The sequence below is a fragment of the Rhododendron vialii genome, chromosome 9a (assembly GCF_030253575.1).
Source record: "Rhododendron vialii isolate Sample 1 chromosome 9a, ASM3025357v1".
Lineage (NCBI taxonomy): Eukaryota > Viridiplantae > Streptophyta > Magnoliopsida > Ericales > Ericaceae > Rhododendron > Rhododendron vialii.
In genome coordinates, this window is record NC_080565.1 from 28,493,712 (window position 1) to 28,565,315 (window position 71,604).

General features: G+C 38.6%; 5 protein-coding genes and 1 long non-coding RNA gene across 6 annotated transcripts; 4 read left to right on the forward strand and 2 right to left on the reverse strand.

Moving 5' to 3' along the window:
- Nucleotides 1-1,162: 1,162 nt before the first annotated feature.
- On the forward strand, nt 1,163-7,626 carry LOC131301532 (uncharacterized). Its single transcript, XM_058327887.1, has 5 exons — nt 1,163-1,670; nt 3,737-3,830; nt 5,141-5,178; nt 5,281-5,416; nt 7,118-7,626. Exons 1-5 carry the CDS (start codon nt 1,221-1,223, stop codon nt 7,531-7,533), a joined length of 1,134 nt encoding a protein of 377 aa, XP_058183870.1. The 5' UTR covers nt 1,163-1,220; the 3' UTR covers nt 7,534-7,626.
- Nucleotides 7,627-8,262: 636 nt separating this feature from the next.
- LOC131301427 (uncharacterized) lies at nt 8,263-10,469 on the reverse strand. Its single transcript, XM_058327725.1, has 2 exons — nt 9,990-10,469; nt 8,263-8,713 (listed from the first exon to the last, which is right to left on the reverse strand). The coding sequence occupies exons 1-2, from the start codon at nt 10,368-10,370 to the stop codon at nt 8,399-8,401; spliced, it is 696 nt and encodes a 231-aa protein (XP_058183708.1). The 5' UTR covers nt 10,371-10,469; the 3' UTR covers nt 8,263-8,398.
- Nucleotides 10,470-15,276: 4,807 nt separating this feature from the next.
- On the forward strand, nt 15,277-21,224 carry LOC131299916 (aluminum-activated malate transporter 4-like). The gene is made up of 6 exons (XM_058325489.1): nt 15,277-15,902; nt 16,784-16,918; nt 18,155-18,424; nt 19,311-19,447; nt 19,538-19,684; nt 20,270-21,224. The coding sequence occupies exons 1-6, from the start codon at nt 15,530-15,532 to the stop codon at nt 20,936-20,938; spliced, it is 1,731 nt and encodes a 576-aa protein (XP_058181472.1). The 5' UTR covers nt 15,277-15,529; the 3' UTR covers nt 20,939-21,224.
- A 1,354-nt stretch (nt 21,225-22,578) lies between these two features.
- Nucleotides 22,579-39,858, forward strand: LOC131299917 (transcription initiation factor IIE subunit alpha-like). Its single transcript, XM_058325490.1, has 10 exons — nt 22,579-22,873; nt 23,004-23,126; nt 24,752-24,872; nt 31,392-31,517; nt 32,964-33,073; nt 33,173-33,356; nt 36,050-36,241; nt 37,881-38,123; nt 38,315-38,513; nt 39,474-39,858. The coding sequence occupies exons 1-10, from the start codon at nt 22,836-22,838 to the stop codon at nt 39,569-39,571; spliced, it is 1,434 nt and encodes a 477-aa protein (XP_058181473.1). The 5' UTR covers nt 22,579-22,835; the 3' UTR covers nt 39,572-39,858.
- Nucleotides 39,859-52,014: 12,156 nt separating this feature from the next.
- LOC131300950 (uncharacterized) lies at nt 52,015-53,059 on the forward strand. Its single transcript, XR_009191114.1, has 2 exons — nt 52,015-52,159; nt 52,597-53,059. It is a non-coding gene; the product is annotated as an uncharacterized LOC131300950 (long non-coding RNA).
- A 13,795-nt stretch (nt 53,060-66,854) lies between these two features.
- LOC131300863 (probable carboxylesterase 6) lies at nt 66,855-68,229 on the reverse strand. Its single transcript, XM_058326872.1, has one exon. The coding sequence runs from the start codon at nt 68,182-68,184 to the stop codon at nt 67,057-67,059; it is 1,128 nt and encodes a 375-aa protein (XP_058182855.1). The 5' UTR covers nt 68,185-68,229; the 3' UTR covers nt 66,855-67,056.
- Between the last annotated feature and the right edge of the window lie 3,375 nt (nt 68,230-71,604).

A 71,604-nucleotide genomic window follows, 5' to 3' on the forward strand; every position in this document is an offset into this window, starting at 1 on the left:
CAATATAACAAAAAACGATGGAGAAGATGGAGAAGAAGACAATACAACCAGTTCTCCATTATTTCAACGTTCAGTGAAGAAAATCAACGCATGCACTTCACCCCACATCGACGTCCTCCACATCCCCATCCTCGTCGCTCGGCATCCACGTCCTTGAATGCTGCATCCACGTCAGCGGAGTAGCAGTGTTGGTAGCAACAACAGTGGGAGGAAGACAAAGATGCCGACTGGAAAGCCACTATCGATTCTATCGCCTTCGTCACCACTACTAGTCGCATGTCTACCGATGACCGATGTCAAACGTCCGAACTCGAGCTCAATGGCCACAGTCCAAACTTGATTGGGACGACAAAGATGGCAACAAAGACAGAGTCCATGATCTGCATGATCTCAGAGCATCGACGATCTCCACATCCTTGTGGGTTTCTGATTGGTATTGTCAATGTTAAGTTCCTTTTCTTGGAAATCAAATAGGCATTATTTTTCCTTGTAACGAGATGGATTTTTTTGAAAGTTGGGTTCCTGTCGGTATATGAATCGTCATGAAATGTTGAAATCGACATGGTAATTTAACCATGAAGTGTTGATCAAGATAACCCGTTTTGATGGTAATTTAACCATATTTGAACCGTTTACCATGAAATATTTATTCGAATCATGGGATATTTATCGTGTTCAAGCTGTAATTATCATGGTAATTTAACCATGTAATATCATGGTAATTTAACCATTTAACTATGTAATGGTTTGAGTATGTCATGTTATTTCTTTTTCTTTTTTATAGTAATTTAGCCATGTTTCATGTAATAAGATCAATGGAAAATATGACTTTTTGTTATTTGGTTGGCCAACTCGAAGAATGAAAAAAACATGCAAAGATGTGGTCAATTTATCATGTCATATTCTTAATAAAATTGATTCTTCAAATACATTTCATGATTAAAAAAAAAAAAAGAAGTATCAAACATATCTAAATTATCAAATTCCACTTAATTAGAAAAATAATCCAATCCAATCCTACTAAATTAGGAAAGCAATATAACATAATATATGTATATCATAGGGAAAAGGGTAAGATATGTAATTCACACACTAAGAGAATGAAAACATAAATATGAAGAAATGACGGAATGAATTCTTACAAAACATAAATAAATAGGATAAATATTTAAATATTCCAAGTATAAAACCCCCTTGAATATATACTATAACCAAAGGAAATGCCTGAGTGCGAGCACACCACGTGGCTCATTACCGCCACCACAAGTGCGACTAGAACTAGAATTCTGTCAGTCCCCAGCAAAATCCCGGCCACCGGCGAGCCACACATGGCGGCGGCCGCTTCAACGACGTCGTCCCTAGCACGCATTCGCCCACCCTTACATTTGAAGCCTCCATTCTCACATCACCAGCTGCTCGCTTCGAAAAGACCAGCTGTGACGTTCACCACCGCCCAAACACGGCCTTCGCCGCCTCGACCGATCGCCGTCGAAGACGAGAGAGTTTACTCAAGGACTCGTTTGGCTTGCGGCGCGGGTCGCCGGAATTCCCCCGCCACCGCCGCGGCTGAGAAAGGGGATGGCGATAATGCGCGGCGAGTCCTGCAGTCCGTCCTGTGGGTGGCGGAGGGAGTGTATATCTTCTGGCTCTTCTTACTTCCGTATGCCCCAGTATGTATAAAAATACTATCTCTCCTCTGCTTTATCGATCCGTTTATGAATGGTGGAGGACGCTAGTTAGCGGTGGTATACATGTGTTTCTACGCTGATAACAAAAAAATATAAGTCTGATTTTTTTGGCCTTTATTTATAAAAAATTATGTGTTTCGATCATAATTTTTTAATTTTTCTTGTCGAACAAATCAATAATCATCGCAAAACCAAGAAATACGAGTAAAGACAAAGTAAAAGGCCAAATTGGCTTTTTGTCTGCCAAAAAAAAAAAGCCTTTATACTACCTCGAAATGTTTGACCGGTGGTACAAAAATCGAACTTTTTCGTACATCAAAAGAACCCGTTGGTATTTGAGTAAATTGTTGAACATTTTGGAATTTTCTTGAAAGAATTTTATTATTTTTAAGTTTTGTTCCGCGGACTGGTCAAACATTTTGAGATAAATGAGGTATTCCGTAAGTATATGGTGCTACTTGCCAGGATTGAGAAAGAGACGAAATTGTGTTAATAGGTATCCCATTTAATTTTACACACGCGACCTAAAAAAAAGTCAAAACTTGGAATTTTAGAGGAACATATATATTGGAATTTTGTGATTTTTATTCGCCCAAGGACTTGCCGATTCTATAGAACTTTTTTTAATTGATCTAAAAAGCCAGTAAAATTTTTACCCAAAAAAAAAGCCAGTAAAATTAGTAAGAATATTAAGAGTTGTGCGGGGGCAGGCACACCCCTTGTGTCCGCCTCTGTTTGTTATAGTATGTATATGTATTTTGTTTGTGAGAGCTGTATGTAAGAATCTCTATGCATATGCACCTCAATAGATTCATGTGAGATCTTTTGTGATGATGCTGATTTCGCTCAAAGGGTTAGCCAAATTACTTGTAGGGGGGAAAATTACTAAACCACTAATAGATGTTACAACTAACAACAATGATTTCAAAGTAGCTGCAATCTTGAAATATGGGATGTTCATGATGATATCATGAGTGTCGTATCATCATGTATAAAAGCAATTATACAAAATAGTATACAGAATGATTTCGTTGAATTGAATTCCTCCCTCTAAGCGTAGTGTTAACCAAAATGGATACTGTCGGTTCGGTGTTGGAGGATTGTGCTCTCCCACTTGAGTAAGAAAAGAAAAATGTTTGTGTTTTCTCACTGTCATGTTTGGAAGAGTATGGGAAAGAGATATTGGGTGTTGTTATTCTTCGTTTGTATTTTGGTAGCAATGTCTGTATTTTGGGAATACACAACCAGTGACATTTGTTTATTGCCAATTCCCACCAAATCTCATCATTCTTGTGAGAAATAGAAGTGGCCAAAATAAAAGAGTTGTCCTTCTCTCCGTTTCTCACCCTCTTGCACCATTTTTCACTCAAAATAATTTGTAGTCCAAAGAAAGAAAGAGTTCTATTTATCGCTGTGTGTTATCGTGTCTTACTAAATTTCTCACATCAAACAAGCTCTTGATTAGCAGAATGCTGGTCTCTGTCAGTTATAACAGTATTTTTGTGTTATAATCAGTAAGACCGGAATAAGTGGAGGCAGAGAGTGTTGTTAATTGATTTTTTCTCATCTATTCACCAGGGTATTGCAAGTTTGCAACGACTACTAATTGTGCTATGCTTGCAAATATTCTAAAATTGTCTCACTTAACGGGAGGAGTAGAGTAACACAAAACTGATTTTGGATATGAATACCATATCAAATCAAACTAAGCTTTTTGTGTTGCATTCAATTTGGGTAGGCTACATGCACCCCACCCAGTGTCCAAAGATCTAGATGAACATTCAACTAGCTTAGAGGGTGGTTTTACTTTCTATCAAAAGGGTTTTCTTGTGTTACAATGAAAACATGTTTGTGCATATCATCCTGCCTTATAATTTTCAGAAGCTTCTGCTTGTTTTTATCAATTTTCTGTTTGTATGCTTGAAGGGCCATCACATCTTCATGCCGAGCTTCTGTAAAAAAAAAAAAAAAAAACTTGCTAATAGGATATGGGAGTAAAATTTCCAGCACCTTGAACTTAACTTGAAGTTTTCTTGTCTATGCTTCAGGGGGATCCTGTGTGGGCTATCAGTTCAGAGACGGTTAACTCTCTTGTTGGCCTTTCCCTGAATTTCTTCTTTATTCTTCCTTTAATGAACTCTGGTATGTTTATTGACTTCAGTCATTGAAAATGGCTTGGTATTTGGGTCCTCTCTTTTACAAATATTTACTTTTTCAGTTCATGTTATCCTACAGGCTACAGCACATTCATTTAATTATATGATCCTCATCTTTGATACTGTTCTATGTCTTGTTTAGTTGCGTTTTCAGGTATTCATCGTATCTTTTTGATTGAATTGTCAAAGGTTTACTAACAAGGTCTGCCTCCATTAACACGATCATGATTCATGAACCATGGTTGCAATCTCATTGTTGTTTGCACAATCTTGTCTTTCGTTTCCTATTTCCATTACCAACTATTTCTAAACTGTCAATCCTGCTTCATGTAAGAGCTGATGCTCCTCAACCCTTTCGTAAGCATACCATTTAATATGTTATTCTGCCAAACCTGCTTCCTATCCATATTGTATTCATATTAATATTCTTCTGCCCATTAACTGTGCAGAAATCTCCCCTCACCATGTCCTGGCTTTTTTTTGGGCTAGTCAATTTTGTGCTTGGAAACTCCAAGATGGTTTTACTTCGTAGGTTACTGTAGAGGATGTCTTTTTCGTGATAGAAGTTTTCCCCAAAAAATATTACTCTTAACTGATTTGATATGATGATTAATATGGCTGCACCTCCACTTGGTTTTGGCCTGCATCTTGGAGTGCAAGCCCAAGATTGCTGATAATGAGGCGTGTAACAGTCTTGACGTGCGCTGGCATGTGTTGAGTACAACATCGGAAATATTGCATGCGAGATCTTTTAGTCAGACAACTGAACCTGTTTGCCATCCTTGGTTAGCTCTTTTGCAACAGTTCTTGTGGGTTTTACGAATGGTATCTGGAGTCCCATGCACAAATCATGTAGGCTTGAGGACACTGCTGCACGATGTCCCTTTGTATAACACAAATACCCACGGAGGTATCTGTTACATAATCATGGTCCAAGGCTCCGTGGTTCACGGTCAGTCGTGTCCCTTATTTGATGTGTGGCGATAACTATGCAAATGCAATGCTTTGATAAGCACTCATCAAAAAAGAAAATTTGTGATGGTATGCCAAAGCCAGAGTGACATAAAAATTGGAATGGCGATCTTGTATTCCATTTTTTCCTTCTAGTAACTACATTGTAAACCAGTTAGCAGGCTGGTTTTGTGTCGCACAATCAGCTGTAAAACACTCTTCATCCATTTTATGCATGTGATAACACATAAATGCTTGTAAGCTCTAGTCTTCTTCTGGCTTCTTTAGCAGTCTTATTTCATTGTAGCTGTAACCTTGATGAAATGGACTTTTTTGGCAGAGCAGTTGGTATTCGTCTAATTGATGCACCGGTCCTTCACCCAGTAAGGATTACTATGTAAAGCAAGTTTGCTGCGGATTTATGTTGTATCCTGTTCATTAATCTCAACCTCACTTTTGAAATCACAGAGTTCTCTTCTATACAGGTGGCGGAGGGACTATTCAACTTTGTTATTGGGTGGACCTTCATGTTTGCTCCGTTGCTATTCACGGATAGTAAAAGAGACAGATACAAGGGATCACTAGACATTTTATGGGGCTTCCAAATGTTCCTCACAAACAGTACGTCCACTAAACTCTCATGCTTAACTTGTAGTGAGTTCATCCTATAATCAGTCATTCCCATAACAAACAACTTATATTGGGATAGAGCCATCTTTCATTAGGTCTAAACGAGATTAGGTCTAAACGAGATTTTCAGGATGCCAGTTGGTTGATTTGATTAAATGACTATCAGGGCCAACTCAAGACTTTCAAGGGCCTAAAGCAAACTCCTATGATGGGGCCTTTATACATTTTCCAAAAAACAAAAACCCTTAGTAGGATTTCAAGTAATCGGTTCTAGGTTTCGGGTGCGAATAGTAGCATAGTAGACGATCTAACAAATATATCCAAGACAGAAATCTAATTGTTGTCTAATTCAATCTCCAAGCAAAAAAAGTTACACTTGAAGAAGCATCCAACTGAAAAAATTATGATCATTGTTTCGATGAATGCGAAGCAGATAGAGTTTAGAGACCTTACGGGAGCTAGTTTAGGAATTAGTTGAAGTCCCTTGCAGTACAGCACATTAAAACAATGAATACTATTTTGACTCCCTCACAAAAAGCAAACAAGTAATGAGAGATATGAGTATGTGTTTCCAATCCCACGTTGTCTGTGGAACAGTGGAAGAAACAAAAGACTCTAGAGAGGCTATAAAAGCCCGAGTAGTTCAGGCTTTGGAAAATCATTAATTTTTAAATTAGTTGAGTTCTTTCCCAATTCGGTGGTGGGCGTTCAATCCCATGCAATTTATCAGTAGCAGACCAAATACATTGGGACAACCAAAGTTAGGGGCCCTATTTTGGGCTACAAATAGGGGCTGGAAGCTATTGCTTCCCTGGCTTACCCCATGAGCTGAGGCTGACGACTATTAGTTTAACTAATTTTATGAACCTTCAAAACCAAGAGATCAATATTTACTGCTTAGATAGTATGTGATTGCGACATTGCTTAAAGTAAAGATACTTGAAACTTATTAATTCAGTAAACTTTTAAAGGCCCGCAAAAGATAATCAAACTTCTTTTTGAAATTTTAAATCTCTTTCAAAGCATTTGTCTTTCATTTAGTATCCCAAATGTGGTTATTTTTGAACTTTTTAAACCTGGGGTTGGAAGACCTGCAACTTTATTTATGAGAAGGTTGAAGGCAAACAAACCTTGTGGGGCATAGGAAGTTGAGAATGAGATTGCGGTTACACATCCCTGTGATTGAATCCTCATACGATAGTCGTTTAACTTACTAACCTTAATCAAGCGGCATAGCATCCGAGCATTCATTAGATTACGCATCTTTTATGCCGCCTGGACCACCTTTCTCAGTTGTTGGTAGTTGGCACACTAACCGTTCTCCTAGCAGCTTGCCAAACTTAGCATTGCCAGCCGTTGGCCGCCGATTTTACTTTATGTGATAACAGGCGGTCAGTTGGCTATATGCGTTGGAAGTCTTCATCTACTTTATTGAGCTCTGAAACCTGCCTTCGAGTATTCCTTCGCCACCCCTCAGAAAGATTCTTTTGGCTTTCTCTCTTTGGACTGGTTTTTTTTGTTGGCCTGTGAAGGGAGTCCTTTCATTCAAATTTTTGCATCATTTTAACTGACTGCCTGCTTTCTCTCCTGGACCCTTCCCCTTTTCTTTGCATCGAACCTATTGTTTGTAAGCTTGATTTTAAGGTCTTCAACTTATGACATGATTACAAATTTACAATCATCTAATGTCAGCGTTCTTAATACCCTACATGGCCATTCGGCTAAATGAGGCTGATGCACAGAGTGCTCCAAGAAAGCCCTCTCAACTCGCTTCTGTGATGACTAAAGGTGCACCTATTGTTGGACTCATCGGTGGTGCCATCTGTTTGATATCTGCGCTGTGGGCAATTTTCGGCCGATCAGATGGCAATTTTGGAGACCTAGCAAATAGATGGGATTTCTTGGTAAGTTATCTAGGATCCGAGAGGCTCGCTTATGCATTTATTTGGGATATATGTCTCTACATCATCTTTCAGCCTTGGTTGATAGGTGATAACTTGCAAAATGTTCAGAAAAGCAAGGTTTGTCTTGTAAATTACCTCAGATTTGTCCCAGTATTGGGATTGGTTGTCTACCTTGTTTATTTGAATCTTGATGAGGAGCTATAGTTAAATGTATTATTAACTGAAATCATATACATTCACCAGTACTGATAGTCCTGTATCTTTTCACCCAAATCAGAAAGGTTGCTTATTGTTAAAGGAAGATGTGAGATATAACAACCTTCATCATATCATCTTTTTGAAATTCCCCAGATTATGATGAATTGTGGTTGGAAGTAGTTGTAAGCACAATCAGATAGCTGAGCTTGTCTCCTGTATGTTGGATAACATTTCCTTGAATGCAGTTTACTGATTGCGTCCATGATATCTTTAACATTTGATCATTTTGAATATGCAATGTGCCGAATAAATTTTCTTTAGCCAATTTTTTGGGACTCGTTTTAAAGCCAGCCCATTATAAGGTTATTACAGAAGTTGATTCAATGGCTCAGGGAAACAAAGAGGAACTAGGCTAGGAGACTCTTGTTCCCCTTTCTGAATCAACTTGTACTTGCTCTTAAAACTTGCGAGCGAGTGTTGATCGCCGGCCAGTACAATCATTATCAACTCATTAAGGAAAATTATTCTTTCGTCATCAAAGGGTACGATAGCTTTTCGATGAAATTGAGTATGAAAGTGAGTTGCACAACCTCTTTTTATGCATAATTGCTCATCATATTGGCTTAAATTTCAGACAAAATCGCTTCCATAAGATTCTGGTCAAGACTTCTGTAAGAATTTAATTATCGTAATCAAACTCAGATATCGCAACATTCAAAAGAACAAGAAGACCAATTGAAGGTTGCAATGAAAGTGGGCCATAATGTGTTACTTCAAAATCAACAAACTCAAATTTTGCTACACCAAAAAGAACATCACAGGAAATTAGAACCAGAAACATGAGAGGTACAATATTTATCCTTGGTTGATATTAGGACAAGTTGCCACCGCTCTGTTGCCAGAGATTGATGATATCAGTGGCCTGGTTAAGGAGTATGATCATTTTCTTTTGGGATATCCATTGCTTACTCTCAAGAGTGGTTTTGAGCTCTTCCCATGCATCTTTCCTTGGCCAAAAGTAATACGGACTCAAAGGCACGGTGCCGTGGCCCGATATCATTTGATCTAGGCCTAGACCTATGTTCTTCTCCATCCATATGAACTTCAACACTAGCCTTGGCTTCTTCCTCACCACCACCTCAGGCTCAGGTTCAGGCTCCAGCTCCAGCTCCTCAGGCTCAGGCTCCTGAAACAAAGAATAGCCCATGTGACTAAGAAGAGAGACAGAACAAAAGGTTGCAATTAACGATCCTTCGACCTTATTAGGAAGTACTCAACTCCATCTCCCTGAGTAGAGGCTTTTCCATATTTGGGCTTGTATTTGTGTGGTTTTTATTTTGCATTTGTTGGGTTCTTTGTGCACTTAAAGTAGCTGGTGTTGGAAATTCCAACATTGTTTCTTTTCCCTTTTTATTGCTTAAGTCGTGTCTGGACTTTGCCTAATATAAATGCCATAACCTATGAAGCACTAACACTCCTAATTGCCTGTCGTATCCGTGTCAAAAACCAAGAGACACACGACACGCTGGGCCCACATATGGGACATGCTTAGTAGCGAGTCCATTAAATTATTTTACATAGGTGACACACCGGGGACACTCTGTGTCTCAATTTGAAGACGGACGGTATCATGGGAGGGATCGGTATATAGTATTGAAAGCTAAGCTTACTTTGGGAGTATGATGTTCCAAATTAAAAAAATGAGGAAAAAATACGAATAGATGAATTATGACCAAATAAAATCCTCGTTGAACTGTAATATGTGAAAAGGGGAACAACAAAAATTGTTAAGATACTATTAGTTTTGGTTTTTTACAGATGAAATGTCCAAGTGAATAACTTAATATATGTTCATAATTTTTTGTCATTTCTACCGCCACGTCTGTGTACCCATTTATTTAGAATGGCCGTGTCCTGTGTGTCTTGTATGGTCGTATCTGTGTCCATGTTCTTGTCCATGTCGGTAATAGGTAACCGTGCTTCTTAGGTCATTACATAATTATTTGTTCCTTGCATACATTTTATGTCCAAACATAATTATTTGTTCTATACGTACAGTTTGTGTGATGTGTTTGAAAGACGCTTATTTGTTCCATACATACAGCTTGGGATGTGATTCAAAGACACTTTCCCACTCGCGCTTGCTCTCCTGATGACGCGAATTATGTTAGATTGTACGCCAAAAATGTAGTAATGCAGTATAGTCGGCCATGCTCGAGGGACTCTGGACCCAATATTTTCTCCATGTGCAAGGTCTCCAATAAATTTTAACTCATTTCTCTATCTATATCTCTCTATTCATTATCCAAAAAAATTACCTCAAAACCCAAAACAAACATGGTATAGCGACCCTGATCCGCGTAAGAGGTGAAAAAAGTTTGTCAGAATCGCGATACAGAAACAGATTTACCATCACATTTATATGCGTTACGCTTACATATAGAGGGAGAGATTTTTCGGACCTTAGTTTTTTGGGTAGGGAAAAAATCATCGTCGTCATCGTCGTCGTCGTCGTCGTCTTCTTCTTCGTCTTTCTGGACCTTAGTTTTTTGGGTAGGGAAAAAGTCGAAGTCGTCGTCGTCGTCGTCGTCTGCGCCATCTTCGTCTTCGTCTTCGTCTTCTTCGTCTTCATCTGTAAAAGCAATAGCTGAAGCAGAGAGCAACTGCATCCTCCTAATGGGTTTGCTTCTGAGGTCAACAATGGTGGGTGAAAGCAAAGAAAAAGCCTTGTGCTTCACCGGTATCGATGAGGCTCTTAAGGGTTTCATTCTTGACTTGTGAGAGGTGAAAGAGGGGCATGTGAGACTACCTCTGATACCAGATTGAATTGAGATGGATGACATCTTGCAGTATTTTAGACTACAGAGAGAGAGAGAGAGAGAGAGAGCGAGCGAGCGAGCGAGCGAGCTGAGACAAGGTATGACCTTCACAGAGTTTTGGATAAGGCTGTGGGATTACACTTCTGATCATCATTTGAAAAAAGCAGAATTAGGATGGGCCCATTGGTTCCAATTGGGCTGCCCAAAACAGCCCACCACAATTGTTGGCCCAATGACCAGGCTTGCGCTGCCCATTTTCAAGGAAAAAACTTTGGGAAAACGATGGTCAATGACGTGTTTTGATAATAAATATTTGCTAAAGACATTTTCAGCATTAACAATTGTTCTTCGTATGTCCTTGGCGGGTATTAATTATCAAAACACGTCCTAGGCTGTCATTTTCCCAAAAACTTTTCAAAGTGCTCTTGCCAATGTGTAGTGAGGGCTGAGGAGCAATGCTTTAGAGTGTGTTCCACTAACTAAAATAAAGTACCTGTTTTTTGAATTAAATGTGATGTATCTTGATGGAATGACTTATCTCGTAAAACGAAAAAATAAGTACTAAGAAAATAAAAACCTTAGCGGAACAGGACCTGAAAGCTCGGAGGAATTAAGTTGATTGGATGCCAGATGATTTGAGGTAATTAAGTTGATCATGAAAAAAGATTTTCATCTTGCAGTGCAATTGTCGAGCTTTGTTCGAGAGATTCAACTTTAGCTGCTGGTTCTGTTTTTCTCAATTCGGAAATCATTTTCATTCAAGAATGTCATCCGGCATCTACAAAGGAATTATATCTAAATCAACAGAGAAAAGAATCTAAACAAAACCCCGTCAAGAAAGATGAACAAATAGAGCAATTAAAATAGGGGAGTTTTCTTTTGTATCTAAAGTGTGATCCGATTCCTCGTACCCTTAACACATATCATAAACCGGACCGAAAACAAGTTCGGTAATAACGCAAGTCAAAGATCAAAAGACAAAAAACCGAAGGGCGAGATAGATTCAGATCAAATAAATTACTCAAGAACCATGTAATTCCACCACAAAAAACCACTATAAAGGAGAAAACCAAATATATCATTCAAGTTTTTAGCTCATAGGACATCCATTTCATTGTAAGTTAACCACCCAAATCTACACAATTCTCCTATTTTCTTCCCCTTTCTTGGGGTCTGAAACGTGAGTAGCCGCTACCAGTCAGGCTGGCAGTCACCCTACTTATTCAAAGCAAAACCGAGCATCACGGGTCCCTTTTTGTTTAGGACCTTTTTTTTTTATCGTGATTTAACACCGTTTTTGTTTGTGTGGGTCAGTGTGTGTGCGGACATTAAAGAAGAGCATGTGATTTTTTGATCCCAAAGAACAACCAAAAAAATACGGAGAGAGAAAGAGTTGTCATTCAGTACTCTTAGAATCAGGGGCGGACCTAGGATTTTAGGTCACTGAGGTCAAATTTTAAACTAAACATAAAGAATACAAATAGCTAACAATATAACGCACATAACTCAATAATTCAGTGAACTTATTATGGAACCACAGCCGATTTTAGGGCATACGCCAAGAATGCAGTCACATTCGAAGCCCAATTTTATCTAAATTTGAGGGCTCCTAATTTTTCAAACTCTTACATATACTATGCCTATACATAAAATTAGTAAGAGAGCTTAATGCTGCTTTTAAAAAATGCAGAAGAGTGATATTTTAGTAATACTTTTGATTATATTTTTAAATACTTGTAATCATCATGCATGCAATCGAGCCTAAGGAGAAAAACTTACCTATTCTGTAAAATTTAGTTTGACTTGTTAATCCACAAATCATTCAAGTTTGCTGATCTATATATAATTCCTAAAGCTAACCCAAAAGTCAATCTAAGCGATAATCAAATTTGCCCCCACTAAAATTTCAGTTTATATTTGTTGTTCAAATTTTTTTTTCCAGTTTATAGCTTCCAAATTGAAGCCCAGGAATTAAATTTTAATAGATAATGATCATGGTGTTACTTTGCCTTCCTCAAAATGAGAGAGAGTACAAAGTGTGGGTGAGTTTGTACTTGGAAGTGGACTAGAAGTGTGGATCAAAAAAAAAAAAAAAGTGGACTAGAAGTTAATCACTCTCAAGTATTTCGGGAGGAGAGAGACCTTGGGTCAGCTTTATTTATAGGACAACTATATGTTGGGGCAAAGACTGTAATATTCTTGAGAAACTTGGGCAAAGTATGACTTGTTTTGGGGCAAAATTACCAAAATATCCAAACTACATATAGCTATCCCAGCATAATTTCCAACCCAGTGGGGTCAACTGACCCCTCTTGCCATTGAGTAAGTCTGCCCCTGCTTGGAATACCGTCAAGTGGTGCTCAACACTACTTAGCACCGCATATTTTTATTGGGTCTATAAACTTAGCAATGGATTCTTAAAAAATGTGTGGTGTTGAGAGACAATGGGGCACTATGTGGCGATGCCTACAAAACACCAAATAATTTTCCAAAAAAGAGAGAAAGAGCATTTGATATAAGATTTAAGGTCCAGCAAAATACGATTTCAGTCTAAAAATGGTTTTTTGCAAGCCCACTACAATGATCATAATCGTTCATTTTGTTTAGCTTATTAGGAAGATGGAGCATGCCAAAAATCAAGTTCATTCATTTGATATGATTTTGGAATATATTTATCTTGTGAAAAATAAGATTGTAACATTGGATCAAAACTCATTTCAACCATTTTTTGCTGTGTGTGTGTGTGTTGAAATATATCAAACGATGTGCGATCAAATTAATTTTTGGCATGCTTGCTACTTTTGATGAGTTCGCGTAAATGAACGGTTCGATCATTAAAGTGGACTCCAAAAAAAATTTCAGACAGGAAACTGTATGCTCCAATCCATTCGAAGGATTGGAGACTCCAGTTAAATGATACAAAAATACTAGGAACACAACAACAAAAATAATAAGAACACAACACCAAACACAATCTCTCACATACATGTAGAACTCACACGCACTAGTATATGGATCTCACATATATGTGGCAGATTGCGTTTGGTGTTGTGTTTAGATTGTTGTGGATGTAACACTTTTGAAAAATGATAATTTCATTCTCTGAGAGAAAAGGTACCTTTCTCTTTAGAGAGATGCTACATATACTACATTGTTTCACTGCATAATTACACTATATTTTATGTGGAACCACTTCGGTCTCAAAAAAATCTAAATAAACACCCATAATTTTTAAAATATTATTTATGAAATTCTGTAAAACATCATTCCAACGAATATCGATAAGTATGGCGCTCAAATACTACTAGTGGGTTCTACAGCAACAACGGTGGTGGCAGCAGGCAATAGTGTCAGTAGCGGGTCGAAAGGCCGATGAGCTCCAATACTGATGTAATTCCTCAAATTTTCTCGAATCACATCCATGGGCTAATAGGTGCTCTCAAATGTCACATCTGCTATTTTTTTACCGATCTTTATTTTGTTTTTTTATTTTTGTTTTGTTCGGACTTTTTAAGTCCTTTGTTGCATTTTCGGGGTCCGGTGAATGCTTTTTATTGTTTGGTGTATGAAAGCATGTTTCGTTTCCTAAAAAAAATAATCATAATTTCACGGCAACGGTAAAAATGTTTATTCGCTCTTGCTATATATGTAGATATTTATTTTAAAATTATGATCTAAAACATATGATCATATCTATTGCGGCAAACACTTCCATGTATTTTTGTTATGGATTAGTTTTATGGTGGTAGTTCATGATATTTCTTCAAAGGATTTTGATATTCGTGCTTTACTTTTTACTGATAATGCTCCACTTTGTTTAGTAACTTCACATTAAAAGTAAAATACCATCAGTTAAAAGTAGAACGCGAATATCAATTTTTTTCTTGAAAAAAAATAATATATAACTATGGTCACTTCAATAGGCCATAATGTTTTCCAGTACATACAGACCCTATCATACCTAATAATAGTGTTGAGTATAGCATTGCTTTTGAAAGGGTGATGAAAGTCTCTCAACGTGACTCTTGCCAAAAAACTTTTTTACGCAAATTTGACAGATACAAAATACAACAATTGAAAAGACATCAACCTAATAGCGGAATTTTTTGTTGAACAACCCACACCCCTAACTCTGAGAACTCATGGTTCCGATAATTGTTCATTTTAGGTCTCTAAACTTAATCTATTTCTTTGCGCGCAATCACTAATAAATTTTCTAAATAATTATTATTCTCAGTTTTCTATGTAAAACTTTTTACTCATTACTTCAAAAATCTCCTTGAAAACAAAGCTTGATTTTATTCTTTTTAATTTTCCTTGTAGGTGTCCTCGTCTAGTCTTCTACCTCTGTCTAATAAATTGGTTCTCTACGAAATTACATGTAATTTTCAAACTTAAAAATAATATATTTATTAAAATAAATTTTTTTGGTACCGTTCAAAAAATTTCATCGAAATTTATCAAATAAAATTTATATTATACAAAAAAAATCTTTTAATGAGTATATCATTTTTAAACTTAAAAATTAGTAAATTATAGAATGTACTAACTTTAGGGGAGGAGTACTAGTCTTGAAACTGAAACCCACTGCTCACATATTCCTCCACTACCCACAGGGGGAATTTTTCAGCGCCGAGCGGTATCACGTGGTGCAGTATGCGCATCCAAGCCGTCTATTCTATATTTGAATGGTTCAGATTTGAAGAGAGGGAAAGTATTGGGGTGACCGGAGAGAGATGATTTTAATCCGAACTGTTCAAAAGTGTATCGAACGGCTTAAATGCGCCAAGCGGATACCATATAGGATATAACCGCTCGTCACTTGAAAAATCTCTGACCCACCTGCCGTTCAACCCCTCCCCTCCCCAACCCCCGCCACCCCGCCGGCCCCCCACCCCACCCCCCCCAATCCTATATTCCTTCCCCTAAAGTACTCATCACCAAAGAATGTGTACATGCGTTTGCATCTTTATGGTAACTCCAAAACAACAATCTTATCTGTTCCTCCAAATCTGAGGTTACCTATACACTCCCATTCCGCACATCCTCCTTAAACAAAAACAACTCCAACACAATTCGCAACCCCACATCATCCCGACGTATACCATTTCACTCTCCATAATTCCCCAATTTCGTGATAACTCAGGTTTCGAGTCAGCTTCACCTCCACTCGCGACCGATCAATGGCAGCCAAAATCGGCTCCTTCAGGCACAGCTTCGCGGAGAGAAGCAAAGAAAGACTCCTCTCCAGAAAAGGCTACTCTGAACTGGGCTTCGGCGGCTCCGACGGCGACGACGTTGAGAGAGGAAAATGCGAGTGCTTCCACTCGGTACCCGACGGGTTTGCCCGTTTCTGGAACGGGTTGAAGGACGCCTGCATCCAGTACTACGAAATGGGTCGATCCGACCCACAAAAGGTTTTCTTCGCTACCAAAATGGGATTGGCGCTGGCGCTGGTCTCCGTGCTTATCTTCTTCAAAGAACCGCTCAAGAGCGCCAGCCAGTACTCGGTTTGGGCGATCCTGACCGTGGTTGTGGTTTTTGAGTACAGCGTTGGTTGGTACTCCCTCCGTCCCAATTTATTTATCCCAGTTCTATTCTAACTGGATTAAAAAACTAGTTACTACCTCCGTCCCAATTTACTTGTTCATTTCTATTCTAACCGGATAAAAAAATTAGTTATATCTTTAAATTGGTAAGAAATTTATATCCAATATGGATCTTGTTTGATAGATCTCTATTTGTTCTATAATACAATGTTTTCAAAATTACCTAAAATATTATAAATTACAAGATATAATTAATTGAAAAGTGACAACTAAATTGGAACGGAGGGAGTATATCTTTAAAGTGGTAATGAATTTTATATCCAATATGGATCTTGTTTGATAGATTTCAATTTGTTCTATAATTCAATATTTTCGAAATCACCTAAAATATTATAAATTACAAGATATAATTAATTGAAAAGTGGCATGAACTCCAAAAAAACGACAAGTAAATTGGGATGGAGGGAGTACTAGTTTTGAAATCAATCGGAACTGAATTGTTTTTTGTGGTATTTTCTAGGGATACAACGCCCTACCACAACACCATTAACACCTGCCTACGTGGCACCGCACAATAGGTGGTTGTAAAGTAATTTCGAAGTGGTTATTCTCTCATCACCAATCATGCAGTGCTACGTAGACGGGTGTGGTTGGTGTTGTGTCCGTAGCATTATTGTTTTTTATTTGGTTTTGTTAGATTAGTTGTCGAGCAATGCTATGGTGACTATGTTTATTGACCACATTTTGGGTACCATGTGATGTGTGTCGCTGCATTGGTAGAGTACATGTACTTTATCAATACAGTGGTGACAATTACGTAGTACAATGTGGTCACCAGAGATGATCATGAAATCATTAGCGTTAACCATCAGTTTGCTGTTTTTTTAGGCGCTACGCTGAACAAAGGGTTTAATCGGGCGTTGGGAACGTTATCTGCTGGAGGGCTTGCTATGGGGCTTGCAGAGCTGTTTATTATGTCTGGAATGACAGAAGTTTACATTGTCATCAGTATATTTGTTGCAGGTTCGAATTTTGGTAGTTTGTCTGTTGTATATCTTGGAAGCTGAGATATGTGATGCTATGTTACTATGTGTGCCTTACTGATAGCGTAAAAGCGCCTCCCAAAAAAAACCCGAAGTATTAGAATTGAGAGCAATTTTGTTCACCTTGCATTGAGTGTGGGTAACTTTACCCACATTTGGTGAGCTATGTTGCGGGTTTTGATTTGATAACCGGAACCACTTATTTAATCGAACTTTGCTCTGTCTGGTTCTAAACCCGACAATTAGATTTTTCGATCAAGTAAGTACCCATATCCGATTAAGCTGAATTCTTGGTTGATCTCCTAAGAAGTAATTCATATAAAATAAGAGGTTGTGGTTACTGAATTGAAAATTGCTCTCATTAAGATTGGAGAGAACGAGATTTGCGAGCACGAACTTTGAGCGATGATTAAGAGTGGGAGCAGAGTCACCCGGAGGATTATGTAATGTGGAAATTGGAACCTATGCATCAATTGCTTTTACATTTGGAGTGGGATTCTGCCTCCTAAAAATATTTGGTGTGGCCTGTGTGGGAACCATTCCATCTTACTACTTGTTCATTTTGTTTTGTATGATTAGTGCAACTCTTAGACTTAAAACAAAAATTCATGCCCATGGTTTGAATGGAACATATGAGTCTTTTGACTCTGTTCTGAGAAGAAACCTTACAATCCATAAATATAGTGCTTCTGCCATTTGAAAAAACATACAACATCACAATTCGTTCTCACCTGCCTTGATCTCCTTAAGTCTCTTGTTATTTTGTTGTATAGCAGTGCTTCGATTTTCTACACAATTGGAAAGACTTGGCACCCGGTCTACCACCAATTGTTCCGTCAGCTATAGTGCTATTCTATAAGACCATATTGAAACTATATTTGTCCTATGGAATATGGATGGGAATATGAATCTAGCATAATGGCTTGTCACGCCTCTCACAAACTCACATATGCTCTTCTTTCCCTTCATTGTTTTTGTTTTGTTCCTTTTGATAAAATTAGTCTCTTTCTATTAAGTTTACAATGTTGTGGTTATCTGAAAAAAACCCCAAAAATAGTAATTGCTTATAGATTTCCTTGTAATTTTAGTATTGAATGAAAATGTTTTTTTGACCCAACAATCCTATACTGCATATAGTCCCTTCGTTTTTTGTTTTTCTTATATATAGCATGATATGATTTTTAATCTCCCGCATGTTCTGTTTGTTTACTTTTAGGCTTTTCTGCTAGTTATGCCAAACTGCATCCATCAATGAAACCATATGAGTATGGGTTTCGTGTGTTCTTGTTGACGTACTGCATTGTAATGGTGTCCACAAGTTCTTCTACAGCGCCTTTCCAGACGGCCTTTTATCGGTTGCTGCTTATTGCCGTTGGTGCTGCCATTGCCTTGTTTATCAATACTTGTTTTTACCCAATTTGGGCGGGTGAGGATCTGCACAAATCGGTGGTGAAAAATTTCAAAGGTGTTGCGGTTTCTTTGGAAGGTTAGATTAAGCTTTACTTTGCTGAGTGAATCCTTTGTGGTATTTTTATTGGTTTTCTGGAAACACATCTAAACTTGTCCACCAAACTGTTTAGAAACATTTTTGGATAGAATTTCTAGAAACAAGCCCACTTTTCAGGAAGCAACAATTTTATTTTATTTTGTCATCTGAAAGTTGTTCTCGTGCAAAAGTGTGCATGATCAATGAAGAATGAGTGCGTTTTACCTTTCATTGGTTTAGTTTTTGAGATATGAAAAAGTGAAAACAGAAGAACACGCATAGAAACCTTCCCTTAGGATCGAAGCGTCATCGTCATTGCCCAGGCTTTGATGATTCCCTGGCCTCTGGAAGGAGGGACGGATCATTTGCTTGTAGAGTCTTGGTAGGAGTGCTCTTCTAGTCTCATTATCTTTAGTGACAGAGATAAAATAGCGCTTCTCTTTCTCCGCTAGCAGGTAACACTCGGCAGAAAAACCTTCCCACTAGCTGAACAATCCACACCACAAGTGTGATTCAAGTCTTGGAGCAAAAAATGTTCCTAGGTCAGCACTAGATCTGGATGTGGCATTCCTGGTAAAGTATTCGCTGATTCAATAACTAGAATCTGCTCTGAGGGCAGTCAGCTTAGAGAATCACTTGAAGTAAGCGGAGCGCTTTCAAGCGGTTCAAAATCTGAACCGTCTCATTGTCTGCTACTCATATTGGAAAGCATGGATGGTACCCATAACCAGACCCAACCATTGGTGCAACTTTTGTTGATTATATATCCCATTTCCCTTCTCCTGTCCAAGTGATCTGCGCGTCTTTGGTGGAGGTCATTATAGGAAGATGTGTAAATTCTTATTTTTCTTGAGCGCTTCACAAATCACATGGATATTTTGTGTAGGTTGTGTGAATGGATATCTGCAATGTGTAGAATATGAGCGGATCCCTTCGAAAATCCTCACTTACCAGGCTTCAGATGACCCGGTGTACAGTGGCTACCGATCAGCTGTGCAATCTTCAAGCAAAGAGGAATCCCTTGTATGCTTCTGGACCTTGAATTATTCCGCAAGTTCAATGTGTTAGTAAGGGTGAGGCTGTTTGTTTTACTAAATTTTACTGTTTGTGCAGCTGGAATTTGCTATATGGGAACCCCCTCATGGCCCCTACAGAACGTTTAGTTATCCGTGGAGAAACTATGTCAAAGTGAGCGGTGCGTTGAGGCATTGTGCATTCATGGTGATGGCAATGCACGGATGTATACTTTCTGAAATACAGGTATTTCTTCTTTTCTATTCTATAGGGTGTTCATAACAAGATACAAAATTAACTATAGAACAAACCACCGAATGCAGTGCTCGCAACACTGTAGAGGAATTTACAATATTTATAGAACCATATATGCGCATATCGAGTATTGTAGTGCATGTGGTAGCAACAATATAAGCTAACAGGGTGTAGAAAAACATTTTTTGAGCCCAACGAGGCAGTCTTTGCGTTTGCCTGCTTGTAGGTTGATGCCTGAATGAGAAGATGGGCTTCCATAGAGCCTTTTTATAGCCTTTGGAACAAAGATTTATGGGTTTTGCTTATAGCTTTCTGGGAAATAGCGCACAATTGATTTGTTAAATAAATAAGGACTTGATTTACAGTGTTTGAAATGTCATGGAGGTGAATTCTTCTGACTTTGACTCATTCTATTGGAAGTAGACAATAAACCTTCCTTGTAAAATCCTTTCTACTGCTGTGGGTACCTGTTTGTGCAGATTTCCCCCCTTCTCTATCGAACACATCAAGTTTGTTTGTTCTCTGTTCATGGCAGCAGTCGTAAGATTTTCTAAGTTTGGCAATATGCTTATGTAGGCACCACCGGAAAAGCGGCAGGCTTTTGGGAGTGAGCTTCAAAGGGTAGGCACTGAAGGAGCAAAAGTGCTAAGAGAGCTTGGAAACAAGGTAGAAAAGATGGAGAAACTAAGCCCAGGAGACTTGCTCCTAGAAGTACATGAGGCAGCAGAAGAGCTGCAAATGAAAATAGACCAAAAATCCTATCTCCTTGTCAATGCGGAGAAATGGGAATCCGCGACACTCCCCAAAAAATACAAGGATCCCCAAACCTTCATTGATCTCAACATGAACGACGAAAACAAACAATTGGTGTACAAATCACAGAGTGAAATGGGACTAAATATCCGGTCGTCTCCAAGCATAGGACTCATAAATCCTTCACTGTCAGAGTGGGCCGCCTCTGAGACCTTGTTCCAGAGGGAGACAGCGTGGCCATCGCGCATCTCATTTACAGCTGATACCGTGTTCAATGAGCAGGAAGTGAAGACTTTTGAAAGTGCTAGCTCCTTGTCATTGGCAACGTTTACTTCGCTTTTGATTGAGTTCGTCGCAAGGCTTCAGAATCTTGTGGATTCGTTCGAAGAGCTTAGCGAGGTGGCGGATTTTAAGGTACCGGAAGAAGAATCTACAGAAGGAAAGGAGGGGGTTGGATTTTGGACCAGGTTTCTTCGGTGTTTTCGGTCTTGAACTCTAAAGCCGATTGACGTAATTTATTTTTAGGCTTCATTAACTGTAGAGACTCGAGATCATCAAATGCCTAAAGGAGAAGGATAAAAGATTGTTGAGTTTTATTTTGGGTTTCAATATTTTTGCTGAAGAAGCTGCTGGCTAAAGGAAGTGGAAGAAGCTACAATACCATCGAATGTTTATATCTTATATATGAGGTAATGTGTCAGTGTGAATATAAAACAAAATAGAATAGACTGATGTTGAGAAATCCTTTATGTGTAATAACAAGTCAAATTAGCCTCCAGATGTTTCAAAACTTGTCCTGGTAAGTGAGATGTATCGCTTGCAGTGCTAGTTTGAAGATGTTTGTTTTTTTTGGGTCAAGGAAAAAGTTTGTTGATCCTGAAGAAAGGATTGGATACATGTGAAAATCCACACTAGAACCAGGAAATACACAAGAAATTACGTTCAGTCTGGCTGAAGGAGTCGAACCTTGAACACACAAGTGGGGAGCACATCTATCAACAACCAGATGAACTCTCTTATTAAACTTTCATCATGTTCTGGGCAGTGGCTGCAGTGGAGGCCTTCAACGTATCAAGGCGGCTGTTGTGCCTGCTCCCTCCGTGCCAAATATTGAGGATGCCGGGGTTCCATAATTGACTGCGTTCAGCAAAACTGAGAGAAAGGGAATGGTTTTGAGGAAAAAATATTCATTGCCTTGGGTTACGGTCACGTGGTGCCCCGAACTCTTTTTTTACCACAAAGTATATATGTGGTAGAGAAAAGTTTGGGCCACTGTCACATGGTGGTGCACGAGAAGTACTGAAATTTGGTACCCAAAATAGAGTTACCACTTACCAACAAGGAGAGTACTAATGGGGTACCTACAGCGTGTGGAACACTTTTGGTTCCCACACAGATAATCTGAACCGTTCTTTTATTTAAAATAACTTTTCGAGTAGCTCTACAAAAAATTAGCTCAATTGCATATTTGTAAGTACTTGATCTAATTTCTAAGTTTCAATTCAGAATTCTAAATTATGAATGAAAAATTGAAAGATTAGATTAACTATTTATACATATTTAATTGAGCTGTTTTTTTTTCTCTTCAATATTACTAAAAAAATTATTTTAAAATTAATAGACCGTTTGGATTCTTCATGTTGGATACAAAAATGGGCCAGTCACGCCAGTAATGCTACACACATAGCAAAAATGCACCAATTTTGTTTATAAATTTGTTGTGGGGCTCACTACGGGCTCCATACAAATGATCTGAACCGTTCATTAAATGTAAAATATTTTTTCAAAGGTTCTCGCAAAAAATCAGCTCAATACAATAACTCTAGGTGCTCGATTTAATCATTTAACTTTTCATTTGGATTTCAGGATAATGAAAAGTTAGATGATTGAGTCGACCACCTAAAGATATTGGATTAAGCTGATTTTTTGTGGAAGCCCTTGAAAAAGTATTTTACATTTAATGAACGGCTAAGATTATTTGCGTGAGACCCGTAGTGGGTTCTGTAGCAGCGGGGCTGTTTTATTTTTGTTTGTTACCGGCTATAACCTTACTAAATCAATGGCTCAGATTCATTAGTGATAACCAATGGCCACAATCGTTTGGGGCATCATGCCCCAGAACGCATCATAGTTGGACCTATTTTACACTTTACAGGTCTTCGAGGAAGTCCCAGTTCTGGGACAAAGTTGCGACTCCCTCTCTCTCTCTCTCTCTCTCTCTCTCTCTTCTATGCATAGTTACGTACACTGCTACAAAAACATAATCTTCAACTCAAATCGATAACCCCACACACCTCTTCAGAAAAATCGATAAACCCCTAGACCAATCACTCACAGTTCCACCTGATATTTCGAAATTCACCACCGCTCTGATCCGGAGGATTCACCGATGAATTCAAACGGCATGAGCGTCGAACCATTCAACCGGTGCGTACACACAAATAGGGAAACCATTCTCATTACGTTTCAAACCTGCGACTGATTTGATTCAAACTGTTGTTGGCGTTTTTGTTTCGTAAATTTTGTTGGGTTGTTGGAATTGGGGTTTTGTGTGTAGGTTGGTGAAGCTAGCGGCTAGGGCGTTTTACGATGACATCTCGACGAAAGGAGAGAATCAGCCCAAAACTGGGAGGAGTGACAATCGAGGGATTGCTGTGGTTATACTTGATGCTCTAACCAGGTTTTTCTCTTCTCCTACAATTTGTTCTTTTTTCTGTGTGTAATGCGGGGCATCCGGGCAAGCTTGCGCGTGGAGTGACGTGGCCCTAAGAGTTGGTGGCGAGAGGAATTGAACGACCTTAGGAGGGAGCAAATCCCTAAGTCCAATGCTGAGACCACCAGGCCAACCCCTGGGGTTATTGTGGAGCTTTATTACTTTATTATGTAATCTTCTTTTTGATACTAAAGTGTTATGCTAACTACCGCATAATGGGTATTTGTTAGCTTCGATGATGAGTAAAGAGTGCATAAAATTTAATGGAACTTATGAGATTAATCTGAAAGTGCTTTGAAAGGAGTAAAATATGCATTGAAATGCAATCTTCGATACTCCCTCCATCCCATTTTGATAGTCCCACTTGGTATTCCAACTTTTAATGGAGCACAATAATTGTACCCTTCACTTAGGCTGGGTTCTTGTAAACTTAATTTTTTTCTTTGTTTTTTGTGTTTTGTTCGTCTTTTTTGAATTGTTGATTGATTTGCGTTATATTTTTTGGATTAATCATCCGTCTCGACGAGAGGAGTCCGAAAAGTAAAAACTTATGATCAAAAGCAAAAAAAGGTTTCACTAAAGACGAAAAAGGTATCAAACAACTGTCTTTTTGTCTAAAATGTCGTCTTATACGAACTTTTCCAACATTGGTTCATATTTTATACTTTTCTGCTTCGTCTTGTCGAAATGAACGATTAACCCCAAAAATTACGACGAAAAGCTAAACAAAAGTTATTAAAAGTAAAAAATACCGAAATAAGTTATGGACAAATAAATGCAGCCTTATTTGCTCCAAAAAGTATTTCACTAATGTACTTCTGTGAAATCCAATGGAGTTGACATTTCAAATTTGATTGATGTAAATTGTACTACTCCCATTTAAGCACAAGGGTCAGAATGGAATTTCACCAAGATTATATGGTTGATTTTGGGAGGTGGACATGTATTTTAGACATCCCAAAATGGAATATGGGACTATCAAAATGTGATGAAGGGAGTATATTGCAACCTTAACCATCACTTTGTTGTGCAGTAGTAGTAGGATCCGGTAAATTCTGTAGAAGTAGGCTGCTAAACACGAAATGAAAGATTTCTTGGTGTTTGTTTGTGTTGGTGTTGAAGATTTGGGTACAAGATTGATAGGTTGAGTGAGCTCAGAATTGTAGAATTTCTTTGTAGTGGTTGTGTAACTTGTATTTCAATTGGTTTCTCTAACCTGAGTTTGGTGTTTACATGTGATGTGCATCTTGCATAGGACCAATATGGGATCAGTATTTTGTAGTTCCATGCCCGTCCTTGGTGTTAACTGGTGCCTCAAACAGTATACATATCTAACGGACTAAAAATGCTAACTATGGTCCGTTTGAGTTTTGAGTACCTTTTTGTTACAAAACCTTCCTTTTGAAGATATGAGGATCTATAGTTCAGGGACAGGCTATGAAGTGTTCTATTGTGTTCTTCAACGCAACCCAAGCCATATATCTTTCTTTATTAAGTATGTGCATATGTTCTAAGGTTAGGGATGAAACTCAAGTTACACAATGTCATTTTTTGGTTGTTTCTTGACAATGTGATTATATATTTGCATCCAGACGTCAGTGGGTAAGAGAGGAAGATTTAGCAAAGGACTTGAAGCTACACTCAAAGCAACTTCGCAGGACACTGCGATTTTTTGAAGAAGAAAAGCTAGTCACTAGGGACCATAGGAAAGAGGTTAGTATTGCATTTGGTTCATTCATGTACATTGTTTGGCGCTTATACGTTACTCCCTCCGTCCGGATTTAATAGTCCTTTTTTGGAGTTCGTGCTATATTTCAATAAATTATATCTTCCAATTTATAATGTTTTACATGATTTCGAAAACATTGTATTATAGAACTAATCGAGATCTATCAAACAAGATCCATATTCGATATGAAATTTATTACAGATTCAGAAATATAACCCGTTTTTTAGCCGGTTAGAATAGAACTAGGGACAATTAAATCCGGACGGAGGGAGTATTACTTATCTGTATGGTGTTGTTGACATTCTGCAATACGCTATCACTTTATCAATATGGCGGCCGTGCTCCTAATGTTGATTAAAGATGTTAGATTCTACTTGAAATCTAAAGTTTGTGTATTACTTGTACCGACTATGAGTTTTAGTCATTAGGTTTGTTTCAGTGTTTCGTTGGCTTCGATTGGATCAGAGCAAAACAGAGTACATGGAGCGTAAGTTTAGTGGTAGTCAAAATAGTTGTCAAAGGCGCGCCTAGGCCCAAGGTGAGGCAAGGTGCACCCCCAGCGCCTTGTTGACCCAGGCGAGGCAAATTGAAAAAGGTGAGCAAAAAGCGCAAAAAAGTGACCAGGCGCAAAAAAGCGCTCTTCTTTCAAATCGATAAAAAAGCGCGCCTTCTTTAAAAAAACGTGCTTTTTTCAAAAATACGCACAAAAAGCAAGCCTTTTTTAAAAGAAGCGCACATAACACAATTATTTTTAGAAATAATTATTTTTTCGCATAGGTGCACCTCTCTTCAAAAAGGTGTGCGCCTCGCCTTTCGCCTCTTGCCTTTGGTCCAATAGAAACTACCAAGAAGTGTCTTAACTGTTAAAGTATGTGTCAAAGTGTCTAAGTGTTGACATAGTGACCCTCCAAAGTCAAGAAACTACCAAGAAGTGTCTTAACTGTTAAAGTATTTTGGCTCAATTGCTAGCAAGGATGGAGAGAATGCGGATGATGTAAAAAGATAGAGTACTAGTTGGATGGATCACGGGCGAAGCGCTTTGGGCGTGTTGTGCGACCACATGATTCATGCAAAGTTGAAGGGAAAATTCCATTGCGTATTGGGCTACTTAGAAACGACATGTGAGTAAGATAAGTGTAGCTGATATGAGAATGTTGAGATGTGTGTGTGATAAGACTTTGCGGGATAAAATTAGAAGCAAAAACCTTCGCGGAATGGGAGGGGTAGTGCCGATAGCAGATAAGATGAAAGAAACTACATTAATATGGTTTGCACATGTCTTCCGTAGATTGGTAGATGATAACTAACGGGAGTGTTGTACTAATGGTAGTTAGGAGGAGTGATATCGTTACGGTAGAGTACTAGCGGTAGTGTTGTACCAAAATTGACTTTATAGGTGGTTGTTTGAAAGGATCTAAATATTTTGGACATCAGGGAGCATGATGCTCTTGACTGTGATCAATCGGAGAATGGCTTCATGTAGCCGACTTAATTAGTCCCTCCGTCCCATAATTTTATTCCTTTTGTAAAATTCCAACTTTCTAAGTAGACATACGTTTAATGCACTTTAAGTTGAGGCAAAAGGTACTTGTTACAAAAATTGACCCTTTATCCGAACCTTTCAAAATGTTCATACTTCATACCCTCTTATAAAGGATATTTTTGGGAAAATACAAAGATACAAAGATTTTTGCTTTGACTTTTCAAAGTGGACATGTATTTTGGGACATCCCAATATGGAAAGATGGACTAAAAATTTATGAGATGGAGGGAGTAAATGGGACTCAAGGCTCGATTTGGTTTGGTAATTTCGTGAATTTTCTACTTGGAGTTTGCATGTGACCATTAAGGCCTTGTAGCTTGTTATTGGGTCAACCAAACACTATGTTTTGTATCATGTATATGCAGATAATTGTATATGACATCATATTTTCATGTTTGAAGTTGAGAATTTTTTTTTTCATAAGTAGATAATTATATTAGAGAGAAGGCATTAAGGGAATGCCACCTGTAAACAAAAAAGGCCACGAGACAAAAAGGCCCTATACACTTCCAAGAGGAAAGAAAAGCTCAAATCAATCTAAGAACTGGTCAAGAGAAGGATCACATCTTTCTTGTCCTAACTATACAAACTATTCACCAATTTTTTTTTTGATTCTAATCAACGGCTTTTCAACCCCTTCAAAGCGTCTCGAATTTCTTTCTCGCCTAATGATCCACAAAGAACAAAGAGGGATCAAAAATCAAACTCTTTTCTGCCTCTTACCAACTTTACAAGCAATTAAAAGTTCCATCGCAATACTCGATATGTTTCACCGCATACCAAACCAAGAGATCACCATAATGCAAAGCTCTCAAGCCACTGGGCAATAAATGAGGAGATGGTCAACCGTCCTCTCCGCATTCCCTTCGCACGTACAACACCAATTGACAATTATTCTCCGCCTTCGGATCAAAATTATCAATAGTGAGAATCTTGAGAATTTATTCCACCCACTGACATAAGTAAATCATTTTTCAGATGCAGTTAGTTTTAGATGAATCGGACACCAATCTTCATTTAATGCTTGAAGATGTACACATGCTGGTTACGAGAAGCTAATTTTTTGGTTTTCAATACAATGTCATAAGAAAGTGCTAAACTTCTTTGTTGGCCTTTGAGACTTATTGGCCTGCTCCTAGCGTCAATCCTAATGCATTTATTTCTCAAGTCCTGGTCATTAAACAACATAGCAAGCATTTTACTTAATGGGAAAGAAATTCCATATCTTGTGGAAAGAGTATAACCTCAAAGTTGAGCCCACTTTAACAAACACTTGTCGATCATCCTTGAGATATTGTTGATTGTTGCAAGATAACAGGAAACATAAAAAATACGAGAGGTCAAGAGAAATATCATCAAAATTTTGCACGTGCATCGCATGGGCCCGACCTTTAGTAATAATAAGAATATCAAATGTATGACCTTGATCAAGTTGATAAAATGTTATGTCGAAAATCGTTCTACTATCTGCAAAAGAAAAAGGTGTTTTTAGCAAAATTAAGAAGGGAAGAAAGTCATGGCTTTGGAGCACAGTTTTAGCAATTGAGTTGAACCTATATCTTTGTAACCCACTCTCAAGGAATTTTAATTGTTAAGTTTTGAACAAATCACCAAAACAAAACTTTACGAAACATTACTTAAGGCTCTGTTTGGAAATTGGGTGAGAAAAGAGAAAGGAAGAGAATAATTAAAGAAAAATTACGGAAAAAGTTGAAACCAAACAATGGAAAAAACGTTGAATCCAGAAAATTGTTGAAACAAGAGATTAAATCTAGAATACATATGTTCATAGCAATCGGTTATACTTGTTTTCCCGTAGAAACTGGAGCACTTCAGCAAGAGAGGTTCGTTGAATAATCGTGCGATCCATGGTACGGTTGGTTCAAAGGAGAACTGAAATGAAGCGAAGAAGTAACAAAAAGAAGTCGGTTAGCTTTGGGTTTTGAAAACACACATCTAAGCCCATCTAAGTCGGTTTGTAAGTTCTGGGATATTTTGAGCGAGCTCGTCTAAGTTGGTTAGATGTGGGGGGTTTCTCAAAATATCCCAGAACTTACAAACTGACTTAGACGGGCTTAGATGTGTGTTTTCAAAACCCACATCTAACCGACTTCTTTTTTATTACTTGTTCTCTTCATTTCAGTTCAAACACTTCTCCTTTGAACCAACCTTACCGTGGATCGTATGGATCGCACGATTATTCAGCGAACCTCTCTTGCTGTATTGCTCTAGTTCCTACGAGAAAACAAGTATAACCGATCGCTCCAAACATATGTATTATGGATTTAATTTCTTATTTCAACAATTTTATGGATTCAACGTTTCTGTGCTATCGATCTGGAAAATGAAAAGTCCATACAACTTCAAGAAAGTGTGAGACCAAACTTGGCCTCCCCCTTTATATATTAGAATAGATTCTGCTTTAGGGTGGGGAGCTGAGTGAGTAATGGTGGATAAGGGGTACTGATGTCAAAATATTACGCATTTATTAGCAAGTTGTTTACAGACTTTCAAGGGATCCTAATTACCTTTCGCATTTGCTCATCAAAACATGATTGTTGAACTAATAATTGTTTGCATTTGTGTTGAAAAGATACCTGGCTTATGTGATTGGTTGGGATGCTAACCGTGCTATCTTTTTTTTTTTTTTTTTTTTTCCGGTATCTGTACTTTTCATTGAACGCCCAAACAAAGAATACAAAACTCATTCACAAAGGAAATCCTACACTACGAGGTCATGCAAAACCAAAAACAGTACCAAAACTGACTGTAAAAGTCCTATCTATGTACAACAATTACAAATGAGGGGATTCAAGGATCTCATAATGAATATTCTAACGTTGGCATGTCTCTTTATTACCTTGCTTGTTCATCACATTTTGCCAAGACAACAAAGCTTCCCGAACAGAGTTGTAAATTTTGGCAGAGTGGGAGCAAGAATCCAGAGATCTCAGTTGAAATTTTTTGACATAACACTCACACCAGATATTGTAGACAGTAGCAGAGAGGGAGAGTTTGAGGACACACTTCTTGAAGCTATCCCCTTTAGACTGCGCAATAAACCAATCAACTTCATCACACCATTTCATGGGGTAGCTGGTTTCCTGGTTCCTCCGCAACAAATCCAACCCAACAGATTTTGAGTATGGACACTCAAAAAATAGATGGTTGTCTCTCTAAACTACCAAGAGTACATAAGACACAATTAGCATCAAGAATTATCCCGCCCCCCGCCCCCCGCCCCCCGCTCCCCCCCCCCCTCCATGTCAATAACCTATCTTTAGTACTCAGTCTATGAAGCATAGCTAGCCAAAGGATAAAAGCCCACTTGGGCGTATGCTTCTTGAACCACACCACACCACATCACTCCATTCCTGCCTAGGGTAGACCACCCTAATAGAAGACCAAGCAGATTTGATACTGAAAGTACCATGTTTGGAAGGAATCTACACCACTGAGTCCTCTGCATTTACATCAGGAAGGAAACCATTTGGGGTTGAAGCTTTAATATCCTGAATTACTCGACACCTCTCCCTAGGCCATTTCCAGCAGCCATTGTGAATTAAAGAAGAGACTTTGGCATTGAGAGACTGACCAAAATTAGTAGAAATCCTGTCCCCATACTTCTTAAACAGGGGACCAATGGGGTGCCAGTTGTCCAACCAAGCAAAGGGGGAGGAACCATGCTATCTTAACGATATCGTTTTTGGAAATTAACTTACAACAGATGTTTATCTTTGTTTCTTTCTCTGAGCTTAAATTTTCGATTAGTCACAGGGAGAAGTTATAGTATTGTATGTTGTGTGGCTGATATTTAAATACCGGTCCCCGTAGTTTTTGTGTTTCTTCTGCAAATGGTGCTTCTGTTGTGAGTTTATATGCATATGTACGCATTTCTGTTTTTACTTATATTTGCTAACTTGTATCCTAACCCTGTTAGTTTGGTAAGTTAAAATATTGTATCTTGTAGATAAAATCATCTTGCTTCCCTGCTGCACAAGGTCCATAAGAGACTTGGCGAAGTGAAATGTGGTCCTTTCAGGCATCATTATATCTTATCTATCTAGCTATTTTCTTGATTGCAGAATTTAGGTAACTTAATGGTTTCTATCCCGACTCTTTTGTTAAAGCCTCCCTGTTTGTGGGATTGACCTATTGCCCACCCATCTCTTTGAAATCTCTTCCTAGGTCTTGCTTGGTGCATACAAGGCTGAGGTTGTCTGTTGAGCATGATGTTTCTTTCTTATCGAATTTCTTGTCAAATTTGATAGCCATCATAGAGGCTCCTCCCAATTGTTTCTATTCCTTTCTTAACTACCTATTTCGTAGGCTTTGGTGGGTGAGACCTAATGATGTGAAGGTCGAAATGCACACATCTGTTCGATCATCTGGTGACAATGGAACATTAATTTGGGAGAGTTGGTATGCTTCTTTTGTCACATTAGGAGCTGACCGAAGAGATTTGTGCTGGGTTATTACTGTTGTTGCTTATGTACAATAGCGAGGAAGTAGGTGGGAGTCTGGGAGAAATTCACTTATCTTGATTTAGGGGCATAAGAGACGGGTCTACCCATACTGTATGCAAATTTCTCTCTAATGCTCTATGACATGGAACTTACTTTTGCAAGTGGGCTGCCACCATGGATATTGATGTTGTTTAGTATTTCGTCATGGTTCTCGAGAGCGATTGCTTTTTAATTTTCTTTGTCGTTCCATTGAGAATTTTCTCTTTTTTGTATTCTCATCTTCTTTAGATTTTCATTCTTTTTTACCTTACAACACTTGTTTGCGTAAATACGAGCTGGACAGTTACTCTCATCTTGTGGTAATTCTCTCTTCCATGCATTTTTGTCAAACGTGGATTTTCTATATTTTCCAGTAGTTGCTACAGATGGGAAACCTAGTTCTCTTAAGACTTTAAGCCGATGTGTGATCTATTTCCTTTATATTGTTGGTACAGACAGCAAAAGGTGCAAAGATATATAGTGCCGCAGTAGCTGCCACAGCTGATGGTCAGCATGGGCGAGAGGGAGAAGAAAAGATTAAGCTGCACACTCACTCATATTGTTGTTTGGACTATGCACAGGTTTCTCCTTGTAGATCCATTTGTATGTGTATACGTTAGATTCATGTTACTTTCTCTGTTTTTTTTTTTTTGTTTTGTTGTGAAAGGCAAAAAATTTCATTAATCTCTAAAAATGTTACAAAGATTACTAGGAACAAGGAGTGATGGCATCATATTCCTTACCCGAGACCCATCAGAGCTACAACGCTAAGAATAATTCTATGCCCATCTGAGACCCAAACCCAAGTTTAGCAAGAAGCCATACAAGGTTGCACCCATTGGGAAAAAGCCCACTCCTGATGGCCTTAAAGCCCATATAAAAGGGACAAAGTCCATACAAATAAGCACAAACACCTATAAGGCCTAAAGCCCAGAATATGTGGGGCAAGCCCAGCCCAATAAGGCCCAACACCCTAACACAAACCCTAGCTACGAGAACAACCACGCCACCGCCAATCCAACACCAAAAGCCACCACAACTCTGCTGACCGCCACTACCAGAGACCCATCAAACATAGTCGCACCACCACGGAAACGCCAGACACCACCACATCCACCTCCGGAATCTGACCCGGATGAGCAGCCAATGAAAGCCAGCCGCGAACTCCACAAAGCCCTTAGGCCAAAGGCCGAATCAACCCAGCAGAAGAATCAATGGGAGACAAGCAAACCTCGCCGCCACCACCCACCGGGAACGACCTAGCCATTAAGCGAAACTGGCTACACTTAAGAGTGAAGCCGGCAGTCGACCAAGGAGAGGTGGGAGAAAACAAAGCCTGAGAGGGAGGACACGGTAGAGAGGACAGCGGGGAGAAGTCGGCTAGAAGCTTAGGAAAGGGGCAGCACCACCAGATCTCACCACCGGTAGCATAAACAGCCAGAGCCCAAAGGATCGCCATGAACCCGCTATAAATCGCCGGTCCCAAAAATGATCGGGGGGCGCCGGAAGCAGCCAATGCCGAAGATCTGTTGAAGTCACCGAAACACCAAAGCATCACCTGCAAAAATGAGAAACGGAAAGAGAAAAGAAGAAGAGGGGAAGAAACGGGGGAGGGAAGAGAGAAGAAGAGGAGGAGAGAGAAAAGAGGAGGGAGGAGGGGAGGGCCCGGGAGGAGGAGAGGTGGCGCCTCCCCCCCGCCCCCCCATGTGAGGAAGCCCTAGCTAGAAATGAAGTACAAAATTAATGGGTGCAGATAAACAGAGAATGATGTCATATTGCTGAACTTAGATGGATTTCGTTGTTGAACATTGCTTTTGGCACATACTATACATGATGACCATATTTCGTTGTTGAACATTGCTTTTGACACATGTATCTATATATTTCATAAAACGCTAATGTACTTAAGTCTAAGATGACAATAAGCTTTAGGTATCAATAGTCGTAACTATAGAATGGGTTAAATTGTTTGTTATTGTTGTCCCTTGGCAAAAAAAAATAAACCTAGAGTAAATTATCTGCTGCAGATATATGATGTTGTGAGGTACAGACTGCACCGAATGAGGAAAAAGCTGAAAGATGAGCTTGAGAACAAGAACACTGTTCAGGAGTATATATGCCCCAACTGTACAAAAAGGTTTTTTTTTTTTTTTTTGTTGCCGCATTTTGTCGGGTTTTCGATATTTCGATCTCTCCAAATACTAACTTGAGGTTTTACAAAATTGTGGATGTTCAGATATACTGCTTTGGATGCACTACGACTTGTTTCTACAGAGGATGAATATTTTCATTGCGAAAGTTGTAATGGGGAACTTGTGGCTGAGAGTGACAAGTTAGCTGCTCAAGAAATGGGGGATGGAGATGACAATGCAAGGAGGCGGCGACGTGAAAAGCTGAAGGACATGCTTCAAAAGCTGGAGGTTCTAGTTCTTTTCCTTCTACTTGATTCGCTCCTGATCAATTTGTCTTGATTCTTGTGTGAATGATTTTCAGTACATCAGAAGTCGAGTACAAAAATTCCTCAAAAATTTCTTACTACCTCATTCAGAGATATTATACTTGATTTCATCCAACGTTTGCAGTACATGTGACTGCTATTGTGTTGATACGTGGCTGTACACGAGTTACGTACAGTGTGGAGTTATAGGAAATTTTGCAAGGGGGCTAGGTAAGGTTACCTGGATTTTGATGGGGCCAATATACTACTCATATTGCTTATCATTGATGCCAATAAAATTGAAGGACCAAGGACCTTAGTAGAATTTGTCTGATTTTGTGGGGCGTCCCTCACAGGGCATCTCCTACTGTTGGCACAGAAAATGTAGACGTTGGCTCGTTGTCTTTTGTGAATTTGGCAATTTGCTAAGTTTATGTGGTTTTGTTACCATTGGAATGCTCTCATAAATTACGGTTTCATGCTTATTGAGGAAGGTGGATGGAGGCCAAGTCAGGAGTCTTGGGACAGAGCAATGTGAAAGTTGTGCTTTAGCTTTTATCCGTTTAGGCGTTTATTATCTCCTAGACTTTTATCCTTTCAATAATTAGGAGTATATATAAGCAGATTCCTGGTTACACACTCATTAGTCTTAACATAAAGGAAGTCTGCCCGAGTTAGTCAGGGGGGAGTGTAGGAACCATCACTGTTGAGCTCTACTTTCTCATCGGAGGAATAAAGGGGACTGAAGTTAGAAGAGATCGATGTAAAAGTGTGATGTCCTACCAAGCATTTCCTTTCACTATTTTAGTATAGGCTGGAATGATCGCCTTTGAAGATATTGCGAATTGATAGCAACTATGTATGGGAGTGGATATCTCCTCCAACGATCAAGTCAATTCCTGTAAACAACCCCATCAACTTCTTTATGGTTGAGATCCTACAAGCAACCCCATCAGAAAGCTTTCTAATCTGGCAACCATGAATAACTATGGTGGGATTTCAACGTAGGAGCCGATTCATTAGGGTTCCCGTTTAACAAGATCTCGATTCACTGTTCAAACATCAGATGTGGGCAAATGTGGTCACCCTTATGGGTGCTCAAGATTTTGTGTTTGGAGAGGTGGTAGAGAAAGGACTACTAGTTGCGCTATCAGGACCCTGGCTTTATTGCGATCCGAAAACCTGATATATTCCCTTTCCCTTCTATTCTTTGTTCTAGAGACGAAAGAATGACATCTGCCCGATATTTGGATCAAAGAATTTGCTTTGTGGTGTTGGTGTTGGAAATTGGAATTTGATAAAGGCAAAGACCAAAACAAGAACGAGTTCATGGTATGGAGGAGTGGAAGAGCGTTGCATATAGGGTCATTCACAACTAAACGAAAGGAGCTGGCACACATGTAGTATGCACATTGATTGGATTTTGCTGCAAACTGCTGCAAAGTGAAATCCGTAAGCCCCTTCTGAGGTAAGTGTGTGCAGGGTTAGTGACTTGGACAAACAAAAGCCCAGGGGGATTTACTTTGATAAAGCACTGGGAAGGGACTCTTTGGTGACGCCAGGAAGGAATGACAGACTTCTTTTACCTCCCCAGCTTGAGAATACTTCATTGCTCGTACTTATTGTCTTGGTAATAGACCAAAAAGGACAGTCATTTCAATTTTCAACCACCAACTCCTTTAGAACCTCCAGAATGTGGATAAAGGTTAAAGAGCAGAACAGAAATGAAGTTTATAGTGCGGTTTATATTTGGGAAAATTCTAACCTGCCTCTTCAATTTCCATGTTCATATATGACCATGTATAGTAAATAATGTGTTAAAGCTATTCGTAAATGTAAAGAATGGAGGGTATGGAATGAGGGCTGCAACTAATTAACGAGGCTGGTTTCAATGATAGCCTTGGCTTCTCTCCAAACCAAAGTGTAGTCTTTGGTTGAAACTTGCCCTGATCTCAGTTTCAAAGTACTGTCCAATCATTACTGAGCGTCTTTCTGATGTTGTTAGCAATGTTGCTTCTTCATTTTTTTATACATATAAGCATGACCCAAACCTATGAGCACGAGATGACCAAGGATACAAACAGGCCCGTTACTTTACGAGTCAAGGGAATCCACGAAATCAACAAAAGAATCTAGGTCGCGGACTACCGAGCCAATCACTCAGCTGCACAAACGCCTGTGGATTTTTTTAGCATAAGCATGAATGATAGGAAGAGTTAGATGCAGAAGAGCAGCTCAGGTCACAAAGGACAAGATGGCAACTGAAGCACGGATACTCCTTGTAAAACCAGATTGGAACTTCAAAATTTCCTGAATTTGCAAAATTTGGGGTGCTAGTATGGTCTCAGATGAACGAGTTACTCCAGGTTATCATAGTGCTCTAGTTGGGGATGCTTTGACCATATATGTTTTTCAGGTTTATGTAGGAACTGACCTATCATGAGTAATAAGATACGTAAAATGTTAAGATACCAAGGGCTTGAGAGGAAGTTATAATAGAGTAGGTGTTATGGAAATTTTGTTGGCTTGGGTCTAGATATCCAAACTTCTCCTCACTATTTTGAATGAGCTGACCTTCAACTTGATGGTTTCTGAGAATTCCTTCTGTTCACTGTATTTTTATGAATTCTTAATTGTTCTTTTCATGTTCTTACCTCGCATTGCTAACGAGTGCAGGAACAGCTTAAGCCATTAATGGATCAACTCAGCAGAGTAAAAGATTTGCCAGTCCCTGAATTTGGAAATCTCCACGCGTGGGAACTTCGTGCGGCTGTGCGTACAGGAAATAGTGATTTTAATGCCAATGATGCCTCAAGATCTGCCCAAGGTTTTGGTGGAACACCTATGCCATGTGTTGGAGAGACAAAGGTAACTTTTCATTCCTATTGTGGCTAAAAAGCAAAAAATCGAAATGATAAGAAATGGTGAGGACAACTTAGAGGTTGTTGAGCCTTGCGCATAATGTTATATCTATCTTTGGACTTTGGTTGGTCGTTGGCATCTGTCCTTGAATTTTGCTTTATGTGCCATCTCAAGATCAGTTTTTTCATTAAATAGTTTTCATGTGGATGCAATAGTTTGGACTTTTAATTGTGTATTCCTGCATTTTAATAACATTTGGACAAGGCACGTGCATCAGTTATCCAGTGTGTAAGAAAGTATCTCTTAGCTTCCACATTTCTAGTTAATGGTGGCAACTGGCATATATTTATGGAGTGTGAGTAAAGTTACTAGTGTCTTTCCTCCTCCTTCCAATTTGTTCTTGCTATTCTATAGTTGAGAAAAACTTAGCAATCCACTTTAGGAGTCTTGTGCTGGTGGATAGAATTTCCGTTAAAATTTATACTGTTCTGGATCAAGGTTATCAGGAATGCTTGACTGAGACTTCTTTGTCTGCATCTATCCAAAAGCATGCTTGGATCGCCACTGAAAGAGTGATAAGAAACGACATAGGACATGCAAGCATGCTTTTGGATCACCCTTGACTCTTTAGTATCATAGATGCACTAATATTTAGTGATCGGCATAAATTCTTGTTCTGGTGTCTGTGCTTTAAAATGCACGTTCCCAGACAAGCAAGCAAATCCAAAGTATTTGTCCCTTGTATGTTACCCTAGTTCTCTCATAGTCGTAGGTTATTTACTTACTGCAAACGACATATCAAGGCTTGAACTAAACATAGATAAGATAAGCGAGTTAAAATCAGTGTTCTAAAACAAGGAATTAATCGGCAATTAATCGCTAGCTGGCTTATCCAATTAGGTCCAACTAACGATTAATCGTCAATTACTAATTAATATGCACCGATTAATCCAATTAATCGCTCGAAGGTGGCCGACCGCCCGACTAGTGCCTAGCGACTTTTAGAACATTGCCACATTGGTTAAAATGATCGTACACATTATGGAAATATACATTACAGTTTCCTTTCGGTCTAGCAATGAAACTTTTGAATGCGTGGAGGTTATTTAATTTACTTAGTTCATGTTTGACCCTGCTCATAGTGGAAAGTTTGGTTTCACTTGAGGGAGTTTGTTGAGGATGAAAATCATGAAGTTACCCCTCTCTTCTTCAGCTTTTACATGAGTTGGTGTTGATCAAGGTATGAAATGTGAGCAACCTTGCACAGTCAAGAAAACTAGATTGACCCATCGTGAATACCTTGTTGAATATTTTATATCATTCTCTTTGTTAACCTTATCATTTTGTATTAGTTCGGCTTATAGGAACAAGCTTTGTGAATGGTTATGGCGGGCAACTGTTGGTCCGGTCACTTCTTTTAGCATATTTAGTTCAGGCTTATTGCGGTTAAACAAAAGCAGTAGAATTTGTTGTGGTAGCTTTTATTCTCTACATGGATGTCAACTTAGATCGTTCATTCAGTCTGCATTGCTTTTAGATTCGACAAACTCCTGCTTTAACTAATCATTAAAATGCAAAATATGAACGTAGTAGTTACTCGCAAGGGGATTCTTTGCAAACAATTTATGGCTATTGGTTTTGGCAGGTTGAAGTAGCCTTTTCTGGTGTTGATGAAAGAGGAGAGGACACGAAATCTGAGAATTCAAATTCAGCTATGAAAGTTCTACCTCCTTGGATGATCAAGCAAGGTATGAACCTTACAAAAGAACAGCGTGGAGAGGTTAAGGAGGAGATGAAGATGGAGGGCACTTCAGCACCTGTCGACCTATCAGAGGACAAAAAGGACAAAAAGTCAATGACCCAAAATACTGATGCTAAAATTTTACAGGCTAGTGCAAAAAATAATTGTTTAAGTTTATTCTTTGTTTTTCTATTTTTTTATTACTCAAGTGTTCGGACTAGCTTATGCACACCTCGCCATTCCTAGGGGCCAATCCCACCTCGCCAATAATTTGTGCTTCAGATTCTATCTTGTTGAGACTTAGATCTGACTTTTTCTGTTCTCTACTTTTGTTGTAGGATGAATATGTTAAAGCCTATTATGCGGCTATACTTCAGATGCAACAAAAGGAAGCTGCCAAGAGAGAACAGGAGTTGTCAAATACTGACATCTCTAATGGTGTGTATGCCAAATCTGATCGTCAAGTTGGCAGTAAGTCCAAACGTGATGACAATGAGGGAGATGAAGATATTGAATGGGAAGAAGCTGCACCTACAGGTAGATATCACCATTATGCCCTGCTTTTAATCATTTTTGATTGGCTGCTTCCATAACTCTATTTGGTATTGCATGGGCTTCGTAAAAGTCATTATTTATGTGGAAGAGAACTAGAAGAATTCAGATGTAAACTGCTACGACCATCAAACTTTTTCTCTCCTCTCTGTGGTTATTGTTACTTATAGTTATCTGAAATCCAATGTGATACAAAATTCTATCCAATGACGGATCACATATTATGTAAGCTTTATCAGATGTTGATATATATATTGGAAGTTATTTGAAGTATCTGTTTAATAGTTTTAACTGGTGAGTTTGTGGGGTTGGCAAACTGGTTGTAAGAGCTTTTTTTTTGGTGTTCAATATTTTTAGGTGGCCTTTTATTTCTGCTTTTATGTTTCCGTCTTTGTACTTTCGTAAGAAGCACGAAGGATTAAACTTTATCAAAGAGCACGGTAATACGTTATTGGCTTAGGTATGATTGACCAACTACTAATGGGAGTAGCATGCATCACCTCTACTGGTTCTCAATGTGCCCTTGTCGGATGAACTGAGCCCTGAAGGCAAGAATGGAGTGGCCCCCTCTTATGATCTTTCCGCTGTCTGATCCTTTTAGTAACATACTTTAATTCCAGTTTTTGAATATCTGGTAATGGCTAATTATGGATAAGCAAATCTGATTTTGGAGTTATCTACTTTTGTTTTCAGAAAATAGTTGATCATTGTTGTGTTGTGTTTGTTGGCTTGGCTGTTGGTTCTGTTCACTGCCGAATTATTGGGACTTTTAAGTGGTCATCAAAATTTGATTGGGAACTATGAGATTAAGATTTGGGGGGTTTTTTTAGAGGTTTTTTTAAGGGTCCCTGGAACCGCCCCGTGTATATATATATATATATATCCAAGGTTTTTCTTAATGATTGTTCCGTGTGGGGGGATAAATTCTTATCACTTCTCGTACAGGCAATGCAGGTGAAAGTTACAAGGTGAATGATTTGAATGTTGAAGCTGATGCATCAGTAGATGAAGATGAAGATGATATAGACTGGGAAGAGGGCTGAGAGTTGACTAGCATTTCCTGTTTCTTGCAGAGTCTGGCTTTTTAAGGCTTGCATTTCCATAAAACGTTGGAGCTTTTCTTGTTTGAATTTTCCTTGAGAAGTAATTTCTGTAGGGAGTTTGGATGAAGCAAGAATATCATTCGGAAAGCAGCAGTCAGTTATGCGATAATAGGTGATCAGAGATTGTATATTCACATGTTAAGTTTCAAATGCATATGTAATCATCAGAGTATACTACAGGATATGATATTACCATATTATGATCTATTTCCTTCCACACACAAAAAGTTCATTATGAGCCCGTTTGGGAGCCTCTCTTTTTATTCTTGCATTTTGGGATGGTAGCTGTTTGGGAGCATGGACTGAGAATGCTCCCAAAATCACACAATTAGACATTCACAAAACCACAGAATAGAGGCACACTTTGAGAATAATTTCTCAAGGAGCTTTCGTGTTCTCATTTTTTTTGTATGGACGAAAGGACCGAATTATCCCTGAAAATTTTATTTACACATTATAATACCATTATATATATAATTAAGGACAACATGGTAAAAAATCAAATTCATAAATTATTTTATGAATATACTCCTAAACAATACTACTTATTTGCTAAATCTATTATTTATATATTTTGCAAATATTCTACAAATTTATTATCTATTTTGGCCATAACCCAAAAATTTATAATTCATGATCTAAAATACTACTACAAAGAGAGAGAGAGAGAGAGAGAGAGAGAGAGAGAGAGAGAGAGAGAGAGAGAGAGAGAGCCCTCTTGCGTTTCCTTTTTTTTTTTTTTCGGTGGGGACAAAACTTAAGCACAAGTAAATGTTAAGTAGCGGGAAAAATCGTTCAATTTTTAAATTAGTAAAGTGTTTTTATAAATAACTCAAGTTAATTTTCAAATGAGTTTTACTGATTTTTTAAAATTATCAAAGTATTGATCTATAGTTTCCTTGTGGGGAAAAAAAAAATCTATTGTTTCCCTGTATTATCAGAACTCAAAATAAGTACTTATTTTTTAAAAACACAATTTCAAGCTTAAAAACAATGTGTTTACATAAATAAATTTTTTAGCAATATGGATCGTATTTGATAGATCCCATTGAAATATTTTGAACAGTGCAAAAAAAAATACAAAAATTCTTTTTCATTTGCATTATTTTTTAGTTTGAAAATGTGAAATAAGATGCTTATTTTTTTAGAAAATTTGTGGAACAGGGAAGGTCTACAGTGTCATTGAGGTAATATAATGATAATCAATATCCAAGTTAAAGTGGCCTAGGTTAACTTTGAATTTCATTTTATGAATGTGTTTACGCCTTGTATCAAATAAAGCTACATAAGTGTGACCACAACTAGTACATCTTTGAAAAAACTCAATCTAATGTATTCGAAAGATATTAAATAATGAGTTCGCCCAAGCTATACGCTTCTTAGATATATCCAAAAGATTTGAGGGGTTAGACGATACGAAAATTTATACTGCTTTAATTAAACCCCGTTAGTATACAATGAGATTTGGTCCCACACGCATTAGTTGGCGTACCCTTAAGCCCTGAACACCGTGAATTATCTTTTAAAAGAGAAAAAAACTTGAAGGAGAATGAGCTGTTGATATCAAGGAATATGTCGATAACGGAGTTGTTATTGAGAGCATTCAGTAGATCGAGAAGCGACTGGAAAGGATTGAGTTGTTGATATCAAGGAATATAATATGTCGATAATGTTACTTGTCTAGAGCATTCGCCATCCAGTAGAGAGAGAAGCGACTGGAAAGAATTGAGTTGTTGATATCAAGGAATGGATATGTCGATTAGTCGATAGTGTTGTTGAGAGCATTCAGTAGATCGAAGCAACTGGCGCGTCTGTCGTTTCATGCTGCAATGACGTTGGAGAGATAATGGGACACTTGATGGAGCCTAGCACTTATTAATAGCGTTGAGAGTTCATAAAGTCCAGGAAGGAGGGGAATTTTTAGGCCGGCTCCAAAAAGTAGGTTCGGACTTATTTTAGTCCTAATAAAAATGTTTCTTCTTTATTTCAGTCCTTTTTTTTTACTTTTCATGCATTATTACTATTTTGCCCATTCTTCTTAATTTTTTGTGTACATGTCCATTTTTAGTAAAATTTATATTTTTAGAATCGAACTCCTAACACATATTATTTCGGACAAAAATACCCTTGGCTATGTGAACTAACTATGAGAACTGCCAATTCTCATAGCTAGTTAATATAATATTTCAGACAAAAATATCCCCGCCAGTTCACATAGCCCAAGTTAACATATTATTTTGGACAAAAATACCCCTGAACTATGGCTATGACAACTGGGGCTATGAGAGCTATATTTTTAGAATCAATTCCTGAATCATATTATTTCGGAGAAAAATACCCTCGGCTATGTGAAATGGCTATGAGAACTGCCGAGTCTCATAGTCAATTCTATGAGAACCGCTCAGTTCTCATAGAGAACTTGTTACGTGAACTGAGCTATGAGAATTGGCTATGTGAACTGCCAATTCTCATAGTCAGTTCTATGAGAACTGCTAGTTTTCATAGTCAGTTCTATGAGAATTGGCTATGAAAAGTGATTGTTCTCATAGAGAACTAGCTTTGTGAACTGGTTATGAGAATTGAACTACGTGAACTAGCTGTGTGAATTATGTAAAATACACAGTTCTCATAAAAAATATATAGTTCTCATAGAAAATACACGGTTCTAATAGATAGTTTTCATGAACAATACACAGTTCTCATAAATAGTTTTCACATAAAATACACAATTCTCATAAAAAATACACAGTTCTCATAAAAAAATACACAGTTCTCATAGAAAATACACAATTCTCATAGTCAGTTCTATGACAACTGTGTATTTTAAGCTATGAGCCACTATGACAACTGTGTATTTTAAGCCATGAGAACTGGCTATGTGAACTGCCAATTCTCATAGTCAATTCCATGAGAACTGTCAATTTTCATAGTTAATTCTTATAGAATTGACTATGAGAAGTGACTATGTGAATTAAGCTATGAGAAGAATTGGTTATGAGAATTGGCTATGAAAAGTGAATTAAGCTATGAGAACTGGCTATGTAAACTGCCAATTCTCATAATCAGTTCTATGAGAACTGTCAGTTTTCATAGTTAATTCTATGAGAATTGACTATGAGAAATGACAGTTCTCTATGAGAAATGACAGTTCTCTATGAGAAATGACAGTTCTCTATGAGAACTGACTTTGTGAACTGGTTTTGAGAACTGAACTATAAGAATTGAAAAATACACAAATCACATAGTTCACATAGTCTTACCATACATTAAAATAAACAGTTTTCATAAAAAATACGTAGTTCTCATAGACAATTTTCACATAAAATACACAATTCTCATAGAAAAATACACAGTTTTCATAGAAAATATACAATTCCTATGGAAAAAACACAGTTCTCATAGAAAAATACACAGCTACCATAGAAAAAACATAGTTCTCATAAACAGTTCACATGGACAATACACAGTTCTCATAGAAAATACACAGTTTTTATATAAAATACACAATTTTCATAAAAAATACACAATCCTCATAAACAGTTCTCATAGAAAAATACACAATTCTCATAGAAAAATACATAGTTCACATAACCCCACAACACATAGTTGACATAGCCCATTATACAGTTCACATAAACAAAACTATACGATTCACATAGTCTCACTCCACACCAAAACAATTTTACCATCACAAAAAGATATTCCAATTTTCAAAATCCACTTATATATATATATATATATATACACTTTACCATCACAAAAAATAAAATTAAAACATAAAAGAAAAATCAAAGGAAAAAACTCGATAAAGGCACCTAAGATTGATTCTCAAAGAAACAACCACAGCATCGGTGGTAACAGCATCTGAGATTGATTCTCAGCACTGAAATCGGAGCTTGTTTCTACCGTCGTTGAGTTCGATTTCATCATCATCAAGTTCGATTTCATCGTCGTCGAGTTCGATTTTGTCGTCATCTAGCAGTTCGAATATTCCATGGCACTCAAGTTCGATTTTTCCGTCGTCATCGTCGAGATCGATTTCGCCGTCATGGAGTTTGATATTGCCATAGTCAATAACTAGATTCAACCAAAACTGTAACAAACTATACGCACAAACAGACACATAGATTCAAACTTGTATCTATCAGTCCTACCAATTGTAATAGATCCATCTAACTCGAGCAGGAAAAAACAAATTTAAAAGCATCAGAGATCTTCAAACGAATCACCATGGTATTTGTGGGAGGCCACATTAAAAGGACGATGTTGGTGACATGGATGAAGTGGACGTCGTCAAGGAATGGATCAGTGGATCTAATGTCGGTGTCGGTGTCGGCGAGAAGGTTGAAAGCCGAGAGAGAGAGTATACTGAGGTGGAGCTCGTCATCGTCGGATGGCAGGAGAGAGTGATGACACAGGTGGTGATCTGCCAGAGAAGAAAGGTATGATTGGTGATCTGATACACCGGTTGCGGTCGTCGCCGGAAAAAACGACTGCTGTGGCCTTGGACATCCGTCGATCAGGCAGTTGCTCGAAGTGGTTTAGAGAGAGAGAGCGTCGACGGCGCCGTCCTTGTCCATTAGATCGTCGTCCGACTTGTCCTGCGGCTTGAAGTCCACTGCTTTCACGTCTCTCTCTCTCTACAAGGTGGGTTGAAAGGAGCACAATAGAGAGAGTGTGAGGGTGAGGGGCACAAAAGTCAGTATGCAATATATCCGAGCCTTTCAACTTCGGTAAAATATTTCAGGGTTGGGTTCAAGCCAAACCTAAAAAACAGGGGCGACTTCTAATTTTCTAAACAAAGTAATTCAAACACGATACTATCCACAACCCTTCACATACACGTGGGGTTCACACGCACCAGTGTGTGGACCCCCACGTGTATGTGAGGGGCTTGTGAATGGTGTCGTGTTTAGATTGTTGTGTATGTAACATTATTATAAAAATTCAGTAAGTCAACTCCGGTTCTATCGCACAGATTCACCGCTCCATCCAAATTGGCACCGTTTGGTGCCTAGTAAATGGACATGATGATTGATGATTTCGTGGAGCTGTACGAATGCTGAAAAAGTCTTTACCGATATTGGATTGAGATAATTTTCTATAAGAATTCATAAAAAAAATATTTTAAGAATAACTTGAGGCTGGAATCATTTGTGAGGGCCCGAAATGGGCGCCATAAAATCATCAATCATCATGTCCATTTATTGGGCACCAAATAGGGACCAAACGGTGCCATTTTGGATGGAGCGGTGAATCCATGCGGTGAGGGTAGACTGCAGTGATGGAGCAAGGACATGAAATTACAAGGGGCCGAACTATGAAAGAAATTTTTGTTCGGTGTCGGTGCCTAACCAATGTGGATGACCTACCCTCAATCGAACCGGAGAGGAGAATAATTGATGTGCCCAAAAAAAATTAAGGGAGTGAGTTTGTCACTCCCCAAATTGTTAAAGGCACACCCCAGAGGACTGTCAAAATCAATATGGGTTGATTTTGCCACTTCCCTAATTGTTAACTTTTGGGGAGTGTCAAAATCGATATGAGTTAATTTTGACACTCCTATGAAGAGTGCCGTTAATAATTTGAAAAGTTGCAAAATCACTCTCCAAAAATTATATGAAAAAATAAAAATAAAAATGGGGGGCCCGGTGGTAGTGGTAGACTTCCTGGTAGAAATCAGCGCAAGGGAGCTCCCGCGACTATCACGTGTTATGGGGTGGTGTCACGCTTTTGAATGGGGGTTGTCAAGATTCCGTCAAATCTAGTAGTACTTGTTTTTGGCATCAGATGTTATTTCCCAAGTCATATAATTCGCATACGTGAGCAGGAGCAGGAGTGGAAACGTAAAAGCGTTTTTGAAATACATCATAACATACTAAATTTTGCGAGAGCGAGAATTGAGAGCGTGAGACATTTTGAAAGATTATGCAACTAAAGTTATTTCACTGTAATTTTTTATCCTTTATTTTAAAAAGATCTTACCTAGAAAGAATGGTTTGTAGCTTGAAATTTGTAGATTAAAAAGCTAAAAATTCTTATAAAGAGATATTGGCGTAGTGAGATAATGACATTGCCCAACTTCTCCTGGTAGAAGTTTCAGGTTCAAGTCTCATATGAAGCAGTTGGAGATGATTTTCTTTTTCTTTTCCTTAAATTTATGTCCGCAGCAGGTTTGGTGATGTTTCTAGGTCTCGGTTGATTCTTCCGTAGTGATGGCCAGTGGTGGCTAGGCGGACGTCGGAGGAGTTTTGATTGATGGTAGTGGTCGATCTGTCTGTAACGATGGGTGGCAGCGGTTCTTGTTATGGTTAGGTTTTGAGTTTTCTTAGGGTTGAGCTTTATTATTGTATTTAGGCTTTAAGGCCTTTCGGGTTGTTTATGATTTTCATTATTTTTATCTGGGCACTCTAAGCTCTCAGGTGTTTGGGCTTTGTCCTCAAACTGTTCAGTTCCAACTTTTTATTGGACTCACTTTTCTTTTCTCTAATAAAATGTTACTTTTGCAGATATAAAAAAAATTTATGCCCGTGAAGGGTGGTTTATTATTTTATTATTGGCGATGGCATTCCCAAAATAAAACCGAAACACAGAAGGACGAGCTCCATGCTCTGTGATGGTTTAAGCCATGTGGAATGATTTGGGCAACTAGCAAACAAAAAAATTGTAAGCTAGTTCGGCACACCTTGCGTTACAAAAAAAGGAGAATTTAAAATAATAAAAAAAAACCCCTCAATCTACCACGAAAAATCAACAACCCACTCCATCTAGCTACCAATTGAATCAAATCAATGACCCTCCTCCGTCTTTTTTTGAAGTTTCAAATTTCAATGTCCCACATGCATTTAAAATAATAAAAAAAACCCCTCAAATGATTGTCCGGTCCGCAAAACGGAGTGATAAAAATAATGCAATTTTTTCAAGAAAAAATTCAAACTTTTTTCACAAATTAAAAATACTCATTGATATCTAGTAAGTTGTTAAAAAACTTTTGATTTTTTCTTGCAAAAATTGTATTATTTTTAACACCCCGTTTTGCGGACCGGACAAACATTTTGGGACGGAGGGAGTATTTGAGATACTTTTAAAAAAATGAATTCTACACTTCTCTTTTAGCTAACCATACTTTCTTTTTTATTTTTATCCACGTGAATTTACAATATTATCCTTACATGTGTGAAGAGGTGTATTGAATAAAGGGCAAAATAATAAATTTAAGTGGATAAGAACAAAAAAAAAAAAGAGAGTGTAGATGATTAAAAAAAAAGTATGAAAATTAATTTCCTACTTTTTTCTGTGGTTACGGTCAACATTGCGCTTGTACGTACCTACATCCCCATCCGCATATTTTTTCTGTGGTGCACTGACAAATCTACCCTAAAAAGAATACTTAATGTGACCCACATTTTCCACCATTTTCTCTTATGACCTACAAATGAACAAAGGGGACCAATTCAATGAATCAGGTGGGGAAGAGCAACTACATACTTTTAATACAAGCAGTGGAGAAGGGGACCACTGCAAATCCTTTTTAAAAAGAAAAATAGGGGATTTTTTTTATTATAAAAATAGGGGATCGATACATTATTAATTACAATAAAAGCTATAGGGACCGACAGTCTCCATACTGAAACTGTACTGACAGCTACACCGCGCCATCTCCTGCCATATACACGAAAAATAAGGTGTTTGGATTAAACACCCTACACACATCGGATGCCGTTGATTCCTGCGCAAGCTCCCTCGTTTTTTTATAGAATTTTTGGAAGGCTCGGATCGACCGTCCGGTGGCCGGAGATGGCTCGGCGCAGCTGTCGGTACAGTTTTAGTGTGCTATACGTCGATATGGATAGCACTACTTTATTAATTAAACTAAAAGTTAAATCATACGACACCCCAACACATACAGAAAATTGCAATTTTATGCTACGAATTTAAGCTTTATTGATCAGTAATTACCAGCAGGCAGACAACTTGATATTCAGGGAAAGGATTTTTTATTCTTCTAGACGAATGAGAGAGAGGAACAGGGTTTACAATTCATTCCTCAGCTAGTACTTCATCAGTTGCGTCATGTATGAGGCTCGGATCTTCTTTTCCATCATGTATAAGAGAGGAACAAGAGAGTTCATGGTTTCTTATGATGGAGGGAGACAGATTTGGAGGACTTAAAGGGATTTTAGGGTTAATGGGGAAGGGGGAGAGTTGTTCCCGCCCAAAGGATTGTTCGGTTAATGGGATAATATGGACCTTTTATGTTCTCCGTTTACGGCATTTTTAAAAAAATGTGGGATTTGAAATTTCAAAAAAGATGGAGGGTCATGGATTCAATTGGTAGATAGAGGGTGGTTTTTGATATTTCGTGGTAGATGGACGGTTTTTTTTTATTTTTTAAATTCTCCCTAACAAAAAAAGAAAAGAAGTACTAGCAATCAATCAAAGTTGCAACTTCAACAGGCGTACGTTAGTACTAATGTCCTGAGCAATATCCAAAAAGAATGTCATAAGTCATATAGTGTGAATGTGTGAGCAGGAGTGTGAAAATGTCTTTCAGAAATATTCCAAATTGTTAAATTCGTGAGGGCAAAAAGTGAGCAAGAGGGTAGAGCGACCTAGGTAGAACGGATAATCCTACAGAAAGAATTACGCGATCTAGGTAAAAAATTGAAAAACTAGAACACAACATATATATATATATAGAGAGAGAGAGAGAGAGAGAGAGAGAGAGAAAGAGAGAGAGAGGTTCCGGTGAGGGATTCCTCATTTTATTAAAATGAGGGACTCCCCTTTCCGATTGAATTTCGATGATCCGAGCCGCTCAAAGTGATCAGAACGTGATTTTAAGGGTCTCCGTGAGAAATCAGCAAAAAAAATGACCGGGAAGGGCTTCATCCAAGCAGTTTTCATTGAACGGTTCAAAAAAAAACTGCTCAGATGACGCCCTTCCCGGTCATTTTTTTTGCTGATTTCTCGCGAGGACTTTTAAAATTAGGTTCTGCACACATTGAACAGTTCGGATTTTCAAAATTTGATCGAAAAATGAAAGTCCCTCACTTGAAAATTCCTCTCTCTCTCTCTCTCTCTCTCTCTCTCTCTCTCTCTCTATATATATATATATATATATATATATATACGCGGCGGTTCCGGAGACACTTAAAAAAACCCTTAAAAAAACACTCCAAATCTTAATCTCATAATTCCCGATCAAATTTTGATGATCCAAGCCGCTCAATGTGTTCAGAACGTGATTTTAAAGGTGCCCGCGAGAAACTGGGAAAAAAACTAACCAGGAAGGGCTTGATTTGAACAGTTTTTTATTAGACCGTTCAATAAAGTTCAATAAGAAATTGTTCGGATGAAGTCCTTCCCAGTCTTTTTTTTTTGCTGATTTCTCGCGGGCACCCTTAAAATCACGTTCTGATCACATTGAGCGGCCCGGATTATCAAAATTCGATCGGGAACTATGGAGTGTTTTTTTAAGTGTCCCCGAAACCGCCCCGATATATATATGTAGGAAATTGAATTAAGTACTTGCTAATCATGTCTATAATTTGAAGTACGAATACAACAACCATATAAAGAGATTCTTTCGTCTGGAAACAGTGAGAAAGGAAGCGTCATGAAAATATAAATTAATCTCGTGTTTCAGAATCACTAAAACTTTAGAGTACTGCTATGGGTACCGACAGTACCCACAGGGAAAATGCACCGACGGCCACCGGACGGCCGTCTCCGGTCACTGGACGGCCGATCCGAGCCGTCCAAAAATTTTAAAAAATAAAACCGAGTGGCCTTACGCGAGAATCAATGGCATCCGAGGTGTGTAGGGTACTTGATCCGAGCACCCATTTTTCGTATATATTTGTATATACGTGTATATACACGAAAAAGGGGTACTCAGATCAAGTACCCTACACACCTTGGATGCCATTGATTCTTGCGTAAGCCCACTCGGTTTTATTTTTTAAAATTTTTGGACGGCTCGGATCGGTCGTCCGGTGACCGGAGACGGCCGTCCGGTGGCCGTCGGTGCAGTTTCCCTATGGGTACCGTCGGTACCAATAGGATTTCTGAAAACTTTATTAGGTGTATACAATGTAATAATCGAAAGTTGTTACATCAGGCCATCCACAGTGGTATAATAAAAAATGGATAACCAAAAGTTGACACATCAACTTTTGATTACTCACTTAAGAGGTTGTTAAGCTTAACAATATTGAGGTTCACAATGGTCATTTCTAGTTCATAACCAAAATAAGGGGTCTACTACGATTTCACACAATCTCTCTCCCCCCCTCTGTTTTCCGCCATTCACTTCCCTGCATTATGCTCTTTTTTTGGGCAAAAATATATCGAACATATGGTGTTTTTCCTAGTGTTATCTATCAAAACAACACCGAAACTTTTTTTTCTTCCTATTCCTGTAGCATATATCACAAATCCACCACTCTCTTAATCTTTCAAAAAAAAATCAGACGTGTTCTTAAATTTGGAAAAAAATGCAAGGTTCTTCGTTTACTCAACCATAGGGGGAGGAACAAAAAATGAATAACCACTTTTTAGTTGAAAAAATTATTATTTTTGCTAAAAAGTGATTATTTATCAAAATACTTGAGTAAAAATAAAAAAATAAAAAAACTTTTCCGATTCCTCTCGTTGAGATGAATCAATAACTCATATTTGTTTGGCGCAAAACTAAAAAATGCGAAAAAAATTCAAATAAAGACAATTTTTAGATTTAAGTTAAGTTTAAGTTAAATTCATAAGAATGCAGCCTAAAATAGAAACGGAAAAAAGAGTAAAATACCTTAATCCAACAATGATGGGTTAAATTATAGATGATCGAGAAATATGAGCTTTACTTTTTGAGAAAAAGAAAGAGAAATAGTTTGTAGTTGAAGTGAATAAGATATAAAGCAAGTGAAGAAGAGAACAAGAAAATACTAGTTGAAATACGTGTGTATATAAATTTTGAACCAGTTAACTTATGTGGTATGAGGTTCACAAATTTTGATTATTGAAAAAGGATGCTAATTTTGGTTATCCAAAGCCCAAAATTTGATTATTTCTAAAAATGTTGCTAAGTTTGATTATACCATTGTGAGTCATTTTTTGCACCAATATTGTTAACTTTAACAACAATTGGCTTTTGATTATACCACTATGGATGGCCTCAGCTTTTGATTATTCATTTAAAAGATTGCTAAGGTTAACAATGTAGATGTCTACAATGTCATAATCAAAATTGAATAACTAAAACTTGTCACATCATATTTTCAAACTACAAAAAACTAAAAACTACGTACTGTAAAAAATAGTTTTGAAACTAATAAAAATTATTTATTAGAAATAGAAAAAAATTATTTAAAAAACAGTTATAGTAAATTTTTTTTAAATATTGTTCCAAAAGAAAGAGAGATGAAAAGGAAAGAGAAATAGAATATTTTTGTATAATGATTGGTGTATTTGAAATATGTAAGGCCTATTAAATTTGACTACCGTCAAAAGTTTGTTAATTTTGGTTATTCAAAACCCAAAATTTGATTATTTTTAAGGAGGTTGTAAAGTTTGATTATAGCATTGTGAGCCATATTTTGCACCAACTTTGAAATTCCCCTTCCCCTTTCCTTAGTAAAATGTTACTTTTGCCGATAAAAAAAATATTGTTAACTTTAAAAACTTTTTACTTTTGATTATGGCATTGTGGATACTCTTTTAACTAAGTCAAATAATTTTAGTTACTCACAAGTTTAATACTAAAATTAACAATACAAAAAAAATGCCAATTCAAATCGGGATACGTTAGTACTTCCTCCATCCCAATTTGTTTGTCTCTTCATACTATTTGGACCTCTAACAAAATTGTCTATATATTTAAATTTATAATAATTTTTATATGGAATTTGGATCTTGTTTGATAAATGTCTATTAGTTCTATAATATTACGTTTTCCAAAACACTATAAATTGCGTGAGATATAGACAATTTTTTTAAGGACACGTATGTCAAAATTGGACAAATAAATCGGAACGGAGGGAGTACTAGAAAGTAGAAGAAAAAATCTTTTTCTTGGCTCCGCCGTGAATAGTTGTCTACGGCGCTAATCGCGACCATTCAAACATTTCCTGGACGGTCTAAATGTTAATGAAACTTTTCCCAGAAAAAATTTCACTTTTAAACGGTCACGATTGATTTCTGCCGTAAAAATCTATTCACGGTGGAATAGTGAATAAGTTTATCTCCGTAAAAAGGGTTGGGGATTGAGGATTTTTGTTCATGAGACCGGTGGGTCATTTCCATAACCCCAACCACCACCATTTATGGCCACATTTCCACTTCCACAAACTAGCACTATAAAATAGCAAGTTTTGGAAACATATTTCAGTTCCATTCATCACAGACGCCTTTTATACTCTCCTTTAGACTTTTCATAGCCTTTATATTTCCTGTTCTGCAACAAATATGGAGGAAAAAGACTCGAGGGATGAAGACAGAGAGGAACCAAATTATATGTCCCTTGAAACTTTGGTAAGGTTTTAATTTTCTTGTAATATAATTACATGCAAGTTATAATAAAGAGTAGATTTAAATCATCTAATTAGCAGTATCGCAAAACGATAATCTATCCACACAACCATTTCATGTATCAAATTAGATATATATACTTGTTATCAGTTTTAATTCTGCCGTTGTTTTGGACCGTCTCGATATCAAAGAGTCGTTATGTATCGATAGATGCACTATGTTTCATCTGTATATATTCGAAGTGTTGTCATTAAGCATACGCTCTACATAATGGTCGCGGATCAAATGGTTTCATTAATTGTTCTATTTTTATAGTAACTTACGCCACGAGTTTGTTATGTAATTAGGAATCCCCCCACCATCATGGCCTCTAGTTTTACATCTCATTCCTGAACATAATTCTAGATGCATGATTTCTTAATTTTCTTCATTTTTTGCAGGGAGGAGCTGCTAGTTAATTCATCTGGAACACTCATTTGAGCAAGAAAATCGAAACCACTGACGTAACGAAGATACGAGAAAAATAACTCGTGATCGGGCCTCGACCTCGGACCTTCATAGGGGTCGCAAGGTCAACAGTGGCATTATATTTAATTTTTTTACTAGCTAGGTTTAATTCGCCTCTCCTATGGCATGCATCATGCAATATTAAAAGAAACCAAAATATTACTCTCTACTTTTAGTCCCCTTTTCATTCATGGGAGAGGAGACTTAAAATCTGTCTTCTTCTTTTTTTTCATTATGGATGAGAGAAACACATAAGCCCTTTCATTAATTATGATCAAGGTTATGACATAACTTGAGATAATTGTTTTACTGAATTACAAGAAGACTTCAAAAAATATGTAACTGACCAAGGCATTTGGAATGGAAATCAAGTTTCTTGGTATTGACCAATCAACATTGGAGGCGACAATTGATCCCGGGTTTAGTCGAGGTGCGCGTAAGTTGGTTGTCAAAAAAAACATTGGTAGTTGTACATGTACCAGTTAAAGAACAAGCTGAACTTGGGAGTACTGCACTAAAGATATGAAAGGGATATTACCCTGGACCTGGATTCAAGCTGTACTAGTACTTCTTCCCCTTTCACCAGGACCAGTACTGGGACCTAATGACCTTGTTTTAGTACTGTTACATGTTTGTTTAAATTTCTCGTTTTCAAATAAAATTTGACAATGTTTATTTGAAAAGGAGAAATTTTAGTACTGAAATCCTTCTTAATATCAATTTGTTATGGGAGAGATTTCTAAATTCTGCCTCCAGTGTCATTGTGTTTGAATTTGCTAGACCGATGTTGTGAAGGATGGATTGTACAAAAGTCCATCCCCACCGCTCCCCCACCTCTCTCAATCTCACCGATGTCAAAAACTGTTTTTGACCAGATTCTGGATCATTGATTGCTGATACAGTTGGTGAGATTGAGCGTTGCGGTAGAAATTAACAAAGCAGTGGGGGTAAACTTATTGTGGATTGTAAGTGTGCAAATTGCCATCACCTGTAAGTCTTGAGTGAAGTTCTTCAGAGCTTCACATCCATTGTTTCGTAGACAGGCAGCAGAAGTGCGTTGTGTAGTATCCACAAATGCCTTTTTGTCTTTTGTCTACTCAAATTTATGTATGTAACTTTGCTTGATTGAAAGGATCACAAACACAAATCTCTGAAGATGAATCTTCTCTTCTTCTTTTTTATTGGCAGAAGAATTTTTTTAATCTTTAAATTTTTTTTACAAAGATTAAGCAGATCAAAGGCACAAACGCAAACGCCACCTAAGTTCCAAACAAGAGGTAGGAAGGCAATATGCCAGCCAGGGCCAGCTCTTAGATTTTGGAGGCCTAAAACGATCTTCGAAAGTGAGGCCCTTAATAATTACTCCGTATAAACGAAAATCAAATAAAAAGTTGATCACACTGAATAATTTTGATTCGGATATAGTATTTGTTTAATTTGCAATGAGAAGTACCGGAGTAGTAGCGTTTAAGGGGAAAAAAGATGCATCCATACACCCATCACACTGAATAATTTTGAAGGGCCCCAGAGATTTTTGGCAATCCTGTGACCTTTTACTCCTCCTTTTTGTTTTTTTTTTCTTTTGTTTTTTCCTGCATTCCGTGTTCCATTTTTCTGTGCCATTGGGGTTTAAGTATAAAATGTCTTCTTGGGTTTAAAATTAGACCCTAAAACAACACATACATATTAGGTTCTAAAACAAGTGGGGGCCCTATTTTTTGACATTTTTGAGGGACTTAAGGTCCACGCCTCTTGGGCCTTAGCCCAAAGCCGGTAATGACGCGGGCCAAAGAAACAAAGACCACAGAAAAGAAAATATCATTACGCCCAAACCAAACACCGAAAACTCCTCCGAACCACGGAAACCCTACCAGAAAACACCTACTATTGCAGATTCAACAACAGGCCAAACCGAACCAAAACACCAAACACAGCCAATACCCCACGCGCAACCCATCAGCCTAAAAGAACCAAAAAATGAAACACTAAAACACAAACAAAACAAAACTACAGAAAACAAAACAACAAACAAACAAAACTACAGAAAACAAGAGAACAGAGAGATAAAGTAGAATTAAAACTCGAAAGAAAGAGATACACCTATCTTCTTCCAAACTAGCATCCATCACCTTACGAGCTTGCTTAATCAACATAGAGTTTCTGTTACGAATGTCTAGGGAAGGTAGAGAAGAAGATAAATATCTGCATATCTCTTTATTGAAAATCTTTATTTTTCAATTTGTCAACCTTTATCCCAAGCTCAGTAATTTTCTTTCTAATATTCCTTTTTCATCTTTTCAACCTCCATCCATGATAACAAATATAGTTTCTTCTCATAATTTTCCTAAGCAAAAATAAGTAGAGCTCCTTTCAACTCTCTCTCTATTTTCAGCCCGTGCTTCTTTTTCTTTTTCCTTTCAGAGACAGCCAGTTGGGATGCAACTTTTTTTTTTATCAGCAAAAGTAACATTATTTGCCTATTGTTTTTGTTGTCATGCCATTATTTCATCCATTGCTAGGAGGTTTCAACCACATAAATAATAATCCTTTGTTTTCTTTTCCTTCTTCTTTGCTTTTCATTTTGTTTCCCTAACAAAATCAAAAGAAAAAAAAGTAAGAGAAAATACAACGACAATCCCATCCTTCGCTAATAGGACAACTCCGGGTTGACCTACGATCTTAGCCTGGGACTTGGGGATTTACTCTCATCTAAGGTCTTAGGTCTAATTCTTATTGCCGGTAACTCCTGGTGCCACTTCAATACTCTCATGTTTCAACGTGTGAAAATGCTGTAGAAATTTGTTCAAAATGCGCGCAAGCTGATCCGAAACACTTAAGAATTTGTCTTGACAAGTACCATTATCTGCTGGGGCTCGTTATGTCACACCACGGGCACCAATTATTCTTGACAGTACGTGCCAGTCCAGGAAAGCAACTAATACGGTCGTATTAGGTCTTTTAATTTGACCCAAAAGATAAGGCTCTCATTTTTGGAGTTAGCTATATTCCTTGTACCTAGGCCAAAAAAGAATTATATTTAATTGGCCACCATTTGAATATAACTCTACCGAACTTTGTCTTATGGCTCTACTAAAACATTTTTCGGCAACAAATTATAGCATTTTAATTTATTGTTCACACTAACAAGTTTTGCGGCTCGGTATTGAGTCTTTACAGACTTCTCCGAGGCTAAGGGGTGCTGGGTATATAAAACATATAAGAAAAGTTCCTATTTTATTAATCAAATTATTTACAATGTATTTGTTAGTGGAAACAACTTGATATTTTTAAACAATTCTCTCTCGACAAACTTAAATTTTTTGCATCCTATTTATTAGTCAGTGGAAGCAACTTCACATTTTTCAACAATTTTCTCTCATAAAAAACTTTAAAAATTTTGACTTATTAATTTGTGAAAATAATTCGACATTTTTCAATAATTTTTTAGTTGGTGAAAATAACTTAACATTTTTCAACAATAACAAATAATTCTTAAATTATTGCATGCCTATCGGAAATCTTTTGCGATTCCCAGGCATTTAGCCTTAGGAAAATTGTACTCCTAATTTTCTACTTTTGCTAGCCGCCAAATAAATGCGACACCGGATCTTCGATCATTCCGTTGCCCTCCTCCACCAAGCCGTCCAAGCCGGATCTTCGATCATTCCGGCACCCCCCACCACCTCTCCGTCCAAGCCAGATCTTAGATCACTCCGGCGCCCCCCTCCACCACTCTCTCTACGACGAAAATCCTAAAATTTCTCAAACCAAACACTGTAACGAAGACGAAGTTGCTGTCCAAATCACAGTCCTTTCTGTCACATCAGTACAACTTATCACTTTGGCCGGCGCATGGGGGAATCGAGTTTGATGCAACTGATCTAATAATTTGGCATCATTTTTTCACTTTATGTTTACAAATAGTAACGCGCATGAGCAGATGTGCTCTCATATTTCAAATCAGACTACTACTGATTTGATATATGAGTAATCACACTAACCTGTTTCATCATCGTTTGGGTGAAGTACGATTTAGATTGACCCAACCAAAAGTACGATTTGTGATGAATTTCATCATTCCAACGTGATACATGAAATGATATTTGAACTACTCCAACTCAGAATCCTGGATGGAATTCCCATCCAAACATTTCACATCCTCTCTCTCTCTATCTTAGACTTTTTTTCTCTCTAACCTAGACTCAAGCGCCATCTTCAGGGTTTGAGGGAGGTATTCGCCGCCTCCTCCCCCTCCCCCTCCGCCCCCCTCCCTTCTCCTCCATCTCTCCCTCCCCTCTGTTACCCTTCTCCTCCAATCCTCTTTTCTCTGTTTAGCGACCTCTGTTTGGAGGTTCCTATGTAGTGTGGCCGCCCGGGGTGGTTTTATTTATTTCATTTTTCACTTGATACTGTGCTCTGTCTTATTTTTGTGTTTTTGTTAGTTTCGTAAAAAATAAGGCGATTTTTGCGCCAAGTTTGGATTGTAAGACCTTGAGGCGGTGTTGGATGTCACCGTGGGTTATGACGGAGGCGTGAGGCGTTGGGTGACGTGATGGAGGCGTCGGGTGCCTAAAGTGCATGTACTGCACGGAAAACTCACTAACGTAGGCGGTAGGACTACGGCTCAGAAGTGTAGCCATACAGAATGCATCACCTGGGAAACAGAGAAACCCGTAGCACTACATTTCTAGGCTGTAGTGCTACCAACGACAGTAGGAGAAAAAATTCATATATTGTTATTTTAATTTTGGATTTAGGAAAAAAAATATAAATAGCACCCCAGACTTCATTTTTAGGGTTTCGAACTTTATTAGCAGCTTTTAGACTACGTTATTTTTCTCCAGAGCTTTTTTTCTTCCAAGTTATTGAAGTTTTGTTCAAGTACCCGCACTATAGTAACTCGTATTAAATTTTGTTTTTCATTAAAGTTGTTTGTGGGATCTTGTTTCAATAATATCATTTATTTTTTCTCTTATTCCGAGCAGTAGGAGCATGTTTCAATCTAGGGTTTTTTTTCATTTTCTGCTTGATAATGAGTGAGTAGTCGTATAGGTAGGGTTGCGGGGTGATTAGTACGCCGTGACTAGGTCGGATGTGAAATGCTCCTCTCTTCGGGAATAACAATAGAAAAAGGAATTTTAGATTGGTAAAATACTTCTCGTGAAAGGACCCAGATAGTGTCGAAGCCCATGTGAACGGCGGAACGGGGAACCAAACCTTATTCTCCGCTGCGTATGAGTAAACGACGCCCTTTAAGGTTCGCATCTTTCGGGGTATCTTTTTCTCTCTAAAGCCAAATATTTTAAGAACACCGAATGGAGCAGATAAGTCTAAACTGGTTGCGAGTGCTATGAACCTTACGACCGTACCTTCTTTTTAATTATTTGAAAAACCAAACAAATTCCTAAGTTTAGTCAATCTTAGCATCAAACCCCAAGAGGTGGCTACCTAAGGGCCAATTTAAATAGTTTAACCCGAGTTTCTGAGTTAACACACATCACCGTCTCTGTGGATTCGACTCCGATTTTACAGGATATTGTGCTACGTCGATTTCAGCCCTACGTTTAGGGCAACCCGTAATTTTAGGATTAGGAATTCACTAAGCATTTTTGGCGCCGTTGCCGAGGACGGTAACGTGTGTTAAGAATTCAGGTCATTATTTTTGTTTTCTTTTTTGTTTTTGTTTTGAGTCATCATAGGTAGATGTAAGCAATCCTCTATTGTAGGAAAACAATCACCTCTGAAGCCTAAATACTACTGAGATAACACCAGGTGTCTAGTCGCCATAGAGAGAGAGTCGTCAGTAGCAATGGAGGACGTGTCAGTTAGTGGTGAGTCTTTTAACATCGCCAGCCTTCTTGTCAATTTAGTAATCGAACCACTAATGGCCAAGCAGAAGAAGTCGATGTGTGAGCACATGCATCCTGAGAAGACTACTCCTCGCGGACCAATTATTCTACCAACGGAGACGGTGGAGGCACGCAATGCCTTCACCATTAAGCCTTGTACCCACAATGCCCTCCCCTTCTTCTACGAGAGGGAGAATGAGGATCCGTTTGACAACGCCTGCTATTTTGAGGCATTGGTGCTCACCCTTGCCACCATCGCTCAGTGGGAGAATACTTGCCTTAAGCTTTTCTCATCCTCACTTAAAGATAGTGCAGACAAGTGGTTGCGGAAGCAGAAGGTTCAGTCTCTCATGACGTGGGCTGCTGTCCGATATCTATTTTACAAGAAATATTTCTCAGAAAGTAAATCAAAGCACTTGACTCGCCAAATACAGTCTTATAAGCAGAAGGAGGACGAGTCATTCTTAAGGTGTTAGAAGAGGTTTAAGGACTTCCTGTTGTCCTTGCCACACCATGGATTTGTAAAGCACCAATTGGTGTTTTTCTTCTATTTAGGCCTGAATATTGTGACAGCCCAGTAGATTGAGTACCTCTGTAAGGAAGTGGATTTTCTAGACAAGTCTCCGGACAATGCGTGGGACTTTCTAGAAGAGTTGGCCGAGAAACATCGAAGCTAGGAAACTTCCAACCTCGGTAATAGGGCCATGGCTGCACAGGGACCCAGTGATTCTGGCGTTTTTTCATTGAGCATGCAAGAGCACAATGTCCAGTTTCAGCTGGATAAGATGGCTAAGTAGTTAGAGGACTTGAATCTTAAACAAGTCTAGCAAGTGAATAAGATGAGAGTGGAGGAGGTGTGTGCTTGTGACCTTAAAGTGTGTTACAATAAGAATACCCCAAGCGTAGGGCTAGGTCGGTTGAAAGCATAATAATACCCAGAAGTTCGGAGTCAAATCCACAGGGAGCACATCCATAACTTGGTTCGAAGATTAGCTTGCGTAGAGAATTTTGGCATTAGGACCGCCAACCAAAGTTCGGCGTTGAGACGGCCAACTGAGCGATTTAGAAAGTGGCTACTTAACCTAACTACGGCTTTTTAATTGGAGATTAAACTAAAGGCTAGGTTTAGGGATAATTAACACCCATAACGTAAGGATAAACTCGATTCTTCTCTTCTTAACAACGGTGTTAAACATGACTAGGGCTCTTTTGATTCATTTTAACAAACACAAAGAGGGACATAGCTCCAAGCATCAAATGTGGCAAATAGCTTAGTCCTTGCCTACATTTGATCAAAAAGATTAACGCCTCTAAGTTTTGGTACATAAAATTAGTCCTAAGCCATGTTTAAGCTAGAAAATGGAATTTTACAAGAGAAGAACAAGCTACATCCTTGGTTACGGGATGTTAACCATCCCACAACCTAACCTTACTACACTACTCACTCATATTGAAAGGGGCAACGAAATGAGCAAGGGGAAACATAAGGAAAATACCAAACATTGAGTCAATTCGAAATAAATACAAGATCCTCGAAGAGAATGAAATTCCTTACAACTTTAATGAAGACCAAAAGCTCCGAAAGTAAATAGATCGTGCTTAAAATCCTTCTCAAAGCATAAATGAAGAGAGATGTGAGAGCTCCATTAATGGAGGTAGAGAGAGAAAGTGCAAAAGATGAAGATCCGAGAAAGTGCAAAAGATGAAGATCCCCTACTCCAATCAGGTCTGGGGGTATTTATAGCCCCTTAAATACGAGTTACAAAGGTCCTAAATGCCCCTAAAAAGTTACAAAAGTCGGACACAAAAAGTAGATTTTTTTTCAGGATGTACCGGTATCATGAAAACCTAGTACCGGTACATCGCTTGTTTCACAGCATTTTGAACCAAATCTGTCCGCGATGTACAGGTACAGCTTTTATCGGTACAGGTACATCGTTGGCAGAAAGCTTCCGAATTGTTTTCTTCCCTCCAACAGCCCCTTTGACATCCCGAACACTCTTCGACACTTCTTTAAACAATCCTTGGGACTTGGTAGCGGGGTGCACATGATCTCGGCTCTTTGGAAGTTCCCGAGTTGTTTTCCTTGGCGTTCAAAACGCCTTATTTTCTTCCTTAACCTGTAAGGGCCAAAAACACCAACTCCGCACAATATCAACTAATTAAAGTAAATTATGCACGAAAGAGGGACAAAATTGGTATCAATAAGCCCATTTATATACACTATCGAGGGCTTATCAGTGTGCGCTTTGTGTGAGTGTCCAAGGTATTTAGTCACTGCTTGCCCCGTGTTTCCCATTGTAAAGGATGCATACCATAGCAATCAGGTTGAGATGAACGCGATCAACCAGCGTTGGGATCTTTACTCAAATACCTACAATCCAGGGTGGGCCCAAAACCCACTTCTGGATTGGAGGGATCAAAAAGTTCCGGTGCAATCCCAGGCACCACCTTAGCAGCAAATTCAATAATTCCGGCCTCCTCAAGGCCAAATGACCTAATTTTGCTACCCACCCCAGAATCAGCAAGGGTTTGGTCCTTCATCTTTTGGACCGCCCCCAGGCATAAACCATCTCCCACGGGATAAGTAGACTGATGAGATAATGAAGGCTCTCATGCAGTCTCAGATAAGCTTCACTGAGCAGACTAAACAGGCGATTGGTGACATTAGGACCCAATTGATGGCGGCAGTTGGACAAATCTAGCAGGAGAATGGAATGTTTCCCTCTCAACCTCAAATCAATGCCGTTGGTACTCATTTTGTGGGCGATTCTTTTGGCCTAAGTAATTCGAACCCCAGTCTGGAAGAGGCTAAGGCGATCGCCACTCTCAGAAATGGGAAGGAGATCAACAAGACAATTCCTCCGAAGCAAAAACTAGTTCCACCCCCGGAGCCAATGGCTGCACCAGCAGTTTCTCCAGACTTGAGAAGTGTTATTGAGGATGAGGAAGAGGAAGAGTCTCCTGAAGTGGTGGTGCTTGCTCTTGCAACCCCCACGACTCCATTGCCACTCATTGCTCCATACCCCCATCGCTTGGTGGCAAAACCCAAAGTCAATGTGAACTTCCAGATTCTTGAGTTATTTAAGAAAGTTCAGTTTCCTATCCCTTGATGAAAGCCATTGACGTCATTCCTCAATTTGCGAAGGTTATGAAGGATCTGTGTACTTCAAAACAGAGGACTAAAAGTCAGGACAAAGTGCTCCAAACAAAGCAGGTGAGCTCCATTCTCCGAGCTGATATCCCAATCAAGAGTAAAGACCTTGGTAGTCCCACCATCTCTATTGTTATCGCAAGCCAGAAGTTCGATAAGGCTCTATTGGATTTAGAAGCAAATGTCAACTTGCTCCCATATTTGGTGTACTTGTGGCTTGGCCTAGGCGATCTTAGAGCCACACCGATCACACTACAGTTGGCTGACCAAAGTGTGAGAGTTCCGAAGGGAGTGGTGAGGATATTCTAATCTAGGTGGGGGAGTTCCTCTTTCTAGTCGACTTCATTGTCTTGGACACATGCCCGATACCAGAGGTCTTCAAAAAGACTCCCATCGTCCTTGGTCATCCCTTCCTAGCCACCTCCAGTGCTGTCCGTGAACTACAAAACTGGACAAGTCCAAATGTCGTTTGGGGATTTAAAAATGGAGGTGAATGTGTTTAATGTGGATAGCCGAGTCGAGGATAATAAAGAAGTATATGAGGTGAGTTTGATCAATACGCTGGTACAGGAGCATGTCGATAATATTTATAAAGATCCTTTGGAGATAGCCTTAACTACCGAGGAGGCGTCATTCTTGGATTCTCCAAAGGTAGAGAGTTTGATAGAGATGCTTGCGGTTGAGGGTGTGTGTGGCGCTGCTTGGGACCCAGTTCTTGAGCCACTGGGCGCCCCATTGTCTTAAGTTTCGACGGGTAGCTTTTGCGTACCACTCTCTTCACTGAGAAGTGGACCCAGCTCTTATCGATAGGGGTACCCATCATTAATTTGAGTTTTATAGCTTCGCACGCCGCTATTAAAATAAGGATCGCGTGCCCAGTTTTGGTTAGTAAGGGCAATTTTGTGTCAGTAACATAGAGCTTTAATTAGTTTTTCTGATAGGGACTCCGAGTTTTGGCACAATCTATGTATAGTTATTCTTTTATTTCTCGTTTAAGGAAAAAAATAGAATTGAATATCAAAAAACAATTAGCATAATGGTTTTGCATAGCCACCATTTCCTTGCCCCACCAGTGAGGGATGAGAAGAAAATTATGACACGATTGCATGATAATTTGGTGGAGTATTTCTTTTTCTTTTATTTTCTTTTTATCTATGGGAGCTCGGATAACAAGAGTCGGGCAGTACTAATGTCATCGTGAGTTTCGGTAGTTGGTGCCTCCATCTTTTGCAGGGCTTAAATGAGGATGGTGCGGTAACGAAAAATTCATCGCACATCGGCCAGGAGCATGGTGGTTGGCTGTCACCCGTAAGTCCATTTCTTCCCCTTGTACTTCATTTTCTATGTCTCCATGCTCTGGGGAGATAGCATATTTCTAGTTGTGGGGAGGGTATACTTTGTACATATTTTTATGTTTTGCTAGGGTAATTTTTAATTTTTACTTTTCGAGGATACGGTTGTTATGCTTGGTTGTATTGCTAGGCGAGCATGTTAGAATTAGCCGAGTTATTGTGCCTGTTTAATTTAAGTGCATGCATATATTTGGTGTCATTTTTTAACATGTTGTGTTGTAGATGATTTTGAGTAGGTATCCCCACGTAGTTAACGGTGCATTTCGATAAACATTCTCATGTTCTTTGTTTTCTCTTTCTCGCATTTGTGAAAAATAGTAGGCTGTCGTTTTACAAATTGAGTAGCTAGATGTTTTGCATGCATTTGTGAGAGTTGGTAACATAAATAGGGGATGAGACAAGGCATTTTTGCATGATTAGACCACATTCGAGTCTCATTGACCAATCTTAAACCAGTCCGAGTCAGTTCCTGAGTCCAGCCTAGGAAACCAGTGTGTAGGTTGGATTGTACTTGGGGGGTTTAGCTCTGTGCATCATGGGCGTCTCATTGCATTGGAATTTGGAGCATCATTGTTGTTGGGAGTGAAATTGAAGAAGCCTTGATTGGTGTCATGTGTTAGTAAAAAAAAAAAAAGGAAGTTGTTTTTGTCTTGAGGTGGCAGTGGCCAAAAGCCAGCAAAAGATTAAAAGAGAGGTGAGGCAAGTTGGTCAGAATCAGCGCGTGCTGGCACATCAAAATCAGTGGTTGCATGGGCGTGTTACAGGGCAGTCCTCGACTCCGTATGAGCCGCTCCAGCTTCCGGACTTAAAGGTCAGCAACGACTTTACCGAGAGTGATTCGGAGTTATCTTGGACTCGTGTGATGCATGAGGTTAGGGTGGTGGTGTTATTTTATGTGTTGTTTCGGGTCGTTAGTGTCAGTGGACTATTTTTATTTTATGGTATTTTATGTGGGTCTATAATAACTTTCGTGGATGTTTTATTTTATCTTTTAGACATGGTTTGGTTGGCACCAATGGGTGCTTGGTAGTTGACCTTGCGCTACTACAGGCCGCCGCCTAATTTTACAGTTTTTCTTTCGGTTTGAACCACGGTCATTATAAGCCTAATTAAGACCTTGGTGGATCCTGTGCATGTTATCAAACTCTCGTTCGTGCATGTTTTATATTAATGTTGCTCATTTTGTGGAATTGTTACTGTATATACTGTGCTTTTATTTTTCTTGACCGTTGTCTTTGATTGGCGCATGGTAGGCTTTGTTCCGGTCCCACGTAGTTCGCCAAATGTTTTTTCATGGGATGTTTGAGTGTTCCGGTGAGCGAGTGAAGCATCGTTGCCTTCGTGGGGCATTTATCTCTGCAATTATTTTCGCGCTATTCGTGTTTACCCTTTTTGCCAATGCATGCATGTATTTGAGTTGTAGGTGAGTGAGAATGCGAAAATCTTCTGGCTCGCCTAATTATTGTACAAGAAGCATAACCTTCGTATCCCCATTCGTGTCTTGTTAGTCTTTGTTTCGTTATTTTTCTTTTCATTTGTTACTAGGAACTAGCAACGCTCAAGTTGGGGATGTGATAGGCACGCAATATCATAGATATAAGTGCCTAATTAAGTAGGGCATATTAGCGCGTTAAATGCGCGTTTTATTTCATTTTTCACTTGATGTTGTGTTTTGTCTTGTTTTTGTGTTTTTGGTAGTTTCACCGAAAATAAGGCGATTTTTGCGCCAAGTTTGGATTGCGAGGCCTTGAGGCAGTGTTGGACGTCGTCGTGGGTCATGATGGAGGCGTGAGGCATCGGGTGATGTGATGGAGGCATCGAGTGCCTAAAGTGCATGCAATGCACGGAAAACTCACTAACATAGGCGGTAGGGCTACAGCTCAGAAGTGAAGCCCTACAGAATACATCACCTGGGAAACAGAGAAACCCGTAGCGTTACATCTCTGGACTGTAACGCTACTGACGGCCTTAGGGGAAAAAATTCGTATGTTATTTTAATTTCGGATTTTGGAGAAAAAAATATAAATAGCTCTCCAAACTTCGTTTTTAGGGTTCCGAACTTTATTAGCAGCTTTTAGACTACGTTATTTTTCTCCAGAGCTTTTTTTCTTCCAAGTTGTTAAAGTTTTGTTTAAGTACCCGCATGACAGTAACTCATATTAAGTTTTATTCTTCATTAAAGTTGTTCGCGGGATCTTATTTCAATAATATCTTTTGTTTATTCTCTTATTCCATTAGGAGCATGTTTTAATATAAGGTTTCTTTCATTTTCTGCTTGATAATGGGCGAGTAGTCGTATAGGTAGGGTTGCGGGGTGATTAGTACGCTGTGGCCAGGTTGGATATGTTTTGCTCCTCTCTTCGGGAATAACAATGGAAAAAGGAATTTTAGATTGGTAAAATACTTCCCGTAGATGGACCTGGGCAGCGTCGGAGCCCATGCGAACGGGGGAACGGGGGACCAAACCTTGTTCTCCGCTACGTATGGGTAAACGATGCCCTTTAAAGTTTGAATCTTTCGGGGTATTTTTTTCTTTCTAAAGCCAAATATTTTAAGAACACCGAATAAAACAGATAAGTCTGAACTGGTTGTGAGTGCTATGCACCCTACGACCGTACCTTCTTTTTAATTATTTGAAAAACCAAACAAATTCCTAAGTTTAGTTAATCCTAGCATCAAACCCCAAGGAGTGGCTACCGAAGAGCCAGTTTAAATAGTTTAACCTGAGTTTTTGAGTTAGCACACATCACCGTCTCTGTGGATTCAACTCCAATCTTACCGGATATTGTGTTACGTCGGTCACAGCCTTACGCTTGGGGCAACCCGTAATTTTAGGACTAGGAATTCGCTAAGTAGGAGACCATGGCCAGAGGCCTCCGTGTCCCTCTCAACCTTGAGTCCCTCTGGGCCTTCCAGATCTAATGGTTTACGTTCGGTGGTGGAGCTTTGTTTCAGGAGGTGGTGCGGCATGGGGATTTGCACAATAATGGTGGTGAAGGTGTAGGGATTGTAGGTTTTTCTGCTTTTCTATTTCTTTCTCCTCCGGCGAGGTTCAGATGTGTTATCGGTCTAGATTTCCCCCAGATCCGGTGGGTTTTCGGTCTAGGTCTCCCCCAGATTCGGTGGGTGGTAGGTAATAACGGTAAGGTTTGTCTGGTGTTTCCAGACTGGTTTTCCAGTTTTTTCGGTGGTCCGTTTGGTCTCTATCCGGACTGGTTTTACCAGATCCCAGCTTGTGGTGCTTGCAAGGAGGTCTGGCTTGTTGTGAGTTGTCTGGTCAACTATTGCACTCGGAGTTTCGAAGTGCCAGCCGGAACTCGCACTGGAGCATCCCTTTGCGACTGTGCATGAGGGATCCGTCCCTTAAGCCGTGAATGCCAACATTAGACATTTAAAGGAACGATCCTATGGTTTGAGCTCTGGGTTGCTCATCTATTGATTCTCGAATGGACCCTACGCCGCATCACGCCGATCTGCTTTGGCAGTAATGCATCTTTGAGCTTGTATGCCCATTTGTAGTTTTGCTCGTTTTCTAATTTTCAGTAGATTTAGATCTTACCGACTGTTATGGTTATTTTATGTAAGTACTGTTAGATTTCTTGGAATGAAATTTGTTGTTGATAAATAAAAAAAAAAACTATATATGTTTAGCGTTAGCATGTTTGACGTAGTTTCTAAGTATTGAAATTAGTCAAGGTGTGCATGTTAGCCAGAACACTCGATTCTCGAAGATCATTCACATCGTTGACGTTAGCTACTTAATTTGACACACACAAAAAAACCACCGTTTGCGTGTATCCATTTAAAAAACTTGATATGAAAAACTTAAATCAGTGGCACAATGCATTTTTATGTTCACTGAATCTGAAGACTAGAATTCCGTTGAATCACACAGTGGGTGTACTGTACAGCACATTTCATGTTCACAATTACAATGGCATAATTATCATAAGCTAGCTACACTAGACAGAAGATTCTTGATTAATTCTCAGTTCAAGGTGGAGAGAGAGAGAGAGAGAGAGAGAGAGAGAGAGAGAGTCATCTACTGATGAAAGCCTTGATATGAGAAATCATCTCATGTGTTCGAGTCTGAGAGAGCTGAGACTTGTTTAGAATCTGAAAAGCATGGCCAACCCCTTTATACACCACACACTCCACTTTCTTACCAGCTTTACCCAAAGCACCACAAAATTCCAAGTTCCTATCCCTCGATATATCCATCTCAGATACACATACCAATAAGGGGATTAATATTCTCAACTCCTCCAGTTGACTCGACCCTTTTGCCAACGGGTTGCACCACGGGTGATCCCGGTTAGACCCCGCCGGCAACGACAGCCGCCAGTACGTGTCGGAGGCCGCCAAGCTGAGGGCAGAGCGAGGCGGCTCCACCATGTGCTTCTCGGAATGAGTCCTTCCCTCTCCTCCGAAAAACGGTTGTATCAAAATAATCCCCTTGATGGCCAGAGGCTTTAGAGCCGCGGCTCGGCAGCCGAGCCGTATAGCCACATTGTGGGCTATGTTGGCACCAGCACTATCTCCACCTAGGAAAACGCTGGAGAAATTGCATTGCTTTGACCACCACTCATTTTCACCACTCAGTGCTTGTTGCTTCACCCACATGAGTGCCTTGAATCCGTCGTCGTAGGCGGCCGGAAGCGGATTTTCGGGAGCCAATCGGTAATTGACGGACATGATCGAGCAACCGGCTCTAGCGGCGAGCTTGGCTAGGAACTCGTGGTAGCAGCTCCAAGCTGCGGAGCCGACACAAAATCCGCCTCCGTGGAAATAAACTAGCAATGGGGTCTTCTCATGACATTTTTTGGGCCGGTAAAAACGTGCCCAAACGTTTGTGACCTTGTCAATGACTTCGTCACCAGCGGTCACGCTGAGCTCGGGAGGCAACGAGGCCGTGACACATGGAATGATCTCGGTTCGTTCCACGTGTCCATCTTTATAAACTCGAATGAGCCCATCAATTTCCTCCACAATTTGCCCTTCTTGGTGGGTTTTTGTGCTAATTTGAAGACCTAAACTTGGGTCAAGTGTTATGGTAGCCATTCTTCTTTTTCTCATGTGTCTAGGAAATTGGAAGAAAGAGAACAAAAAAATGAGGGAGATTCTAGCTGATGGGTTACAAGATGTTTGTACATTTGGGCTTCTCATTATATAGGAAACGAGGTGGAAAGATAAGGGTTTGAATTGAAGGGCATCAATGAGGGGGATGGGATATCCTATTTCTGTATTACAAGTGGGCAATTGGGAAATCGCCACATGTACTAGCATCTGTCTGTCCGAGCTAGCTTACTTCAACTAATTCGCTCTCTAGTCCGGTAAAAAAAAGGTCATCTACGCAGAGACTAAAAAATTGACAAGAAATTATCTTCTTGCTGTTTGACCTCAAAAATCGAACCCAAATTAATTGTGTAAGAAGCAGACTTACTAACCAACCGGAATAACCCTTTGGCTTATTAGTGGAATGCTAGGCATTGCATTTTGGGCACCTTTGTTTTTAATCATGTCGAGTTGGGTTAGAGTCTTAGACTATCATTGGTGGGTTGTTGTGGACTAACCCAAGTATATATAAAAAGGAATCTCATTTGTGGCCATACTAATATAGACAAGTTAAAGAATGTCTAACTATGGCCTAACCGGAAATATCAACTATAGAGATAGAGTTCTGTCTGAACATAGCAAAAGCAAGTAATTTTTCAATAAACTAGTAATCATAATGAAGATTGCCAATATAATAAGAGATTTTCATATCATCTCATAGTTTGGAACTGTCTGCAAGATACGTGTTAATTAAATATTGTTGAGTAGCTTTCAGGAATTCCTAAATTAACATCACAACTTCATTAATTATATGATCACAGCACAAGATTAGAGAGAAAGAAGCCTAAAAAAAAGAAGAGGAGATTTTGTCGATATAGAGAGAGAAAACAAAAGTAAAACCCTAATGTACTGATCTATAATGAATCATGTATCCACGTGTATCAAAAATCAAGAATTGTTATGTGAATGGAGTTCGCGACTTGTATATCGATCTATAAAGAATAATGTATCCATATGTATATCTAAAATTAAAAATTGTTTGATGGATGGAGTTCACGACTCGTAAATTAAAGAAAGTATAAGTTCAGACCTTGGAAATTTGACAAATAATTTAGGGCCCTTTTGGCAATTCTTGTATTTGCTTAAGGTTGTTTATTTACTTATGATATGATGTATTTTAAGCACATCAACAAATAGTAATAAATAATATAACAAAACGAGCCCTAAATATGTTATTTCCAACTTTCTCCTAAGGCTACACCAAGGGTTCGGTAAGATATTGCATGGTAAGTGTTGGACGAGAAGAACCCAAGGCTCAGGGGTGGCCTATTGGTCAAGCTTGGGATTTAAAGGTTCAATTTTTTTTAAGATTTCAAGTTCAAAATATATTTATGTGCTATCTACTTCTTTGAGATTTGATATTCAAAATTTTGCTTTAATTTGGACTCGGCAAGTGGGCAATGAGTTTGGTCTTTCAAAAATTAATCGATGCAAGTCTAATCAAGTTGGTTTGGAGTATAATAAAAATTGCTATATACGGAGAATACTAGTATGTTTCTCGCAACAGGGTGTTTCCAGTAGTAATTTGAGGGAAAAAAAAAACGTAGGTGTTTTTTCTGTGTCGTTCACATAAATTAACAAGTTGTGACATTTTACCATCTCGTTCACAAATACTAATAACTTGTCAACAAAAAAAGATTTTTTTTGTAACAGTAACTCTACTCACAAACTCATTTACAATTTTTTCACAATCGAAAATAACTTAATATTTTTCAACAATTTATTCACTATCAAAAACTCCGAGCAACTTGATTGCTACAAATTTTTTCTCACAATTTAAATCACTACGGAAAACACCCAAGACTGGCTGTGGAGTATAATAAAAATAAAAATAAAAAAGGTTAGAAAAAACCTAAAAGGAGATGGATATCTGACATTAACATTAAAATCTAGAACTTCCATAGAGTCAGCGAGACAAAGCACAAGTCGTTGTCGGTTACACAGTGAAGGTGTACCGCCACCACACCCAATAACTACTGGTGGCGCCCATGGTTAAAATGGCTGTCATAGTATGAAACCGTCGTACCACTAGCACGACTCTTTTTGCATTAATATTGAGAGTAATGGTTTTTATAAATATACTCTTCTTTATAGAAGTAATTTGTTAGGGCATTCGCATCGGCCTCTTTAGATTTTAGACCAAATTATACTTTAAAAATACACTTTATTACTTTAACTACTCACTTTAAAATGTTTACTGCATCAGACTATTTCCTCTCACTCTCTAATCAATTAAATATTCATACTTTTGTATTTCCTCTGTTTATTCTCACATTTCTCTCATAATTAAGTATTTGCTCTTCATTTGATTCTATGACTATCTTATGGCTCATATATGAAAGCTCTAGAGTTAAAAATTAATTATGACCCTCTAGAATAAAATGATCTAAAAAATAAGATTTTCGTATCAATTCAAATATATTGAAAATTGGAGCCCTAGAGTAAAAAACTGTGTATAGCTAGCTGAACCTTCTTTTTTATTTTATCTCCACCCACCTTATATCTGAGTTTGTGGGCTTCCAATTGAAAGCAACAATAGCTAATACTGCAATGCTAAAGCAATATCAAAGTCCACATGCAACTGAAGATAGTGGTAACTACATGTTTCTTTTGTGGGATGGAAGTGGAGACTGCTTTTGTACCTCCAATTGAATTGTGGAGACAGCTTTTGTAGCTCCATTAAAAGTGCATTCTTAATGTCGTTGGACTAAAACTCTCTTAGTTTGGCCGTCAAATGCGATGAACGGGAAACTAATGTATTAGATTTATGAACCATTTGTTCGATCACTATTTGTTGCATCTTTTGTGTAATGAGCAAAATGAAAATATAAAGGAATCGCTGTTTGTTGCCTTATTGACTTTAATGAAATTTACTTCGGATCAAAAAAGGTTATCTCAATTGAATTTTACAACAAGATGGAGACTCCATGATAAGCATCGAATTTCCGATTGACAAAAAAAAATGATAAGAATCAAAGGATCGAACATCGTCAACATGCACTCCTCGCATATCATACTGCCAACCAGAACCATGAAAGAAGGTTCACAAGGAGCGAACCTAAAAGAAAAACAGGAAACAAACGAAAACCAAATGAAAATTAACAACCTTAGGAAAGGATTCAAATATCGATCTATAGGTAACGATTTTTCAGCTCTCCGACACCGTTACACCCCGATATACCGCTAAGAATGAAAAATCACATGCGTATGGGCCGGTTTCTATTATATATTGATCCTTGTCCGATTCACAGATCGATGAGTTCACAACCGTTAGAGTTGATATCTGACCTGCCATATGTTAAGGCTGATTTTAATTTTTAAAAATTCACAACCACTAATGGTTATAACTGATTCCTTTTTTGTGTATCGTTCAATACTCCCGATATCATTATACCATGAACATTACCGTTACATGTCTCGATACTATAATTTAAAACCTTGAATTTACAGTACACCAACCATGGCCAAAAA

Coding starts and splice junctions, on each gene's coding strand:
- LOC131301532 (XM_058327887.1), top strand. CDS start 1,221: ATGCCTGAGTGCGAGCACACCACGTGGCTCATTACCGCCACCACAAGT. Junction 3,831..5,140: donor TCTTCCTTTAATGAACTCTG/GTATGTTTATTG, acceptor TTGGCAGAGCAG/TTGGTATTCGTCTAATTGAT. Junction 5,179..5,280: donor ATGCACCGGTCCTTCACCCA/GTAAGGATTACT, acceptor TCTTCTATACAG/GTGGCGGAGGGACTATTCAA.
- LOC131299916 (XM_058325489.1), top strand. CDS start 15,530: ATGGCAGCCAAAATCGGCTCCTTCAGGCACAGCTTCGCGGAGAGAAGC. Junction 18,425..19,310: donor TGTTGCGGTTTCTTTGGAAG/GTTAGATTAAGC, acceptor TATTTTGTGTAG/GTTGTGTGAATGGATATCTG. Junction 19,685..20,269: donor GTATACTTTCTGAAATACAG/GTATTTCTTCTT, acceptor ATGCTTATGTAG/GCACCACCGGAAAAGCGGCA.
- LOC131299917 (XM_058325490.1), top strand. CDS start 22,836: ATGAATTCAAACGGCATGAGCGTCGAACCATTCAACCG. Junction 33,074..33,172: donor TGCCCCAACTGTACAAAAAG/GTTTTTTTTTTT, acceptor GTGGATGTTCAG/ATATACTGCTTTGGATGCAC. Junction 38,514..39,473: donor GGAAGAAGCTGCACCTACAG/GTAGATATCACC, acceptor CTTCTCGTACAG/GCAATGCAGGTGAAAGTTAC.
- LOC131301427 (XM_058327725.1), bottom strand. CDS start 10,370: ATGTCATCCATCTCAATTCAATCTGGTATCAGAGGTAGTCTCACATGC. Junction 8,714..9,989: donor TCCCTACCCAAAAAACTAAG/GTCCGAAAAATC, acceptor TCTTTGTTTCAG/GAGCCTGAGCCTGAGGAGCT.
- LOC131300863 (XM_058326872.1), bottom strand. CDS start 68,184: ATGAGAAGCCCAAATGTACAAACATCTTGTAACCCATCAGCTAGAATC.